General features: G+C 35.3%; 1 pseudogene; it reads left to right on the top strand.

Moving 5' to 3' along the window:
- Positions 1-61,580: 61,580 nt before the first annotated feature.
- On the top strand, positions 61,581-71,292 carry LOC149554255 (G-type lectin S-receptor-like serine/threonine-protein kinase At2g19130 pseudogene; annotated as a pseudogene).
- Positions 71,293-72,089: the final 797 nt, after the last annotated feature.

Here is a 72,089-nt window from a genome sequence, read left to right as displayed (position 1 = left end):
AGAAGATGGTTCACCCATCTCCATATCTCCAACAAAAATTTGTGAGGAGACTATCCCTCAGTCCCCCATTCACCAAAGAATTGAAATGCAACAAATAGGAAAGGAAGATGGGGCATAAGCCCCACACTCATTGAGTGCCATAGTTCTCCCTCCAAAAATGCAGCCTTGGCACTATTTTACTTCAAAAAAATGCCCTCCCATAGGCTCAATGCTGGCCAGGCTAGTCTTACACCAACATCCACCCTCAACAGAAGAGTCCTAGCCCTCGAAGCAGTGCAACCCTCACACAAACACATGGAAACTAGGCAAAGAATGGCTAGGGCACACAAGCCCTAACACAGACCTACAATTCGATCGCCATTCTCCCTCCCGTAGTATTTATCAATTCTTATTTTAATAGTTTTTTATCATATAGTGTGCAAGTTTTTATGATTAAATATTTAAAATAAAAAATGATTAATTTTGTACATTTTGATTGTAGGGAAACTTAATTAATGTTATTTATGACTACTAGGTTTAATCCTATTCATATTGTTTTTATAAATTTATAAATTTCACTTATTTATATTTCTTTTGGTTAAAAAAAAAAATTAATCCTTATTTATATATATTCTATTTAGAAATTATGAGAAATTTCTAATATGATCTTTCCTTATATTTTACCTTTCTAGGTTATTTTTAGTATATTTCCTTTATTCTCCTATTTTTTTCTCTGATCTCTTTTTGTGATTTAATATTTCATTCATTCTTTGTTTGCATTTTTTCACTCTTCTTATATTTTTGTTGTTAATTTATTTTTTTATCTATTTTAAGTTATTCTCTGACAAGTTTTTTTAAACTCAAGATTAATCTTTTAGTATCTTATTCATAGTTTTATTAGGAAGTTTTATTGGGGAGGAATAATTATTTTATTATGTATTTGCATCATTACCAATGCTTTAGGTATGTTGATTCTAGAGGAAATTATCATGTTAAAATGGGAATCGACACTCAAAAATTTAGTACTTTGTGATCCATCTCCTTTCTGCATCCTGCATTCAGTAAAAAATAAAGAATGCAGCCTTTTTTATGACAAATAGATACTGTTGAATACTCTTCTATCATATGCATTACCTTCGCCAAGAATTAGATAGGCTACCATTAGCCAAAGATTCATCTAACCATGAGTAAAGCTATCAATACTTCTTTCAATTTTATTCTAGCTATCCACATCGTATAGCGATTAGTAATCTTTCCTTGGTTATATTTATTGATTAAATGGGATAAACCAAGGTATCCCTTATGTTATTTTTCATCTAGTCGACATGTGAGGACATGTCACTTGCTTGTCCTATTATCCATGTATGAGGACAACTCTTTTTTTATAATTCCTTTTATTAGGAAAATAGTTATTCCTCCTTAAGAGGATTATGATAGTTATGAACACACTTATGAATGTGGCAATCATTCATATGGGAGTTACTAAATAACTCCTCTTCTCATCTCTTTATAAGAGATGCTTTTCTCTCATTCTCTACAACATATAACCACTATGTAGTTCATGTAATAAGCCTTTGGCTCAACTCTCTCTCTCTCTCTCTCTCTCTCTCTCTCTCTCTCTCTCTATTTTAGACATTTTCCTCATTCATATAGTTCACAAGGCATTTTCTTTGCTTTCCCCTTTCAAAATATTTGTATCATCTCTTATGTTGATCTTGGAAAGCTCATGTAAAATATAGTAACTATTTTCATTCCAAACTCTCTTCGATTAATTTATTGTTCTTCATTTTAGTTCATCTGAATTTCATTATTTCTAACATGGTATCAGAGCCTAGTTACTAATCCTTGTTTTGAGTTTTAGTGTTGAATGTTGCCATTCATTGGAGCACAACTTATTTAAATAATTTGTACAAGGTCATTTCTATTAAAAATAATAATTCTTTTTTCTCTTGTTTTGGAAGGCATGCCGGCAAAACAAGTAGCATTTATCAATTCTTATTTTAATATTTTTTTTTATTATATAGCGTGTAATTTTTTATGATTAAATATTTAAAATAAAAAATTATTATTTCCATACCATTTTGATTGTAGGGAACACTTAATTAATTTTATTTATAACTAATATGTTTAATCCTATTCATATTGTTTTTTGCAAATTAAAAAAATTCACTTATTTATATTTCCTTTCAAAATATTTGTCTCATCTCTTATGTTGATCTTGGAAAGGTCATGTAAAGTATAGTAACTATTTTCATTACAAACTCTCTTGGATTAATTTATGGTTCTTCATTTTAGTTCATTTCAATTTCATTATTTCTAACATGGTATTGGAGCCTAGTTACTACCTTATTTTGAGTTTTAGTGTTGAAGGTTGTCATTCATTGGAACACACCTTATTAAAATAATTTCTACCTGGGTATTTCTATTGAAAATATTTATTTTTCTCTTATTTTGTAAGACATGTCACCAAAACAAGTAGCATTTATCAATTCTTATTTTAATAATTTTTTAATTGTATAGTGTGCAATTTTTTGACTAAATATTTAAAATCTACAATTATTATTTCCCTAACATTTTGATTGCAAGAAACACTTAATTAATGTTATTTATGACTAATGTTAGTCAACTTACACTAATAGGTTTAATCCTATTCATATTGTTTTTGCAAATTTCACTCATTTATATTTCTTTTGGTTTTTAAAAATATTTAATCCTTATTTATATATTCTTTTTAGAAATTCTAAGCAATTTCTAATCTGATCTTTCCTTATCTTTTACCTTTCTAGTTTTTTTTAGTATCTTTCATTTATTCTCCTTTTTTTTTCTCTGATATCTTTCTGCTATTTAATATTTTATTCATTCTTTGTTTGCATTTTTTCATTCTTTTTCTTATGTTTTTGCTGTTAATTTATTTGTTGCTCTTCTTTATCTATTGTGTGAGCTATAGTTGCTCCCCTCTTTGCATGATTTTTTCCTTTTAAAAATAAATAAATAAATAAATTTATTTTAAAATCTTTTAGCTTCTACTGCTTGCGTGAGAGCCTCTGTGCATTAATCTTCTTTTTTGCTGCTACTCGCCTCTCTTGCACAAGCATTCAAGTTTCCCTTGTTGGTCACGTGAGTGGTGCTCATGCCTTCTTGCATCTCCTTCCATTTCAGTTGCATCCTTCCTTTCTGAGCCTCCCTTCTCTTTATTTGATGCCCACCATAAGTTGTCTACTCTCCTTGAATGAGCTTTCTACTCTCCTTGTGTAAGCTTTTTTCTCTCCTTGTGTGATCCTTGCGTAAGTTTCAACTTGTGCCCCTTGTGTAAGTCTTGAGTTCTCCCAAGTATTCATGTTATATTTTTTCGTGGCTTCTTCCCTAGCTGCCCCTAGCTTTCTCTTCGCATTGTCCTATCTCCTCATTGGTGGCTATTCCTCTTCCTTGTATGCCTTCTACTCTCTACTACCATACCTCCTCCCTACGATGGTCACTGCCCACTCTCCTGCATGTTTTTCAACCCTCCTTTATTGTTGGTGTCTCTCATCCTCTCCTTTTGTGGGTACCCAACCCTCTTCTTCCTATACACATTTTTTTTTTGTTTTTTTGTTTGCATTGGTTGAGTTGTGCCCTTACTTTCTGCTTGGTTCTTGAGCCTCGTCCATTTCATTTATGTTATATATTATATGTTACATGTTATTCATTATTTTTTATATATAAGTTACAATTATTCATTTAACTTATAAGTTTGGAATTATTTCAAGTTATTTTTGTGTTGTTTACCTTTTTTTTCTAGATTGATTAGGCATTGCTTCTAAGTTTATCTATTTAGTTCTCACGTATGCCATTCAAATTTTTCTAATTAGTCTTTTTACATTTCTATTTTAAGTTTATTGCAAGTTCTTTTCTCTTTTAATAATTTCATAATGTTTCTGCATCATTATTTTTTCTTACATTGCAGGAGAATTATTCCTCTAACATTTTCTTGTAGGGTTTCATTATTATTCACTTGTAACCACATCTATTTTAAGTTATTCTCTAAAAAGTTTTTTTAAACTGGAGATTAATTGTTTAGTATATTATTCATAGTTTTATTAGAGAGTAATAATTATTTCATTATGTATTTGCATCATTATCAATGCTTTAGGTATGTTGATGCTAGAGGAAATTCTCAACTTAAAATGGGAATCAACCCTAAAAAATTTAGTACTTTGTGATCCATCTCATTTTGGCACCTTGCATTCAATAAAAAAAGAAGAAGAAGCCTTTTTTTAATGACAAATATATACTATTGAATACTCTTATGTCATGTGCATTACCTTTACCAAGAATTAGATAGGTTTCCCTTAGCCAAACATTCATCTAACCATGAAAGCTCCCAATGCTTCTTTTAATTTTATTCTAGCCATCCACATCTTATAGTGGTTAGTAATCTTTCCTTGCTTGTATTTATTTATTAAATGGGATAAATCAAGGTATCCCTTATATTAGTTGTTGTCTAGTCCACATGCGAGGACATGTCACTTGCTTGTCCTATTGTCCATGTGTGAGGATAACTCTTTTCTTGTAATTCCTTTTATAAGGAAAATAGTTATTCCTCCTTAAGAGGATTATGGCACTTGTTATGCACACACTTACGAATGTGGCAATCATTCACATGGGAATTACTAAATAACTCCTCTTCTCATCTCTTTATAAGATACGCTTCTCTCTCATTCTCTACAACATATAACCACTATGTATTTCATATGATGAGCCTTTGGCTCCTCTCTCTCTCTCTCTCTCTCTCTCTCTCTCTCTCTCTCTCTCTCTCTCTCTCTCTCTCTCTCTCTCTCTCTCTCTCTCTACTCTTTAGGTACTTATTTCATTCATATAATTCACAAGGGGTTTTGTTTGCGTTCCCCTTTCAAAATCTTTGTCTCCTCTCTTGCGTTGATCTTGGAAAGCTCATGTAAAGTATGGTAACTATTTTCATTACAAACTCTCTTAGATTAGTTTATGGTTCTTCATTTTATTTCATTTCAATTTAATTATTTCTAACATGGTATCATATCCCAGTTACTAATCCTTGTTTTGAGTTTTAGTGTTGAAGGTTGCCATTCATTGGAGCACACCTTATTAAAATAATTTCAACTCGAGTATTTCTATTAATATTAATAATTTTTTTTGTTCTTATTTTGAAAGGCATGTTGCCAAAACAAGTTAAATTTATCAATTCTTATTTTAATATTTTTTAATTTATTATATAGTGTGTAATTTTTTTGATTAAATATTTAAAAGAAAAAATTATTATTTCCCTAACAATTTGATTGCAAGGAACACTTAATTAATTTTATTTATGACTATAATGTTAGTCAACTTACACTACTAGGTTTAATCCTATTCATATTGTTTTTGCAAATTAAAAAATTTCACTCATTTACATTCATTTTGGTTTTAAAAATATTTAATCATTATTTATATATTCTTTTTAGAAATTCTGAGTAATTTCTAATATGATATTTCCTTATCTTTTACCTTTCTAATTTTTTTTAGTATCTTTCCTTTATTCTCCCATTTTCTTCTCTGATCTCTTTCCACTATTTAATCTTTCATTCATTCTTTGTTCGCATTTTTACATTCTTCTTCTTATCTTTTTGTTATTAATTTATTTACTACTCTTCTTTATCCATTGCATGAGCTATAGTTGTTGCTCTCTTTGGATGAGTTTTTTCTTCTCTTTTTAATTTAAAAAAAAAACTCTTTTAGCTTCTATTCCTTATGTGAGAGCCTCTGTGCATTAATCTTCTTTTTTGCTACTGCTCACCTCTCTCACACAAGCATTCAAGTTTCCCTTGCTAGTCATGTGAGTGGTGCCCATGCCTCCTTGTAGCTCCTTCCATTTCAGTTTCATCCTTCCTTACTAAGCCTCCCTTCTCCCTTTTATCTAGCACCCATTGTAAGTTGTCTACTCTCCTTGAATGAGCTTTATGCTCTCCTTGTAGATGCTTTCTGCTCTCCTTGTGTGAGCCTTGTGTAAGCCTTCAACTTTTTCCCCTTGTGTAAGTCTTGAGTTCTCACGTGCCTTCCTTCTATATGTTGTCATGGCTTCCTCCCTCGCCACTCCTAGCTCTCTCGTTGCATTTTCCTATCTCCTAACTTGTGGATGATCCTCTTCCTTATGTGCCTTCTACTCTATGCTATTGTGCCTCCTCCCCTTGATAGTCACTACTCACACTTCTACAAACTTTGTTACCTTCCCTTGTGGTTGCTATCCCTCACCCCTCTCCTTTCGTGGGTGCCCAATGCTCTTTTTCTTGTGCACATTTATTTTTTTCTTTTTCTGTTTGCATTGGTTGAGCTATGCCCTTGCTTGTTACTTGGTGCCTGAGCCTCCTCCATTTTATTTATGTTATATATTATACATTACATGTGATCGATTATAAGTTATCTATAAGTTACAAGTATTCATTTAACTTATACAGTTTATAAGTTTGGAATAATTTCAAGTTATTTATGTGTTGTTTACAAGTTTTTTTTGAATTGATTGGGCATTATTTCTTAGTTTATCTATTTAGTTGTAACTTATGCCATTCATTTTTTAAAAAATCATTCTTTTTACATTTCTATTTTAAGGTGCTTGCAAGTTCTTTTCTCTTTTAATAATTTCATAATGTTTCTACATCATTTTTTTCTTACGTTGTAGGAGAATTATTCCTCTAAAGTTTTCTTGTAGGCCTACATTATTATTCACCTATAACCACATTTATTTTAAGTTATTCTGACAAGTTTTTATTAACTCAAGATTAATCTTTTAGTATCTTATTCATATTTTTATTAGGAAGTCTTATCCGAGAGGAATAATTATTTCATTATTTATTTGCATCATTACCAATGCTTTAGGTATGTTGATTCTAGAGGAAATTCCCATATTTAAATAAGAAACAACACTCAAAATTTTAGAACTTTGTGATTCATCTCCTTTCTGCACCTTGCATTCAATATAAAATATATAAAATAAGTTGTTTTTAATGACAAATAGATACTATTGAAGAATATTCTATCATGTGCGTTACCTTCACCAAGAATTAGATAGGCTTCCCTTAGCCAAAGATTCATCTAATAATGAGTAAAGCTCCCAAAGCTTCTTTCAATTTTATTCTAGCTATTCGCATCTTATAGTGGTTCATCTTTTTGTTTCTTCCTTCCTTATCGATTACACTGTTGGCCACCCAATGCATGTTATTGAATTTCTCTGGCTCACTTGCAACTTTCTATCTTGGTTATATTCTTTAGTAACTGCTACCTTTGATATCATCATTTTAATGTCTCTACAAGTATGTATGAAGACAATAGTCTCTATAAATATAACATTTTTTAAACCAAGCTTTGTCAACTTTCATCATTCCCTAAAATTTAGTTACATATGTCTTTCTGTTAAAGTACTTTATTTGGTTTGGCAAGCCATTCATATGCCATTTGTAATGATAATAATTTTCTTTGACTATGATTTCTTAAATTTTTTTATTATCAAATTTCTATATAATTATTATTCAAACTTATGATATTTTACAGTATTTGTACAAAAGGAACATATAATTTGATAGAAGGATACTCACAAAATTATTATTATTATTTTTTGTTAAGAGTAAATCATAATTCTTTCAAGTATTGTGTGTTATCATTTGAGTATATTTATTCAAGTATATATGGGTGCACACTGTTGGAAATTTGATTGAAAATATCATTATTGAAGAAGGTAAATTGTATGCAAAGAAGGAGATTGTAGATAAAGGATGTTTTCAATCATTGTTTTGTCACTAATGTCAAACCTACTATTTTATGGAATAAAAATTAATTATAAGATCCAAGTACTATCACTTAGTTGATTGATGAAGAGGATTTAATCAACACGATGTAACAAAAGCACCTAAGGAAAGGTTGAGTTAGGGTCTTGTAATGAAGTATAAGGATTAGTTAAGACAATGATGAAATGATGTATTGATAATATACTTGAAGAAATAGAAGTTGGGCACACTTAGAAACTTTAGAAGTATAAGTTGTAACAAGGCTATTTGCAAAGCTTGACTAAGTTTAGTAGTGAGTGTCGAGCAAGCTAGTTCATGCAGAGAAAGCTAGTTCATGTTGAGAAGATTTTTAGTTAGTGCCAAGAAAATGCAAAATCTAGTGTGTGCCAAGTGAAATAGAAGGAGCCAAGCAAGTTTAGGTGCTGAGCAAGTTATAAGTGTCGAGCATCAAAAAAACTTAGTGGATGCTGATTGAATCCACAGTAGGTGCCGAGCATCAATAAAATGTAGTTGGTGCCGAGTAACACAGTAGGTGTTGAGCACCAGAATTTCAATAGTACCAAGTTGTTGCATTATATGAAAAGTCAAAGATTCACTAGATCTGAGTTGATAAGTTTGTCAACTTGAATTTTGTGAACTAGATGAAGGATAAGGATGATGAGTTGGAGGCACAAAATTTTAGGTAAACCATTTTTTGGAAAAATTCAAGAGGCTTCTTCATGATGTATGTGCAGATAAATATATAATTTATTATGACTATGATGATTAGTAAATTTGTATATTCCTTCATAAAATAAATTAAGTACCCATGTTTACCCTCAATGGAATTTTTTGCCTGATATCCATACATTGTTTATTACTCATTGATCTTCCTTGGATCACTACATTTACCTTAATTTTTTTTGGCTTATGAGTTATCTTACACATTTTCCTTCAACTTTATTGTGATCTATTGATTTGCCAATAGTTTCAATTTTGTGCTTTTATAGCATCATTCTATGCCCATGTTGGCACTTTATGGTTTTATACCATTGATTTATATGAAGTTATTTGGAGGTTTTGAGTTGTATAGGGAGCCAATTTTTCAATGTTAACTATGAAGGTCCCCTTAGTTATATATAGCCCATGGAGTATCCCTCCATCCTATATTGTTGTGCACTCACTTTATATGGACTTTCCCTCTATTTGGTTCTACTTGTTCCAGTTTGAAAGGATGATATTTATATTGAGTTTCCCTCCATTTGGTTCTATTCATTCCACTTTGAAAGGATGATATCTATATGGAGTTTCCCTCCATTTGGTTCTATTTGATCCACTTTGAAAGGATGATATTTATGTGGAGTTTCCCTCCATTTGTTTCTATTTATTCTACTTTGAAAGGATGATATTTATATAGAGTTTCCCTCCATTTGGTTCTATATTCTCTACTTTTAAGGTTGATATTTATGGAGTTGCCCTCCATGTTCTATTTTTTTCCTCATGAAGAGGATGTTATTCTTGGAGTTTCCCACCAATTTTAGATGATTTGATCCAATTTGAAGGTAATATGTTGTTAATCCTCATAATCCTTCCCTTTAGTATCCTACAAAAATCATGATGTGATAATACTGATTTGATAAACATGTCTCTCATTTTAATTTAATTCATATACTAATGTGATAATTCTCTACATACTTTATTGCTTAGATCGTGAGTCATGTAGGTTATGGAGGGACGCCCTCATTAACTTGTAGTCAGATGATTCATTAAGTGGACTATCTATATCTATGTGATTGATGCAAGTATCATTAGTTGGCCTTGTCTATGGTCATTTGTGCATTAGTATATACTTTTCATGAGAACATTGATCAATCTTTTTAATCAATTTTTCCTTTTGAAATTTTTTTAGTATTTAATTTATCTTGATATCAGGTTAACTCTATTACTTTGTGGTGACATGTCACATTTTCATCTTTATCCTATTTTTTCTCTATGAGAGTTTTCTTATCCTTCTTCAACATGGATTCTAATTTGAATATCGTATGAGATCCTCCTTATGGATAGTTTTCTTATTTCTTGTGTCCTTTTTTTTTCATGTAATTCATCTAGGCACATACAAGACATTATTATTTAGTGGACATATCCTATGAACCATGATTTGACTTGAAGAAGTAATACATTCAATTGACCTATCAACTTCTCTTGGCTCTACCAAGACCTACTCACACTCATAAGAGACCTCTTCCACAATTGAAGACATTCTCAAAGATCAAGTTGTTGATATATTGACAAAGCCTCTCTTTAGAGAGAAATTAGAATTTCATTGTAAAAATTTGGTTTTAATATCCTTTGATGTAATTTCCCAAAGTAAAGATTAAAGGGTGGATATTAGGATTAGTAATCTTTCCTTAGTTGTATTTATTTATTAAATGGGATAAACCAAGGTATACCTTATGTTATTTATCCTCTAGTCCACATGTGAGGACATGCCACTTGCTTGTCCTATTGTCCATGTGTGAGGATAACTCTTTTTCTGTAATTCCTTTTATAAGGAAAATAGTTATTCCTCCTTAAGAGGATTATGACACTTTTTATGCACACACTTATGAATGTGGCAATCATTCATGTGAGAGTTACTAAATAACTCCTCTTCTCATATCTTTATAAGAGATGCTTCTCTCACATTCTCTACAACATATAACCACTATGTAGTTCATGTAACAAGCCTTTGGCTTCAATTTATCTCACACACATACTCTCTCTCTCTCTCTCTCTCTCTCTCTCTCTCTCTCTCTCTCTCTCTCTCTCTCAATTCTTTAGGAATTTTCCTCATTCATATAATTCACAAAGGGTTTTCTTTGCTTCCCCTTTCAAAATCTCTGTCTCCTCTCTTGTGTTCATCTTGGAAAGCTCATATAAAGTATGGTAAATATTTTCATTACAAAATCTCTTGGATTAATTTATGGTTCTTCATTTTAGTTCATTTCAATTTCATTATTTCTAAAAATTATTAAAAAATTAAGATAAATTTTTAACATTTTAATCAACGCAATTTTTAAGATAGTTTTTTCCCCCTCAACATACACTAACAACCACAACCCCCACTATGACCCCAAAAAGTAGGGACTCCAGCTCACAAAGAGGTCTTATTCTATTTAGTTAAGTTAAGTTTACAATTTTAGATCATGTTAATAGGTAAAAACAAATTAGGAGTTTATGTGGATAGAAAGGAAAGGATCTTAAATGTTGCATTGATTAAGTCATCATCAATTTTTAAGAAAATTAGAATGTGAAATGGAAATAAGATTAAAATATAGGGATTGATAGGATGTTGGAGTTTAAGAGTTGGTAGATTAAGTTGTATGATTAGTTAAAATAAAGAAAATAAGTTATTATCATTATTTATATTTAGAGTTTGTATCATTTAACAAGTTTCAAAATATTCAATATATTTTGAAATGTGATTTTATTTTGTATTTTGGGAATGATACCTAAAGGTTTTTCTTATAGTTTGATCATAAAATTTTACTAAATAGAACATGTCATAAAAATTGAGGCCATGGCTAAGAGACTAATCAACCAAGATAACTTGAATGATATTAATTACCAATCCTTCCAAATAATATTGAAGGGGCCTAAACATTTGGTCTTGAAGAATGAAGTCTAAATAACACTATCATTATAATGAGCTATGTCCCATAGATTATCCTCAATAGAATATTGTATGTGAAAGAAAACTAAGTATTTCTAGTGTTTATTCACTTAAATATCCATCACAATTCATTTAGCTATCCAAAAAATTCCTCGAGCATATAATTTCATAGTACCTATACTCCCTTTTACCATTAGACCCTTAAGAGTCTTATAATAAATTGTGTTAGGTACTTAAATGCATGAATTCCCAAGAATATCTTTTTAACTTGGATACATCCCACCACAAGTAGGAATTTCACTTTTCTTTATAGTGTGAATTCCACATTTCCTCAAATAGTAATGTCAATACCAAATGGAATGATAAGCTCTCGAGTAATATTTGCATGCCTTACCTCTTTCTACTCCTTTAGGATACATGGTAGGTGGAGTTTAGAAAGAATCATTAAAATTATATATCATGTAAAGCTAATGATAGCCTAAGATAGAAAAGGGCTATTTTGAGATATCCACATTATGAGTTTGAGTTTCTTACTAAGTGTTGTGGTTCCACAACGCATGCCCCATTTTGATTAGAAAATGGGGACCCCCTATTTTTTTTTTGGATTTTGGCCAATTCTAAGGCCCTAAGTTTGGATCCCAATGTTAAAGAGTCAAAAAAGTAAAAAGTGAAAAATCAAAAAAGTTATAAAAAGTAAAAAAATAAAAAAAACCCAGAAAATATAAAATCTAAAAAATCTAAAAATTTGAAAAATTGAAAAGGTCAATAATAATAATAAAAAACTTGTGCACCCATGCACCTAACATAGTGTGCAATTGTGCATCATTGAAATAAAGTGCACCACCTTTGGTGCTGCACCAATGTGTAGCTACACAACAGTGCAACATCAAAGGTGGGTGGGGGTTATATAAACCCCACCCCTCTCCTATTCCCTCATTGCACTTTCATTATCTCTTGCACTCCAAAACATCACAACACTTGTGCTCTTGGCTCTTCGCACTTGCTCCTGCATGCTCGACTCTGCACTAACCAAGGTGTCAAAAAACACTATGAGGCTCGGTGCGCATTAGTGCATCTAACTTGGTGCACAAGTGTGCATCACACCTTAAACTCACCCTTAAAAAAATATAAAAAACAAAAGCCAAAAAGAGAGGTGAATGGTGTGCACCCTATCTGGTGCACTCTTGTGCACCCCAACCTTCATAAAACCTGCATGTACAAAAAAGGGGGTGCACGGTGTGCACCCAGCTTGGTGTGCTCCCATGCACCCCACTATAAAGTCCCCAACTCAGATCATGCCAAGGTGCACACCCAGTTTTGGTGCACTCATGCCCCCCCATTAACAAAACCCCTATTGTGAGGTGCACACTTGTACACCTGGACAGGTGTGCTTGTCTACAACTCTAAAACTCAAAATTGTTAAAAATTGCAAAACATAGAAAATGAGGTGCGCACTTGTGCACCTGGTCTAGTGTGTAGGCGTGCACCTTATTTTTTTCACTTTGATAAATAAATAGGAGGGTCATTGGATTTTTTTTGGTTTTCTTGATTTTGTGCTAACCATTCTTGATTTTTTGAACTAATCATGTCTTCATTTTGTCATGCAGATATTATGGCATCCTCATCTAGCGAGAAGATGGCACCCAAGCTTGTGGTTTTCAAGTTCCAAGGGATCTTGTCCAAGTCAAGATTTCAAGATGACTACAGAGAGATAACGACATTGATTTGGGACACATAGACTTGGGAGAATTTTTGAGAATCCGCAACAAGCCTACAGAGAGATTAGCTCTAATATCTACTTTGATTAGATTAGGGTTGGTGAGCACAGCTTCGCACCCAACTTCATTACATTCATTTGAACTCATCATGACATTAGCATAACACTTTGTTCTTGAGGAAATGGTGGTTAAGAATGTAATTGGAGAAGTTGTATTGGACCTGTAAGCTGATAACATTAAAAGGGTCTTTCATCTCCCGAGGGAAGATCAATTCATAAGACTCCTCTAGGGAGGATAATAGGAAAGGTGGACATGACAAAGGGATACATGAAGGAGGATATTGGTTACTCTATTATTCTTCTAAGCAGGGTCATGGGTCTATTGACAGCTAGACAACTCAATGTTTTCATGGTGAACTTTATTGAGACTATTAAGATGGAAAAGATGCCACTTGACTAGGCCACCACATTAAGTGAAAACTTGTGTGAACAATTGGTAGTAGTCAAGGGTAAGAAGAAGTTTTGTATGAATTCCTACATGGTATATCTGCTAGTATCAAGGGTAAAAAATTATCTAAGATTGTACAAGAGGGGCAACATGTAGGATCCCAATGCCTGGCCTTACATTGTCTACCCTTAGTTGGTGAGGAAGAAGCTCTCAAGATAGAGAAAATATTACAAGATCATGAATGATGCATTCATCTTTGCTATCATTTGATTTATTGAGGGAGATTATGCAAAAATATTATCTAATGATGCAATTACATAAAATAAGATCTCTTGGGGCCAACTACATCCAGTTCAAAACATTCAAGTATCTATGGGTAGCTAGTGCCATTGTCAACCCAAAGAAGCTCCGTAGACATCCAAGTGATAGACTAATTTTGTTGGAGATTGCGTGGCAGATTGAATCTATGTATGAAATTGTCAAAAGGAAATGAAGACCATGTTGGACATTGCCCTTAGTCATAGGACCATACCAGGTGAAGAGGAAGCAAGATATTCCATCTTTTGAGTGGGAGTGGGATATTATCCTCTTGAAGAATACAACTCTCCCAAGCCATATTTTGATAACATTAGAAAAGTTGAGAGTCTGGCTAATAGAGAATTCCACCATGAAGAGGCCATTGAGGACCACTGGCTGAATGCAAAAAATGACTATGATGTCTGTATTAGGGACTATAGTAGGATGACTTTGTATTTGGCAGAGAAGGCTCTCAAAATAAGAATTTTAGAGGAAATACTGTAGCAAGATTCTGGGGAGCTACTGGACCCCCTGTTCAACTTAGAAAAAATTAGAGAGAGATCTATAATGAACACTAAGTTTGACAAGGAGGAGCGCGATGATATTAATCATCAAGCAAGGCATGTAATCAAAATGAAAAAGGATTAGATCAAGAAAACCTTTCAACTTGATCAGATACCTAATACCATGATATTTCATGGACAAGCCCACCTAGAGAAAGGTAGAGGAAAGAAAGTTACAATTCCTAACTTTGTGGCCCAATCTTCCATCAGGCCAGAAATAGTATACTAGCTTGACCACCCATTTGGTTACTATCACCCTCCAGAGAGGAAAGGAAAGAGGAAAAGAAAGAGGACCTTTCCTTAAAGGGTTAATTTAGGAGAAGGTGAAGCACAAGCACCTCCTCAGCAGTAGGAAATAGATGTGCAAGGGTCACAAGACACTGGGACTTCTCAAGACCAGCCCAACCCTCAATTGCCTCCATTTATGCCTGGCCAGTCCAAAGAGGAAGAAACTCGACAAGTCTCTATCCCTCCTCCACAAGCAAAGCCAACATCCCCTTCTGTCTCTATGAAATGGAAAAGGATTAAGATCTGTATGAAGAAGAGACAAAGGGTGAATAAAAGAATGGTGCCTTGCCCATTTGCATGCAAAACCATTCCCAAGGGAGATGAGGAGAAGGAAGAGGAAGATGAAGAGGAAGATGTTCCTTTATAGAGAAGAACCCAGCTAGCTAGAGCTATAGAAAAAAAAGGAGAAGAATTTTCACAATAACACCACCATCTTCCCCAGAGGAACCCTTGGAAGTCTCTTCTTCAGAAGATGAGGTACAACAATGGGTGGATGAGCAGAGTGAAGAGGGCAATGATATTTTCAAAATGTCAAATTTTGATTTTATGCCCACGGGGATAGAATTTTTTGGGGATAAGATTAGTGATACCCCTATAGGTGAACCCCAACAAGAAGACTAGATGTAGATGCCGCTAGAGTCATAGGGTCCCAATCTTACTCCCTCATCTCCACCACAAGTCATGGTGTAGATAAAGGATCGATTACTCCTCTGCCCCAAAGTTTAGAAGAAGAATAGGTTTAGAAGGAACCTTCACAAGAGGAGGAACCATAACAAATGGAGATCATTGAAGTGTTGAAGGAGGGACAAAGGGTACATTATTCTCAACCACCTTCCCAAGACATTGAGGTGCAAGCTATAGGGTCTACTAAGATAGAGGCCATAGAAGAAAAGCCCTCACAAAGGGAAAGTACATAGAGGAGGAGTGATAAGGGAAAGGAGGTAGCATAAAATACTCCATCCTTGAGAGGTAGGTCTTTAACTAAGCATATCCCAAGGTGGCTCAGGAAAGAAATATTGAGGAGCACTAAACCTCAATTCTATATTGATAAGAAGATATTTTTGAGTTGGCTGAGATCTTGAACAAACCTTAGTCTCCATTACATGAGGCAAGACCGTTGGCATTTGTCAACAATAACTGGGACTAGGATTTGTTTGCCCACATGGCCATCCTTCCTGCTGATACAGATACAAAAAGCCTTGGTCCTCAAGATTATCAAATCAAAGAGGTCATGCTTGGGAGGCCCACATGAGATACAACTAGATTGATGGTAACCATGGGGATTAAGGAAGTTTTCTATAACATGGAGTAGGAAGAGGTCAAACTCTAAACACTTCAATAGAAAAATGAGATCCTAAGGGGATATTTAGCCAAAGTGGTTGGTCCTCTAGATCTTAAGCACCCTGAGGAGATGTTGAACACTATACTCAAAGAAAGGGAAACTATGCATGTTGACCCATTTTTGAAAGCTTATCAACAATGGTGAGAAAGTTTTGAAGAGAAGGGCATTTTGATCGTTGAGGGAAACCTAAAGTTACTACACACTACATAGGAGAATGTGAATAAAATGGTGGTGATTTTGAAGTAGGACTTCAGCATTATGGATGAAGTAAGGGCCTAGAGCAAGGACTTACAAGTTTTGGAAGCAATAAAGGGGTAGCAGTACATAATTTTGGTAGATGTTTATACAACAGTGGAATTAGATTTGATTGATGATTGGATAGAGAAGATTGCTGATAGTAATAAAGTAATGGAAACATTACACACAAAGATCCATCAACTCAAGGACCAAGCCCTAGAACGAATTTTGAAGCTAGAGAGGCATTACAACAATGCATGCTTAGAGGTTTTTGAAGATGAGGAACATGAGAATTTTTTACTTATAGAGGTAGTAGTGGAGATTTTTAAGAAGATTTTAGAGGAAGCTACTAATGAAAAAGACATCCAGGAGGCCTCTAGAACAAAAGAAGCCTTATTAGAATTAGATACCAAACTTGCGGATTTTGCTGAGACTTGAATTGAGGTAGACAATTATAGACAGAGGGTCAAAGACAAATATGAGGCTTTAGATTTAATGAATGTGGCTAAAATTACTAAGATCATAGAGAAATTCAAGGCCAAACATCCAGACATATCTTTGGGATGAAGGGGAACGAAACCTAGATGCTAGAATTTCAATTTTGACACTGGGTAAAATTTTGAGATTTTGGACCATTTTGAGGTCTGCAAGTGCATAGGTCCACTATTCTAGAGGTGCGCCAATAGTTAACTAACAGTTCTAAAAATAGAGCTTTCCATGCATTGAAAACACATTTTGATGATAGTTTAGCTCCGACAAATGCCCAGTGAAGGATCAACTTCCATTTTTAGCACTTCTAGACACTTCCACTTTGACTCAAAGCTTTCTCATTCTTTCTCCTCTCATAAATTCTTTGTCTTTTAACATGTAAAGGCTGATGCATTCAATTAATGAATAAAAAATGGATGGAGTCCTGCTTAGCGCCAGTTAGATTGTTAGTTTGTATATAATTAGTTTGTTTTATTGATTAAAAACATTTTATTGCATTAAGATATCTCTCACTTTCAACACAAATTGAGGATATGATTTCTTATAAATACTCCATTGTAATATGTAATTGGGGTCACCATTATTTTGCAATAAAATTATGCTTTTGGTATTCGCATTTGGAGAGTAGTAATTCTTGCCTAAATGTCTCATATTTTTGTGAATTTATGTTCATGAAATTGTGATTGAGCCAAAGGTTTTTTTTTTTTTTTTTTCTAGTTGTGCAATTCATTATTTTGGTGTTTTGTTATGATTTTGATGAATTTCGTTGATGTAACTAGCTTGAGAAGAAATCTTGAATTGTGCCTACATAACTTTTCGTCTCACATGAGCGCACTTTTCATGGCCTTGTGATTTGATGATGAGTGAAACATCACATACTCATTAAGTTTCTCACTGATGACTGCATCAGTGGAATCAAGGAAGCCTTGCTCCTTCTTTCATTGGTTATTTGCTGATTTCTTTGAAAGCTTAACTTGTAGATGTGTCATTTTCCATAGCTTATGTCCGTTAGGAATTTCAATTTCATGCTATTTGCTTTAAAAGTTTTTTTATTTTCTTCACTAACCCCCCTATTAGAATAGGAATTCATATTAGTTGCATTGTTAGATTGCATTCATAAAAAACATAAAAAATACAAAAACATAGTTCTTTTTGTGTGTTATTTTGAAGCAATGTGTAGATTCTTCATCTCATTCAAAATCAAAATGAACTAGCAAAGGTCTCCTTGTGAACAATCACATTTATCTTCAACTAAACAGATTCTAGTAAGTCACAAGATCAACCCACACTTGGAGTTGATTCACAAAATTAGCTTTTCAAGAGAGGAGTTCACAAGACTTCTTTCCATTTAGCATCGTGAATAACGACAACTCAACACTAAGAAGAAGATGTCTCAAATATGTTTACTAGTCCAGGAATATTAAATAAGGTATATGAGTGCCTTAATTACAAGGACATAAAATTGGTGGATAAAATTTTAGAGAAGAAATCAAAGAAATGGAAATGATTTATAACTTGGTAAATGTATCTATAAATAACATTTTCATATGAGCACATATTTTGGGGACATATGTTGCTTCATTGTATGATATAAAATCTATAAGTATTCAAGATTTTTTTTCAAATACTACTTATTTAATGAAAACATACATATGCTGAATTTTCACCTACAAAAACATATATGAAAGATGAGTATGCATGTATTACACTAAATTGGACAAGGTCCCTTTTTAATGTCTAGAATAGAATTCACATTCGTACTACAGAGATTAAAATACCAATAATTCTAATCCTCTAATTGATGATCTCAAAATGAGAAGCTTTATATTAAAATATATTTTTGATATGTTTTAATATCTCCCATATTAGATCCAAAATCAATCCTTGAAGTATTTTGGCACATTTTGAGTCTTTTGTAAAGATTAGATTTTAGTTTTGAGTCCCTTATGTACATATATTAAAAGAAATTTTTTATAAGGTCTTTGAATGTATAAAAATCATAATTGAGAGGTAAAGGTTGTATGGATAACAAGAGCTCTTGGTGAGATGGAGTCCCTGCTTTTTAGAATCATAGTGAGCACGTCTAGTTGTTACCATTTGTACAAGGAAGGAAAAGATTTTGTAATGTTTATGTGCAAAACATAATACTTTGTAGTATGCTATGGCTTCAGAAGGTTTACAGTTGAATAGAAACTCATAAGTTTAATTAATTTTATGTAAAAAGCAAGTGTGATATTAACCAGTAATAATAGTGTTAAAGTCATTTATTTGCTCACAATATTTTCTACCCATGAACACAGATTAAGAATTTCCAAATAGATAGATAAATATGAATAATTAAATTAAACTTGTATATATTCAATTAAATCAAGTTTTGGTTTTTTTACAAGATATTAAAAATAAATTTAATTTGACATAAATATTTTACAAAGAGAACTCTAACAATAGGGTAATTAGGAAAAAATCCTAAACCAAACTTGAGGTAGAAAACATTAGAATTACGAAAAATAATAATTATCTTTTTAGTTATCCTAAATGCATGAAACACATTGAAGGAAAAAACCTGGCCAAGAATTAAAGTTTTAGTAGCACAATTTTAAAAAAAAAAAAAACAATTTAGAAAAGTATTGAATCCAAAAGTTATCATCTTCTTGGTATCTTCTCTCATACTTTCTCAAGATTTACAAATTTGTGTAGAAGTGATACATTCATCAAAAAGGAGGAAATAATCAAACTTGTAAATAAAAATTTCTTTAAATGAACAATAAAAAATACTACTATAGGATTCAATAGGAGTTACAATAGAATTGATACTAACCTATTACAAAATGACTTCAATAGTGTAACACCCTGCCAAGGGATCCAAAGAATCCTAAAGTTTCACTAAGTTTGGTAGCATTTTTAAATTTTTTTTTTTTTTTTAAACATGAAAGTTAAGCCATACACATAGTAACGGAAGTAATAACAACATTTAACTGAGAGTATACATAAATATACATAACATGTTACATTCCTTAAGGATCCCTTAACATTGAATCACATTTAAATTAACTATTAATGATTCCTTCTAACAACATATCCTCATGAAATAATAATGATAAATCCAACGTCAATATACTTTGTTTCAAATGTCCCTTTAGTAAATTACATTTCAGGATGCTCAATCATCAACTGTACATGTCATAGGGTATGAAAGACATAAAAGAATATACATTTATGAAAATTAAGTACACCATCCTAATCTAATCCATGATGCAAGTGTAGTAAGTAAATGAAACCACATGTCTTACATGATACATCATCATAGAAGATATAAACATCCATCATAATAGATAACCATAAATCACAAACACAACTAGCTAAGTGCACGGTTCCTCCCAACCGTAAATAGCATCATTAGACCATCATGGGCCCTAGCCATCCCTCCATGCATAACATTCCAAATCATCAAAGAGATCATTGGTATTATCATAGTAGGAATGTCACTCCTAAGACATACTACATCATATGCAGAAAGAAATCTAACAAGCTACAACATGTGCATAAGAAATCTAATCATGCAAAATAAAGCATAAGATAAGTAAAAAACATCATCTATCATATGCTAATCATCAATATAAGGATACATGTCCACCATCATATAAAAGAATTCATCAGCCATAGTGTCTCAGATGGACCTCAAATGGTAAGAGTGAAAAAACACTACCACCCAACCGCATAGAACCTAAATGGTCCACTCCCATCACACTGAGGAGATAATCTCAAGACCTGAATAGGCTATCCATCACATAACACAAATACTCTCTAAGTCTAGGAATCCTAAAGGTTTACTAACTCAAAGGTTCCAATCACAAACCAACATCTAATCCTAGAGGCACACAAAGACATGTAGGAACCTACTATGCAAGCAAGAAAGTGTCATCGCATGGATCATGCTAGAGTTACCTTGGTAGTCTCTCTATAGACCTTGGCCCCCTAGTGATCCCTATGTGGCCACTAGTATCCTCTCATATTGATGAGGCATACTACGGAATGTAAGGTCACAACCAAGCATTCTCTCTACTCCCATCCTAGTTTGTACTAGCACTCGAGGCATGGACGAGAACATACAATTATCTTATTAGATTCATTTAAGTCAGTATTAGGTGTAATGTTTTCACTTATTAAAACAACTTACAATGAGTTACCTTGGTAGCCTCTTAGGGCACCAACACCCATTGTAAGACACTTCCCAACACTATAAGTAGATAACCTACCCTAAGCTAATGGATTCATAAATTACAAAATCACCACAGTCCTATACAAGTGACTGGAAAAATACCAAAAGATAATCCATAATAATAGCATCAAATCTCCATGAGCAATTAAAAAACATCCATAGATAATCATGACCACAACATTTCTCTATTAGCAACTGAAGGCATCAATGATAATCAAAATATCCATTGGTTCTCATCAAGCAACCAAAAGTATATCAAAGTAATACTAATTGAAGACCAAAATGGTCAAGTCGAACATGTCACAACATGACATCATTAAGATCAGATAAATAATTCAATCCCATCAAGGTAACTAGAAAGTAATCCAAATACAATTGATCGATAACTCATAAAAAGGTTACATATATCACAAATTACACAAGAAGACTAGAAACAATATCAATCAGTAAACCACACACACCGCATGCCATCACATAACCATGGTTGGGTTTTAAAAAGATTGAGATCAAAAGACATCATCATAACATCACAATCATAACCCCTGAGCCTTTAGTAGACGTCTTATAACTGGTCAACAATCTAGTCAACCCAAAACCCAAAACAGATAGCATAGAGAAAACACAAAAATGCAAGCACATATTTTGGTTCGTTAAAATCACATGGTTGGATTAAGCATGGAGGTTTCAATTTTCATTTAAGAGTTGAGTATCAAACGAAGGAACATTGTTTGTCTTCCTTATAACTAACCCATGTATTAGTTTAATAAGTTAAAGATTTTCCCATGACTCTTAGAATTTCAATTTTTTAATTGTTCTAATGATATATTGTATATATAAACATTATTTGAAAATGACCCCCATCGTGTTCCAATAGGACACATTGCAAATTTTACCAATTTTCCCTTATTATTTTCTACCCTGCATAATTGAATTGAATTAAATTAAATTTATATTAAAAGACTAAAAGATAATTAATTATTAAAAAAAATAATGATTAAATTTTATTTATAATAATTATTAATAATAAATTATATAATATATAATATTTTAAATTTTAATAATACTTAATAATGTTAATTGTGAAAATTGAAATATTCAAAATCAATTTCATAATATAAATTAACATACTTTTTTTTAACATACCCTCTGATGTAATTAGCGCTGAGCACACATGTGAATGATAGCGCCATGCGACTGTCGTAGCGGCCATGTGACCTCTGTTGTCGTAGGCCTGCTAATGCAGGTACCTGTGCAACAGACGTCTGCCAGTGCAAAGACAATGGGGTACGAGGGGGAAAATGTAACCCGCCCCTCCCTTATTTAATACAATTTAAATTTATATTTTTAATAACGTTTTCTTAAAACATTTTTATCATACGTGATTTGGATTTTATTATAATATTTTTCCACTACGATTTAATGATCAGTGTTTCAATAAATAAATAAATAAATATATATACACACACATATATATGTATATATATGTATATGTATATATGTATATATATGTATATGTATATGTATATGTATGTATATATATATATGTATATGTATGTATATGTATATACATACATATACATACATATACATACATATACATATATACATACATATACATATACATATACATATACATATACATATACATATACATATACATATACATATACATATATATATATATATATATATATATATATATATATATATATATATATATATATATATATATACATAAATATATATACATATACATATACATATACATATACATATGCATACATACATACATACATACATACATAATGTATGTAGATTTGTATATTTTAAAAAGAGAACATATACATAGTTTTTAAACAAAAAGGGCTTTCTAATTCTATAAGTTAAGAATTTCTCTTTAAAATAATTGTTCTCTAAATTTACCGATTAATTCTTTTAAATAGGTTTGTCCATAAGCATCTGAAAACCCCAATCCACTAAATTCTTTAGATCTATGCATGTGAAATTTTCTCATATAGAATTTAACTACCCATGACAAAATGCATGCAACCCAGATATTCAACATATGAAAAATCTTCAGAAAGCATTTAGAAGACACGAAGAAGACAGGAAGTGCAAGAAGTGAAAATGACATATGCAAAAATCATGAGTGTCTACCTAGACACTGATGCTAAATTACTTCTCCTCAGAAATTGCAGAGCAAGCTCCTTCCTTCTCCAACATTCCCGGGTCCTCCAAACACACTCTTCAAGCTACTAGGAGTGCTTGAATATAAAGAACTCTTAGGAAGCACCTAGAATGTCTCTAGAAACAACCAAAAGATGAGATAAGCATTGACAACTAAGCACGAGCTTTTTCCAACCTTCTAGACGAGTCACAAAGTTGTAGATATCATGTGCTTAATTTGTGCGCTAACTCCTGTGTTGTAGACATATGTGCAATCAAGAGGTGTGTTTACTCCTAGGTAGACTTATAACTTTTATTTTAATTCTTTTATCATTTCTATTATTATTATTTATTTATTATTTTATTATTAGTTTTATTATTACTAATTTTAATTTCTTTTATTTAATTCTTTTTCTCAATTAATTCCCATTTAATTAATTAAACCAAAATATCAAAATATCATAACATTATATTAATTTTTCCAAAATAATTAAATTATTAATTAAATATTTTAATTTTAGACTTAATTAATAAAAAATCCACCATAGACCACCAAAATAAAATATGAAAATCCATCAAAGAACAATCCACACAAAATCAGTCTAAAGGGTTAAAATCACGAATTATGTCATCTGACACATTCAAAAGGTAAAATATCTTGAATACTTGTCCTACCTTTCTAGGACAAATGGTTTAAGGGTTTAGGATTTGGACTTGAGAATTTATCTCCCCTCTCTTACCATTGAGATAGTGCGATAAGGTACACTCATCCTGGCAATTCAGGAAAGTCGATACTCGGTACTTGCAACCTACATAAAATCCATGCATGTACATACTATATATATATGCTAAGCTAAACAAGCAATGGCAGGAAGTGGTGCATCGTGTAGATCTCGACTAGCAGTGATTACAACTCCCTTCCTTAACCACATCAAAAATGCCATACATAAAGAGAACAAACACGCACACCATACTCATGCAAGTATGGGGTAAGTATCCATAAGAAAACACATGTGATAATGACCATCTAACTAATCATCATCAATAATTGGAAATAATGTAATAATCATCATGCATACATGAAATGTAGAGTCTAAATAATCTCATCACATATCAGCTGAATCCATAGCACAATATCTGATAGTCTCAAAACAATGCTACTAACCATCAACATATAACTAGTCTAATAGAGTTCGGCCATGATAGCAACAATGTATCTAGAAAAAAAATGTGAACGAGGGCAGGCACTACAAATAGGAATAAAAATGAGCCTATAAGATTTAATATGGGTAAAATAATAAATGATCCTACCCTAGTATAAAATGTGTGAAGAATAGGAATAACAATGAGCCTATAATATTAAATGGGAGTAATGCAAGAATGTGATTCTTGAGGAAACCCTTAAAGTATCAAATTATTTTGCCTCTTGGTCTACTAAGTTGAATTCAAACTTGGAAAATACCTCTTAAAATTACAAAAACTAGGCCCTTGAGCCATCTTCTCCTCACAATGAGGCCCTTGAGCCCTCTTCTCCTCACAATGAGGCCCTTGTGTCCTTTTCCCCTTAAAAAATTCCCCTTAATCAACATTGTGATGAGCTTTTAATGTACTTAATCAACTTCAATGACCTTTCAATCTTGGGTTGTCCATTCAACTTCTAATAGGAACATAGATACAATAAATATTCAACTTCCTTGAAGATGTATAAAGGGTTTCAATTTGAATCTAAGAGGATAATGAGATGGAGATACACATCATTTGCTGAGATTGCCAATTCATATTAGATCTTGTATATGGAGTTCATGGGAATACATCGCATCCACAAGATCGCCCACCTCCTATGGAGTTCATGGGCATACATCTCATTCATGGGATTGCCCAACTTTTATGAACTCAGACATACAACTTTGATGTAGTGCAAGATAGGAGAATCCCCAAAGTAGATGTTGTTCCCCCCCAACAAATAACCACATAGCTAAAGAATAACAATAAAATAGAGATTTAGATCCAAAATAATGCCAATTCTCACAATATAATTATAAGATTTACATGCAACATGCTTGATTGTAAGGCCTTCTAGGTTACGACCAAATACATAAACAAATACAATAATAATTCTATAAGATCGAAAGCCTAGCTAACCCAGATCCACTATTTGGTAGAAAGACCAAGAAGAATTTAAAATTGTACTCACAAGTCACCAAGAAACCTCCTTGTTTCCCAAGTTGTAGCTATTGGCTTTGCTAACAAACTTCACTCCTCTTAGCTACTCTTCCTCTCTATGCTAGATGAATAATGACTCTAGACTCCACAAGACCCTCTACTTATACTACCAAGCCAAAAATTGATCTAGAATAAAAGACATTAAATACACCTTCGAGCCACAAGTTAGCTTGGTAGTAAACATTAAATACATGAAATAAGGAACTTTCCACTAACTTTTAAAATGCCACTTATACACCTCAATAAATGAAATGATAACTACTTTTCTTATTTTTCTTTTTATGCAACCCATGCACCTTAGTAAATGGAAAAACCTTTTTCTCCATTTGTTCCATTTTTATTTATTAATTATTTTTTCTCTAATTTTGGTCACTTTCTCTCTCCTCCATAATTTTAAATTTTTTAAAAATTTATTTATAAATACAAATTATGTCCCATTTAATTTTGTGATGCAAGATGCTCCTGCACCAGACTCCCCAGGTCAAAAAGTATGTCCCATACATTGATGCCAAAATAAATATCTGCACACAACTTCATCTTCACCAAAGCTATCCAATCTATCCCAAACATAAGGATAAATTTGCACATCAGCCATCTCTACTTCATCCATACAAACATTAGAATCATATGAATCTCAACAACCCTCTCAACATGCTCACTCCCAAGAACAAACTGAACACAATACTTCACAACAATCTTTGCAACTGATCATAACCTGCAATAATAAAATCTACAAACATGGAATCCATGTCAACAACATTATGTAACTTCAAAGCCAATTTAGCAACATGTAAGACCAAATCCACAATAAGAGAAACATGATGAATCTTCCACTATCCTCCCTTTCTGGTTAACCAAGTATTATTCATAAGTTTTGTTCCTTGTACTTTTTCCAACACAACTATACAATATCTCCTTAATCTCCTTTGTAATTGAACTAGCTACTTGAATAATCCACTGCGCTTTTTCAATTTCATCTCCATGACCTCCTTCACAATACTTTTTCAAATCTAAAATGTTAAATACTGGTGAATTATTTAGTTCAAAAGAAAACTCCACTTCATTGGCATTTTCAAAATCATGTCTTTTTCACTATCTTGCACGGTCCAAGCTAGTTCACTTTTAGCTTATTAGATGTACCCACTAGAAAACATTCCTTTTTCAAATGAACCAAGAATTCATTTCCAATCTAAAATTTCATATACCTCCTTCACACATCTATCTTAGCCTTGTACTATGTGCTCATCTTTATAATGTTCTTTCGCACCTTCTCATGGATGTTCTTCAAATATTCAACAAAATCTTTTGATTCGAGACTATGTATTTCTCCTTTACCCAACTATCTCAATTCATAAACATTTATGAGACTACTCCCACATACAATCTGGAATTTTTATTTACCAGTACTTCTATTGAAATAATTATTATATAAAAATTCTACCTATGGTAAAATCAAATCCCATCCTTTTGGTTTATCTCCAACCAAACATCTCAACAAGTTTTCCAAACTGTGATTCATAACCTCTTTTTGTCCATTAGTTTGTGGATGATGTGATGAAATAAAGTTCAAATATGTCTTCAATTTGTTCCACAATGTACGTCATAAAAACCCAATAAATTTTGTATCTCGATTTGAAACTATACTCTTTGGCAAACCATATAGTCTCACCACTTCTCTGAAAAACAACCCTTCCACATGAACAATATCACTAGTCTTCTTATAGGGAATGCAATTTTTCATCTTTGAAAACCTATCAACCACCACAAAAATAGAAGCTTGGCCTTGTTGAGTCCTTGACAATCCAAGAATGAAATCCATACTGACATCCTCTCATGGCTTCTCTGGTACAAGTAATGGCTGATACAAACTCATATTCTACTTCACTCCTTTTGCCATCTGACATACACTAAAACTCTGCAAAATTTTTTCTTCACATCTTGTTGCAACTGTGGCCAATAATAATTCTCAAAAACCAAAGCAATAGTTTAATCTCTACCAAAGTATCTAGCCAATCCTCCACTATGCTTCTCCTTGATGAGATTCTCTCTCATTGAACTTCTTGAATGCACAACTAGCTTCCTTTGAACAAAATACCATCTTGGATTATGATATCCAACCACTTCATCTTGTCAAGTGTAATAGATTCTATACAACCCTTCCACACTTCACCAAAATTAGGATCCCTTTGATACAAATTATGAAGTTCGCTGAACCCAACCACCTCAATCTATATTTCTATCAACAAATTTTTTCTTCTACTAAGAGAATTTGCAACTTTGTTAGACTTCTCACTCTCGTGTTTAAAAAAAATGTATAATTTTGCAAAAACTCAACCCACTTCAAATTCCTTTGGTTTAATTTTCTTTAACTATTCAAATATTGCAAAGCTTGTTGATCGGTATAAAAAACAAACTCCTTAGGAAGAAGATAGTGTCTCCACTTATTCAATGCCTAAACTATAGCATAATATTTATGATCATAAACATAATATCTTCCTTTGAAATCATTCAATTTCTCACTAAAGTAAGAAATAGGTCTACCTTCTTGGCTCAAAATAGCTTCTATTGTAGTACCACTAGCATCATAATCTACTTGAAACACCTTATTAAAATATGAAAGTGCTAAAACATGATGCTCTATAACTTTTTGTTTCAACAGATTAAATTTTTTATCTTCTCTACAACCCACTTAAATTATTTCCTACCTCTCTCATTGTTTCAGCCAAGGGTCCACAAATACTACTAAAACCTCTTATGAACTTTCTATAGAAACTAGCCAATCCATGAAAATATTTTACCTCTATAGCACTCTTTGGAGTAGGCCATTCAAGGATATCCTTCACTTTCTTTGGGTCTATTTTCAAACCTTCTAGTGAAACTATAAATCCTAGGTTCACCAACTCCTTCACAAAACTACGCTTCTTCAGGTTTATCATCAAATTTTCCTCCCTCAACTTATCAAACACCTTTTGAATATGCATCAAATGTTCCTTCAACATCTTACTCAAGATCAAAATATCATCTAGGTAAACAATGACAACCTTACCCAGAAACTCCTTCAGTACCTCATTCATGAGCCTCATGAAAGTGTTTGGTGCATTGTTTAGCCCAAAAGTCATGACGTACAATCCTTCCTTTATCTTGAAGGAAATATTCCACTCCTCTGCTCTTATGTGAATCTAATGGTATCCACTCTTCAGATCTATCTTTGTGAAATACACAACTCCACTCAAACAATCCATAGTATCATCCAACCTTGGTAATAGAAATCTGTACTTGATTGTGATCTTGTTGAAAGCCTACAAATCTATGCACATCCTCCGTTCCTCATTCTTCTTTGGTGCTAATATTGCTAGTACAAAATATGGACTCAAACTCTCTCCAATCAACCCCTTTTGCAACTAACTCATGAACTTGTTTATTCAGATCTTCACTTTCTACTAGTGTCATTTGGTGTGCTATCTTGTTTGGAAAACTGGCTCCTGGAATCAAATCCATGTTGTGATTGATCTTCCTTACTGGGGTTAATCCACCAGGTACATTATTTGACACAATATCAAGAAACTCTCCCAACAAGTCTACTACTTCTATAGATACCTCCTCTACTTCTTCTTTACCATCTTTCGAGATTGAAAAAAAAACACATATGCTCATGCTTCATACCTTGGAGAAACTCCTTTTCATCAACAAAACATATTCTTGTAGCATTACATACCTTTTCTTCTTTTTCCTTCAACTCCAACTTATGTTTCACTCCATCCTTTTTTATAGTGTAAGTATTTGCTCACACATCATCTACAACATGCCTTTCAAACTACTACAACCTACCCAACAACATATAACATATTTCCATAGGTATGATATCACAAGGCACCTCACCTTGGTAGATTACAATCTTAAACTTCACTAGGAATTCCTCATTGGCCATGACCTTATGGTCATCTTGCACCCAAAAAATATAGTATGGACATGGGTGTTTCTGCAACAAATTTTCAATCCTTCCACCATCAATGATCACATCATATCACTTATCTTCACATTTGTACCTTTTGCAAAATAAAATTCTCCTTTCATTAGGGTCATTCTCACCAGTCAAAAAGACTCTTTGATTAACGAGGACTTCTCCTCTTTTAGCATCTTTAGAATGAGATGATTTGACATCTTTTCCAACATGCACAACTCTAGCCTAGCCTTTAGTTCTTCAATCTGTCCTTCCTTAGCATTGGGAATGTTCAAATTCTCTATGCCCTTCTTGTCCATAGTGAAAACATTTTCCATGGAAACCTCCTCTTCCAAATCCTTTCCCTCTACCTCTTCCTCTCCGATCTCTATTATTTTGATCCTGGAAAAGATTGGAATTTTTTATGCTCTCATTCTGGCTGCTACTTTTAGCTTCATCCTTGTTCTTCTGATCATCATTTTGGCCTCCATAAGACCATCTACTAGATCTTCCACTGTGACCCCTTCCACTATTCTTGTTATAAAACTTGTTGTTTATCTTTTTCTCAACTATTAGGGTAAACTGGTATGCCTTTTTAATACTGGCCATTCATACTAGACTCAACTCCTCCTAAATGCTTGGCCTCAACCCATTAAGATAATGGGTGACTTTCTCCTTATCAACTTTTGCAAGGCCAATTTTGATAAGAACTCGATAGAGCTCCTCAATATATTCCTAACTATATCTTTCTACTTTCTTCAACCCTTGCATTTTCTTTAGTAGATCAAGCTCATAATCCATAGGGATGAATTATCACTTCAATTTCACTATCATTTGATCCCATCTGGTGATTTTGTCCTTCCCTCTTCTATTTTGCTCTAATTGAATCTCTTGCCATCAGATTTTCACATGTCTATTTAATTTTTTCTTTTCAAATTTGACCCTATCTAGATCCTGAATATCTTCATACTCAAAGTATTCCTCCAATTCATTGATCCAATTGATCAACTTCTCTAGGTTAAGATTTCTCAAAAATGTGGGAACCTCAAACTTAGATTTTTTTCCAATCTTGGAGATGGCCTTGAGAAGTATTTGTTCTTCTTGGTTTAGAACATGAAGAACAAGTTTAAAAAAGATTAATTTGAGGCTAACATTTGATGAAAATTAATAATGTTCGATAAGTTTCAAAGATAAGGACAAACTTTGTTATGAGATCAACGACTGGAGAAATTCAAAGAAGATCTAATGGAGATGATTTATCAATTTTAAATGGATCACAATGTTCAACGAAGAATTCTATTTCTTGAGCATATAGATTCAATGAATTCAAAGTTAATGGAGATCTATGATTGTGATTAAGTGGAAAAATCTAGAAGATTCTAGAATGAGAAAAGTTTTATATTTAAAAGAATGAAAAAGATGTTTCTAATTGTTTTTTATTGTTGATGAAAATGTTGGTTATTGAAGTATAAGAAGAAAAGATAAGTGAAATGAGCATAAGAGTATTGAGGAGATCAAGCAAAGGAAGTGCTAAGTTGAAATGTGAACTATATGAATCAACTAGAAAGAGAGCAAAAGAAAGAGATTCAGCAAAGAAAAGATCTAAACAAGCAAGGTGTAGTACTAAAACCTAACAACTCATTTCACTATTATTTTCTTTTCATAAAAGGGAAGGGCATATTTTGAGTGCTAAAAGATAAAAGATTATCTATTAAAATTTTTCCTAGTCATCTAGTTCGCATAGATTGAACAAAACACAAAGTTCACATGATTCATTTTCATATTTCTCCTTATAGTAGATAGTATTTGTTATCAACATTGGATCACTATAGAATTTTCTATAGATCACTACCTAATATTAATACAATCACCTTTAAGTTAATCAGATGAATTTATGACTGGCCTTGTTAAGGTTTGCCAGGAACTTGCTTTAATTGATTTTCTAAAGATTTTGAATCTAGAGGCTATATAAATTCTCTAGTTTTAAATTGATTTTTACCCTAGGTGTATTTGATTGCAATTTCTTTAAATATGTAACTATAAATTGATCACTTGCATTATTTACAAATAATTTTAAAATTAATTATTAACTAGATCTAGATATCAATAAGATACAAAGAAAATCTTTTTATTGAGGAGAAGAGTTGAGTTATATGTAACCTGATTATTAAAGCTTGAACATTGGTATGCAGATATCTGATCTATCTCCAAGATTGTATTTTGTCTAGAATTATTATTTTTGAAAAGATTCTTCCTGCCTTTTTTTGGTTTTGCTATTGCTGAAGGAAGTGATAAATCCACTACCAACTTGAAGAAGGATCACTTCCCTATTAAAAGATTAACTTGCTACCTAAATCACCATGACTCAATAATTCTAGAAAAATGTTTTGATGTTGATGGAGTTCACCCTAATTTTGATTTAATTTCCATCCTTTATTACTAAGATCCTCTTTTGACTGTAATCATATATGTCTATCCTTTGGAAGCCTTTCATGTAATAACATTAATCCTAATGATTTTTATCCTTCTTTTCTTGTCTGTCTTCCTTCTGTAATGCTCAACACCCAAGAGAATAAATAGTTTATCAATTACCGAGTAAGTGCCTAAATTATTTGTCTTATCCATTGACTCACGTTTGTTTGTATGTTCTATTTTTCCACTAGAAATGTATTTTATGTTTGCTTGAGGATTTTTTTCTTTTTGGTGCTTGAGAAAAATATTTTATTAATCAATTTTTTGATCAATTAGTATATTGATTTAATAGGGATAGAGCATAATGAAGAAACCTGAGAGTCTTGCAAGGGTTTTTCCTCTCTTCGCACTCTTTCCCACACATTGAGAGTTATTTGTAGTCTTAAAATCCAAATCTATCCTTCACATTACAAACCATGTCAATGGAATATAAAATGCAATCTATTGAAGAGTTCAATATTTTTAAGTGGAGTTTAAGTTCGTTTGGAAGGATTAACTACTTAAATCATCTTCAAATTTTTATGAACTATTTGCTACATAAATTAAGACACTCTTTTATACGTTTAATTATGAATATACCGTAACTTCATCCAATAGAAACATGGGTTAATAAACTTGATTCAAAAATTACATAATTGAACCATGATAACTCACAAATATTAAAATGAAATATTTTTCTTAAAAAATATTTAAGCTTTCATATAAATTATCAAAATCATTTTAATTAGATCATCTTAATAAATTTGATGAATTAATTAAGACATACTTTTCTACCTTTAATTATAGATATATCATAAATTTATTTCTTTTTGAAATATTAGTAATATCAAAAAAGAAGTTTAAAATACAAAATTTACACAAAAAATATATTACATTCTTAAGTGAGCTTATGAAACTCATTTACATTTAAATAAATTATAAAATTGTTTAAATGATTATTAGTCAAAGAAATAAATGAAAGTAATAAATTTTTATTTGTATTTTTTCATGGAAGTTCAAACATACAAACTTATGACTTAGAAGTAACAATAAAAGGTCTACCAACAAACCAATCTAGCAGGGGCCATTAGAAATATTTTTCCTATCCAAACCTATACATCGAAATCCCTTTTATAAATAAGCTTATGGTAGGGTGAATCTCTCATTATATATCTACTCTCTCAAAACTAAGAGTGAGTCTTTTTTGTTGATTTATTTTTTGTTATTTTTGTTAATGGAGGGTTTTGTGAGGTAACCCAATAGAGGCACAAAGTTTGTGAGCTACTAACCAGTGAAAGCCACAATAAAAATATTTTAGCAACCCAATACAAATACACTCATACATGATGATGTCAATGCATTACACTCAGCGAGACTTAGTCCCTAATAGGCTCATTGAGAACCATTCACCTTCACCAATAGTTCAAGGACCAACCAACATTTTTTATTTTTGTTAAATATTGATGAGAATTATAGATTCATCATTGAAATTTAGCATCTACATGTTTCAAAAATAAAAAATGAAGATCACATAGTTAATGGCATATGTATTGGTTAAATTATAAATATAATTTAACCCTCTCTTTTGTTTAGATTTTTAAGGTCACGACTTGCATCACTACCTAGTCACAAATAGGGATTTATTACCTTGAATTGCTAAACTCAGTAATCAGTAGTGGGGTTGGGAGGAAGCTTCCATTATGACCTAGTCTCTAACTTTTAATAGCGTACAAAAAAACCTATCAACTATTTCAGACGAGTCCTCTTCTTAGTCCATAACACATTTCATTTTTGACTTAATATCTTATTAAAAGCTCTCAACAATTGCAACTTACACAACCAGATACATTTATGGAGAGAAAAACAATAGCCCAAAGAAAAATGGAGTTGTTCCTGAAAAATCATGTGGCATTAAACTATAAGAAACATTTATTTCTATTGTTTTCTCTTCTTACTCTCCAATGTGGTTACAATTTTGTTGTTGTTGGTACAAACACCCTCTCTGTTAGGTCTTCTCTCAAAGGAATTTAGACCATCATTTCTAACAATGGTACCTTTAAATTGGGATTTTTCAATCCCAATGGAACAAACAACTAGTATGTGGGAATCTAGTATTCTTAGATCCTTGACAACACCATCATTTGGGTGGCTAATAGAGAAAATCCAATTAAAATCCAGCCAGACCTTGTCTCTTTGTCTAAATATAGTTATCTCACTGTATCTAATTTGAAAGGCAATATCATTTGGTGAGTAATGATACTCAAAAAATAGGAGTGTCCATGGCTACCATAGTGAACTTTGGTAATTTTATTCTTTTAGATCCCCAAAACACTTCTAAGACTGTGTGGGAGAGTTTTACACATCCCACAAATCATTTGATGCCTACCTCGAAGTTGTGGAAAGACATGAAGCTATATTCAATTTGGATGCACTAGGAACAAAGTCTATTTGATGGCTTATCATCCTTCTAGGAGGTAAAGTTGCAAGAGTTCCCTCACTAACAATGTTTTTATGTTTCTCTAGAAATGCTTGTACCTCTACTAGTAGTGTCTCTTTGACTGTCTTTTCCTCTCCCTTGGACTTCAATACAACTGCATAGCTTTGGCTCTCTTCGTCCTTGAGATCCTTGATAAATTCTCTTCCACTACATAACAATACACTAGGAACCTTAGACTATGGTTCATCTCCTTCCAAAAGAGATTGAATTTTAAAAGTTCTACCTCCTTTCTTAAATGATATGGAATTGGTCTTTCCATCATACATTGCTTCTCTATCAAATTGCCAAGGTCTACCTAATAGTAGATGACAAGGAACCATGGGTAAGATGTCACACAACAACCTATCCTTTTAACCTACTATGAAGAAATCAACCCAAGTCTGTTCATGCACCAGTATGCTTTGACCCTTGTTGAGCCAAGTAACCTTATAGGTATTCACATGGGGTATCTTGGTTAGTTTAAGCTTGTTGACTACCTCTTTTGATATGATGTTGTCAATAGATCTAGAGTCTACTACTACCTTGCAAACCTTCCCAAGAATCTTGCATCTGATCCTAAATAAAAAAAACTCCTATGCTTAGGTTCATCAATAGCTGGTTTTTTGATCAATACCCTTCTAAATATGAGGTTCTCACCCTTTTTTGACTTTATGTGATCCACTTTAGGTTCCTTACTATTATGGTTTCACAATGCATGCCCCATTTTGCCTAGAAATGGGTATCTGCTACTTTATTTTTTGGCCTTCCTGAACCCTAGTCCAAGGTCTAAGTCTTTTTTAGGGTATTTTCCTAGTATATCTAGTTACATTTGGGTCCTAGTTTGAAAACTAGATCTCAAAAATCAAACTTCTAGGGGAGAAGCCATTTTTTTGCAGAAAAAGAGGCACACTAATGCACCTCCTTAGGTGTGCTAGTGTGCCTAATTACTTACAAAGCATCATCACTTGGTGATGCAAAAAAAATTTAGCTATGCATCACCAAGTGGTGTACTAGGCCCTAAGTCTATATAACTCGAGGACCCCCTCCCTTCTCTCCACTTCATCTTTTTCTTTGTGCTTCAACTGCAACAATGCACCAACCTAGGTGTGCATCCTTGCCTCCTACATTCACAAAAAAAGGCAACATTATAACCTAAACTAAGGTGTGCAACAATGCACCTTATTAGGTGTGCTATTGGGCACCTTATTTCTACTTAAAAAAACTTAAGAAACAAACAAAAAACCTAATCAGGTGCACAACAATGCACCTAATTAGGTGCACTGCTACGAATCCTCACATAAAAAAACTCCACAAAAGTGCCTAAGTCCTAATTGGGTGCACATCAGTGTACCCCACGAGGTGCACTACTATGTACCCCACATTTTGAAATAGTAAAAGGCACACTAGACACACTTGTTAGGTGCACTAGCTACACCCTTTTTTGCAAAAAAGGTGTAATGTCCCCATTTTAGTAGTTGACCAAGTGTGTGTGTGTTAGCCTTTTTCTACATGGTCCTGAGGGCTAACGAAGGGTTTAATGGGATCTTGGAGTGTTTTTGCCTAGTCATTTCTAGTTTGGGCCAAAACAAAGTTGATTTACTCAGTTTCAGGCATACTTACTATTTTTAGTAAGTCGGTAGAACACAGTTCAGGTCAATTTTGGTGATTGGATTCGATACTCCTCAGTGAGAGCTTTCTGATGAGCTATCACTCGCATTATTTGGAGTCCGATTGCTAATACATTTTAATGCCTAAAGTTTTATTAAAGTAACGTCTAATTTAATTGTAAAATATTAAAGTGTTACTTTAGTATATATTTTATGGTGATGTGTACCCAAGGGAGACATAAGGGGTATTTTAATATATGTTTTATATATTACACATCTTTTATCCCACATTGCCCATATGAGTTGAGCGGACCCTTGGAAATAGAATAAAAGGAAGCATTTGTGGCTTCATTAGGCAGGTTGAATATGAGAAGAAATTAGTGTGTGAGTTGCAACTTCGTTCTTGGCATTTGAAGATGTCTATCCTATCTTGTAATATTCTAGACGTCATTCCCTTAGGGTTTTGCCTTTGGAATTCTTTGTTATTGGCTTCATTATTAGGTAGTTTAGTTGCATTTCTGGCTATAGGAAGATTTGGTATTTTGCTCATATCTTCTTCACTACTTGTTCGACGCTTATGCCGCTTGGAGGGAATGGTATTATGAAGGTAGTGGATTGATTGAAGGAAAAAGTGTTGTAGCAGCAAGTTCGTAAGCATGGGTTGGAGTATTATATCAATACTGCTGAAGTAATGAGTGAGTTGATAAATCTGCCATGTATTTGGTTTTATGAATTTTGAAAATAACATTTAATTAGTAGCAGTTCATTTCCACTTTGAATATCATTGTAGTTTCTTTCTTGTTTATGTTGTATGATACCAATTCCATGCACGAAACACAACAAACAATAAACGTTTGATTTTCGGAGTTATAAGGGGTTTAAAACATTAAACGGAGAAATAAGAAATTGAATGCAAACTGTTTGACATAATTCCTTTCAGCAATTTGGTTTAGTTTTTTTGGGACATCTAGGGGTGCCCATTACAATGGTATCAGAGCTATAAGTCCTGCCATCCTATGGAGGTCTTATAGGGAATTTAGAATAGCCAGATAGAGGGAAAAAGTGTTTGATGAAATGTCAAAACACTAAAAAAAAAGAAAGTAAAAACACAGGCTAAGCATTTATGTTCGAGTATGCGACAGGGGTCTTATAATTTCCACGATACCAGAGCAAGACAAAATAGGATTTTAGACTTGCAAAGCAAACAGTCTAGTACGTCCATGCAGGTGGACATTGAATCCAACCATACAGACACAGAGGAGATATTCTTTGATCAGGACAATAATATGGGTGATCGAGATGACAGGAATATAGGATTAGGCGAAGGTGAAAATGCTGGTCTAGATTAGGGGGAGGTACTATTCAGATAGCTACTGGATACATTAGAGTAGGGGCAACATATGCAGCAGGAGCAGAATAGGCGAATGGACATGATGTTGCAGCTCATGGCTAGACAGATGGGTGTCAATATTAATCCAGGTGATGCCAACAACAACAACAATAACAATGAGGGAAACAATAACAACAGGGAAAACAATAACCATGGAGGCCAAGGAAACAACAATGGTCCTGAGAATAACATTAATGGTAATAATGGACATGGCAATAATGGGTAACATTAATCCAGGGGAAGAAAGTGATATCTCTTATTGACACTGGGGCTACGAATAACTTCATAGATGCACAGTTGATAGCCAGGAGAGGGTTACAGACAAAGGAGCATGATGGGTTTAGAGTCATGGTGGCTAACGGTGATAATTTATTATGCACTCAGAAGATATCTAATCTTCGCATTAGGTTTGGAGATGGCTACGAGTTGGAGGATGAGTTCTATGTTGTTGACATGGGAGATTATGATGTCATCCTCGACATGACATGGATGGCTTCACTAGTTGAGTTCACACTCAATCTAGTGAAATTGGAGATGAGATTCTAGCATGAGGGTAGAGCTATGGTACTTAGAGGACTTTCAGATGGAGGTTGCAGAGTAGTGTCCTTGAGGAGAATGCAGAGACTTTTTCGTCATGATGACATAGAGTGGGTGGTAGAGTGCTACATTATGCCAACTTCACCAGAGCCACAAGAAAAGAGTCATCCACCAAATATCCAGAAGATACTTGATAGAAACGCTAAATTATTTAGCGATATTCCTCAAGGGGTTCCTCCTGAAAAAGGGATGGAACATGTTATTGAGCTCAAGGAGGGAGCCAAACCAGTTATGATTACTCCTTATCGTCATCCTAAGAAACACAAGGATGATATAGAGAAGGCGATTAAGGATTTGTTGGAGATGGGGCATATCAGGCCCAGTAAGAGCCCCTTTGCTTTAGTAGCAGTATTGGTAAAGAAGAAGGATGGGACGATGCACATGTTCATCAATTACAGGGCACTAAATCAGAAAATAATTAAAAACAGGTATCCCATTCCTAGGATTGATGAGCTGATTGATGAGTTGCATGGGGCATGCTTCTTCACCAAAATTGATTTGCGATCCGAATACCATCAGATTAGGATGAGAGAAAAGGACATTGAGAAAACAGCCTTCCGATGTCACTATGGCCACTTTGAGTTCATGGTTATGCCATTTGGTCTAACCAATGCAATTGCTACATTTCAAAGTTGTATGAACCAGGTATTCAGGAAGTAGCTGAGGAGATTTGTCTTGATCTTCTTTGATGACATCTTGGTCTTCAATAAGACCTGGGAGGAGCACTTACATCATTTGGAGGAGGTGTTATCTATTCTGGAGAGAGAGCCATTGTATGCCAAGGAATCTAAATGTGAGTTTGGCATGACTGAGCTCCTTTACCTCGGGCATATCATTAGTGCAGATGGCGTTCGGGTTGATCCCAAAAAGATTAGAGCTATTGTAGAGTGGCCTACTCCCACAAACCTTACAAAGCTTAAGGGATTCTTTAGTTTATGTAGTTTTTATAGGAGGTTTGTTAAGGGATTCTCACAGATTGCTACACCCTTGATAGATCTTACCAGGAAAGGAGCCTTCGTGTGGATAGGGGCAGCATAGAGGTGTTTTGAGCATTTCAAGTAGGTAATGTCTTCATGTCGAGTTCTAGCTCTACCAAATTTCATGAAGCCTTTTGAGCTTCATTGTGATGCATCAGGTGATGGGATTGGAGCAATATTGATGCAAGAGAAGCATCCCATTGCATTTGAGAGTAGGAAGCTTCAGGGAGTTGAGAAAAGTTATTCTATCTATGACCGGGAGATGTTGGCCATAATGCATGCATTGGCCAAATTTCAATCATATTTGGTAGGTGGATGTTTTGTGATCAAGACTAATCACAACAGTATTAAATACTTCATGAGCCAGCATGATCTTAATGACCGGCAACAAAAATGGGTGACTAAATTGCAGGCTTATGACTTTGACATAGAGTTTGTCAAAGGTAAGAAAAATGTGGTGGCTGATGCCTTATCTCAGAGACTTCAATTATGTGCTCTGGCAAAGATTTCAGGAGATTGGAGAGATCGGATTATAGTAGAGTATGTTGGAGATGCTTGGGCTTCTGGATTGATTTCAGGTACCATACAAGATGATCGCTATGAGGTGATAGATGGATTGATCAGAGTTTAGGATAGGGTTTATTTGATTTTGTCATCACATTTGAGAGAGGCGATACTGAAGGCATTTCATGATGCACCCACAGTTGGACATCTGGGGGTCTTCAAGACCTACAGGCAGATCCGAGAGTGGTTTTCATGGAAAGGGCTCAAGGATGATGTTCAGAGGTATGCCAAGGAGTGTGTGGTTTGTCAATAGAATAAGGGAGAGCACACATTTCCTGCAGGTTTATTACAGCCCTTGCCCATTCCTGATAGGAAATGGGAAAGTATTTCGATGGACTTCATCACTGGTTTACCATGAGTGCAGGGAAGGGATTGCATCTATGTGGTGGTGGACCGCTTGACAAAGTTTTCTCACTTCTTTGCTATTCTATCCACCTACATAGCAGCACAGGTCACAGATCTTTTCTTTAGAGAGATATTCAGGTTACATGGGCTGCCCAGATTCATTGTCAGTGATTGGGATAGTAAGTTTATGAGTGTTTTTTTGGCAAGAGTTGTTTAGGTTGTGTGGTACAGATCTTACACCTAGTACTAGTTATCATCTGCAAATAGAGATTGTGAATAAATGGGCGGAAGGATATTTGAGGAACTGTGTAACTACACAACAAAAGGCTTGGATCAGATGGTTGCATATGGGAGAGTATTGTTATAACACCACTTATCATATGTCCATCAAGATGACTCCTTTCATGGAACTCTATGATTATGAAGCACCTAGCTTCATGGATTTAGTTTTGGGGGACAGTAGAGTGCCCAAAGCCAAAAACTTATTGCAGGATAGTTAGGACATCCTGAAAGTGCTCAAAGAGAATATACAATAGGTCTAGAATCAATAGAAATTGTATGTTGATCAACACCGAATAGAGCGTAGCTTCGAGGTAGGGGGTATGGTTTACTTGAGGCTACAACCATATAGACAGTCATCGCTCACGAAGAGTGGAGCTGAAAAGTTGAAACCTAGATTTTATGGTCCCTACAGGGTGATTCACAAAGTGGGAAAAGTTGCCTATGAGCTTGAGCTTCCAAAGGGCAATCGAGTGCACAATGTGTTTCATGTGTCTAGGCTTAAGAAAGCCATTGGTCAGAGTGTAGTGCCTTCTGCAAATTTACCCCCTTTGGATGAGGAGGGGAAGCTTGTGTTAGTACTCGAGGCTATTCTGGACACCAAAGAGAGGAAGCTTAGAAACAAGATAGTGAAGGAGTATTTGGTCAGATGGAAAGACCTGCCGGAGGAAGATTCTACATGGGAGAGTGAGCAGGCTATTCAGCAGGCTGGACTGAGATTGCTTGAGGACAAGCAATTTCAAGGGGGGTGGACTATAATGTCCCCATTTTAGCAGTTGACCAAGTGTGTGTGCATTAGCCTTGTTCTACATGGTCCCGAGGGCTAACGAAGGGTTTAATGGGATCCTGCAGTGTTTTGGCCTAGTCATTTCCAGTTTGGGCCAAAATGAAGTTGATTTACTCAGTTTCAGGCATACTTACTATTTTTAGTAAGTCGATAGGACATAGTGTAGGTCAATTTTGGTGATTGGATTTGATACTCCTCGGTGATAGCTTTTCGATGAGCTATCACTTGCATTATTCGGAGTCCGATTGCTAATACATTTTAATGCCTGAAGTTTTATTAAAGTAACGTCTAATTTAATTGTAAAATATTAAAGTGTTACTTTAATATTTATTTTATGGTGATGTGTACCCAAGGGAGACATAAGGGGTATTTTAATATATGTTTTATATATTACACATCTTTTATCCCACATTGCCCATATGAGTTGAGTGAACCCTTGGAAATAGAATAAAAGGAAGCATTTGTGGCTTCATTAGGTAGGTTGAATATGAGAAGAAATTGGTGTGTGATTTGCAGCTCCGTTCTTGGCATTTGAGGACATCTATCCTCTCTTGTAACATTATAGACATCATTCCCTTGGGGTTTGGTCTTTGTAATTCTTTGTTATTGGCTTCATTATCAGGTAGTTTAGTTGCATTTTCGGCTACAGGCAGATTTGGTATTTTGCTCATATCTTCTTCACTACTTGTCCGACGCTTATGCCGCTTGGAGGGAATGGTATTATGAAGGTAGTGGACTAATTTAAGGACAAAGTATTGTAGCAGCAAGTTCGTAAGCATGGGCTGGAGTATTATGTCAATACTGCTGAAGTAATTTGTGAGTTGACAAATCTGCCATGTATTTGGTTTTATGAATTCTAAAAATAACATTTAATTAGCAGCAGTTCATTTCCACTTTGCATATCATTGTAGTTTCTTTCTTGTTTATGTTGTATGATACCAATTCCATGCACGAAACACAAAAAACAATAAATGTTTGATTTCTGGAGTTATAAGGGGTTTAAAACATTAAACGGAGAAATAAGAAGTTGAATGCAAACTATTTGACATAATTCCTTTTAGCAATTTGGTTTAGTTTTTTTGGGACATCTAGGGGTGCCCATTACAAAAGGGTTTAAAATTAGTTTTTTTTTTTTTCAAGCAGTCAAGTTTCTAGGTTTTGTCTGGGTTAGTTATAGGGTTTGACTTTATGATTTTTGTTTGATTTTGAACTACTGGGCATTCTTTTTGTGTAGCTTTAGTGGATTCTTCATCATTCTCCCTTGCTATGAAGATGGTTCTAATGCTGGTAGTATTCAAGTTTTAGGGTGTTCTAACAAGTCATGATTTTAGGACAACTATTCAAAAATCAAGGATATTGAAATTGGTCACACAAATTTGGGTGCATTGCTAACATTATGCAATAAACCCATAGAAAGATCACCAATGATATCTGCTCTGATTTTCTCTAGACTAGTTAGTACAACATCACATCCATTCTGAGTGCAGTCCTCAGAATTGATCATGACACTAGAAGAGAAATATGTTCCTGAAGAAAGGGTTGTGAAAAGCATAACTAGAGAGATCATCTTGGATCTCCAACCTAACAATATAGAGAAGGTGTTTCATCTACCAAGGGTAGATCAATTTATTAGATTAACTTATCACCAAGTTGAGAGATGGTACAAGGAACATATTGATGAAGCTTCTGAAATCATACAATTGTCATACCTCATTGAGAAGACTCCTCTAGGGAAAAAAGAAGGAAAAGTGGATATGATATGAGCGTATATGAAGGAAGACATTGGATATTCTATCATACTATTGAGTAGAGTCATGGGTTTTCCAGCATCTGGACATTTAAACATTGGATGGTCTATTTCATTAAGACTATTAAGATGACAAAGATGCCAATTGATTGGGCTTCCATTCTTAGCGAGAACTTGAGTGAGCAACTGGTGGCGGTGAATAATAACAATTTTTTTTACATGATATCATACTTGGTGTACTTGTTAGCTAAAAGGACAATGAATTATCCAAGGATCTATAAGAAGGGTAACATGTAGGATGTAAATGCATGGCCTTACATTGTATAGCCTATGCTGGTAAAAAAGAAGGTTTCAGAGAAAGGCAAGAAATATAGGATTGTAAATGATGCTTTCATATTTGTAATAATCTAGTTCATAGAGGGGAATTATGCAAAGAGGATGTCAGAAGAGGCAACTACTAAGATATTAGAGGTTGGAGCCTACTACATCCAATTCTGAACATTTACATATTTGAGAGTAGCAGGTACAACTCTCAACCATAAGAAGCTCCCTAGGTATCCTAGTGATAGACTTATTCTCCTAGAGATCACTTGACAACTCTTGTCAACATATGAAAGAGTTAGAAAGTAGCACAAAATATGTTGGATATAGCCTTTTACTATAGGACCTTTCAATGTGGATCAGAGACAAGACATTCCATCTTTTGAGTGTGAATGAGATCAATTTACTTTAGAAGAATATAATTCCCCTTGGCCTTATTTTGATAACATCAGGAGAGTGCAATACTTAGTGAGTAAAACATTTTAGCATGAAGATTCCATTCAAGATCACTAGATGAATGCAACAGATGACTATGCTGCCCACATAAGGGATTATTGTAGGAGAACTCTATATCTAGCAAAAAGTGCTTTGAAGGTGAAGATTCTATTGAAGATTGTGCAACAAGATACGAAGGATTTTCTGAATCCATTGTTTAATAGGGACACGATTGGTGATAGACCTATTATGAATGCCGAGATTGACACAGACAAGAATTCAAACATTAATCATAGGATGAGGCACACCATCAAATTGACAAATGATTGGATCAAGAGACTTTTCAAAATTGATCCAATTGCTCAAATAGTGGTCTTTCATACTCAAGCCCACCCAACTAAAGGTCGAGGAGCTAAGGTCATAGTGCCTACATTTATAGCCTAGTCAACAGTGAGACACGAGACAATACAAGAACTTGATAGGCCAGTTGGGTATTACCAGGCTCAAAAGGGTAAAGGAAAGAGGAAGAGAACCTCTCCTCAATGAGCTAATCAAGAAGAAGAAGAAACTCAGGCACCTATATAGTAGGGAGAAAAATGTACAAGAGATGAGGAATGTGGAAGCCGCACAAGCTCAAGATGATCCTCAAGTGTGGTTAGTTGAACAAGGCCAAGAAGAAGTTGAGATTGAAATAGAAGAAGTTCCTTTAGAAGAAGTACAAGCCTCCCCATCCACACCTAAGAAAAGAAGAAAGATCAAGACTTTGGTAAAGAGGAGATAGAAGGTCACTAGGAAAGTGATTCCTTTCCCATCAGTCCTTGAGCCTATTTTGGAAGAAGTAGAGGAAGATGATGAGGAGGATGAAGAAGATAATTTTCCTTTGAACTTGAGGACTCATCTTGCAAGTTCAATAGAGAAGGAACAAAGAAGAAGCTCTACAATTACAATGCCATCCATTCCCAAGTAGGCTATTCAATCTAAAAGTTTCGAGGATGAAATGCAACAATGGATAGATGAGAAGGATGTTGAGGGGACTGATGTTTTTTAAGATGTCAAATTTTGATTTCATGCTAGTTGGTATTGAATTTGTAGGAGACACAATCATAGATACTCCAACCAACCAACCTCAATAAGAGGATTGGAGTTAGTTGCCACCTGATCCACAAGGGCTCAAAATAGCCTCATCATCCCTAGTGAAAGTAATATTTTGTGTGGATAAGGGATCAACTACTCCTCTTCTTCCAAATAATGAAGAAGAATAAATACAAGTAGGAAAAGAGGAAGATCCAGAACAAGTATCCACCAATGAAGTGTTAGAAGAAGGACAAATAGGTGAACAACCTCAACAAACTTCCCAAGACACCAAGATAAAGACTATGGACTCTATGTACATAGAGATTCCTGGTGTAGATCTCTTATAGAAGGGGAAGTGTAGATCTCTTATAGAAGGGGAAGACTCTAGAAAGGAGTGATAAGGGAAAGGGGATAGCAGAGCAGACTCCTTCATCCTCAAAAGGAAAATCTCCATTAGAGAATATCCAAAGATGGCTGAGAAAAGAAGTGATAAGAAATAAGAGGCAACAATTCACCATAGAAGAGGAGGATAGAATGGAATTAATTGAAGTTCCCTAAGTCACCACCAAAGAATGCATGGGCATTAGCCTTCATCATGAATGATAAGAACTAGGACTTATTTTCTCATGTGGCTATCCCTCCTCTATATACACATGTTGAAGAATTGACTCCAAGAGATTATAAGGTCAGAGAGATTCTGCTTGGAAAGCCCACATTGGATATTGCAAAGTTAATGCTAACAAAAGGAATGAAAGAAGTGTTTAAACACTTAGAAAAAGATGAGGCAGAATTGGTAACACTTCAGAGATAGGATATCTATGCGAATTTGTTGGTCCCTTGAATCCCATGAACCTTGAGGAAACCTTGAACACAACAATCGAGAGAAGAGGTAGGGGTACAAGACAATTGGATCCATTTGTGAAAGCTTGTCAGCAATGGCGAGCAAGTTTTGAGGAAAAGGGTGTATAGATTATACAAGGAAATTTGAAGCTACTATACCTTATACATGATAATGAGGATAGGCTAGTGGCAATTTTGAATCAATATTTTGGTTTGATGGATGAAGTACATACCTGGGGCAAGGATTTGCAGGCATTATAGGCAATTAAAGGCCAAAGGTATCAGATGTTGATGGAAGTATATATAGCTAAGGAATTAGATTTAATTGATGATTGGATAGAGAAAATTATAGATGGAAATAAACTAATGGAAACATTACATGTAGAGATTTACAAGCTCCAAGACCAAGCCCAAGAGCAAATTTTGGAAGCTGAGAAACATTACAATGATGCGTGTGTAGAGATTTTTGAGGATGATAGAAGAAAAGAATTAATAAAGGTAGAGGTAGTAGTAGAAAAATTTTGGGAGACTTTTGAGGAAGCTACTAATGATGATGATATCAGGCAAGCATTCAGGATGGAGGAAGCTTTGTTAGAGTTGGATGTAAAACTCACAGATTTTGCAAAGACTCACATTGATGTGGGAAACTATAGGTATAAAGTGAAAGACAAATATGAAGCCTTAGATTTTCTAGATGTGGCTCAAGTCACTAAGATTATTGAGAAATTCAAGGGCAAATACCTAGACATAGCTTTGGTATAAAGAGGAACAAAACTCAGAAGCTAGAATTTCAATTTTGACACTTAGTGAAATTTTGCATTTTTTGGAACTTGCTACTAAGGTGTGCTACTGCATAAGTGCGCATGTGTGCTAGGTGCACTTTTCACTGATTTCTAGAAGTTTTTAATAATTTAGAGGTGCACTAACAATTAACAACTAGTTCTAAATTTAGAGCTTTCCATGCATCGAAAATGCATTTTGACGACAGTTTAGCTCCTACAGACACCTAGTGAACATGGAGCTTCTATTTTTGGCACTACCTGACACTCCTACAATATTTAAAGGCTTTCTTCTTCTTATTTTCTCATATTTTCTTTGTTTTAAGACATGTACAGGCTCATGCATCCATTTAATGGTATAAAAATGGATGGAGTTCTACTTAGCACCAGTTAGATAGTTAGTTTGTACATAAATAGATTTTTTTTATTAGTTTAGAAGCATATGATTGCATAGAGATATCTCTCACTCTCAACACAAATTGAGGAGAATATTTCTCATAAATTTAGGAATGTAACATGTATTATGGGCTATTGTTATTTTTCAATAATATATGGTTTTGGTGCTCACATTAGGAGTGTAGTGATTCTTTCCTAAGTGTGTTATATTTTGTGGATGTAGATTCATGAAATGTAATTGAGCCAAAAGTTTTATTGCATTATTTATAATTGTGCGATCTTTTAGTTTTGGTGTTTTCTATGCTTTTACAAATTTTGCCGATGTACTTGTTAACTTCATAATGTTTTTGACACTTGAGTGCCAATACACTTAACTACTTTCTATATTGAAGCCGAGTACACCATGTATGCTGAGCCACAACAAATGCCGAGTAAAGAAAGACTTCAGGTGCTGAGTGATCTTTATGTGCTGAGTAGTTTTTCAATGCCGAGTGAAGATTAGGTGCCGAGTGAAGAACAGATGCTGAGTGACTTTAAGTATCGAGCATAATAAAGGGCCGAGTGATATTCAAGTGCCAAGTCATAGATGATGCCGAGTATTATAGAAATGAAACAAGTGCCGAGTAAGCCAGTTTTGTTTAGATGCCGAGTTATCTAGGAAACAGCATGTGCCGAGCATCAGCAATGATTCAGGAGTCGAGTAACTTGGAATATCAGCGTAAGAGTTTGTAATTGCATAAACTATGATGCACATTAGTTTTTGTAGCCAACATAAGGTAAATCACGAAGGATTAAATGATATGATCAAATCTTTTATCTTTCCTATGCAATCTACATGCATCCAATAAGAAAAATGATGAAGGCATGCAACTAATGGAAGAAGTGCACAACAATAAGGGGAAAATAAAGATTGAATATGGATCGTAGATCCATACCTAACCCTAAATTCTCAAATGTCTTTATAAGGAAGATGAAATTTTATTGTAAAACATACAAGTGGATATACAAGGATGTATGAGGAAATCTACTTTCAGAACAAGGGTTATCAGATCACAAAGGATCAAGATCAGAGAAAGCAAAACAAGTACCTGCATTCATCAATCAAGGATTGTAATCTATCAGGTTCATTGTACCTAATACTTTCTAGCAATTGTATTAGAATGAAAATCCTATGGTGATAGGTTGGCTTAACAACTATTTCATAGATCCTTTAAATAGGTGATTAAATCCTTTAACAGGGTGACACTTCATGTAAAGTGTTTGCAAATCCTCTAACCAGGTCACTATTAATAAAGTGTAAAGCCTTTAATAGGGCAGGACTTTAACAGGGAAGACCATCAGAAGTGGTTGAACAATATTGCTGCAGTAATTTTTGTGGGTATCATCCCCACCCCAGTTTTACCTTCTTATTCCTGGAGGGTTTCTGGATTACCAAATTCCAGTGTTATGTGTTGTTGATGCATGCCTTAATTTCATGTTTACCTGATGTATTTACATGCATGCAATTTACTTTCGGTTAAAAGTTTTATTGGTTAAAGTGTGATACTTCTAATTCACCCCCCCTCTCATAAGTATTATTCCTATTTGAATATTCCAACAATTAGTATTAGAGCGTGCAAGTTCTCACAAGGAAAAGTTTGACAGCTTGGAGAAAAAGATCTAAAGATGGAATTTTTCAAACTTGGAAAGATCATTGAAAACAAGGTGATTGATGTGCATCTCGCTCTACAAAAAGTAGAGGAAGCAAGAGTGGAATTAAGAAAATCCTTAAAGAGAAGAAATGAGATAGCCATAGCTGAAAATGATATATACTACAAAGAGGTTGATACCAAACAAGCGTTTGCCAATGGAGACACTAAAGAATTTGATGCAGCAATAGCAGAACTGATGGAAAAAAACAAAGTTCAAGTAGAGGAGATAAGATCTCTTAAGATGGAACATGAATTACAGGCCATAATATTATGTGAAATCACTGAACAAAAGAAAATAGCAGTTAAGGATAAAGTCATGATGGAAAATGAAAAAAGAAATCTTGCAAATAGACTTGAAGAAAAATGTACTGAATTGACAAGGATCTCAAACATTTAGATGGATACACTTGCCCAAATGATGAACCTTCATCATGAACTCAATGTAAAAGATATTGAGATCTCTACTTTGAAGATGCAGAATGAACAAATGCAGAATGAATTGAACAGAGAAAAAGAGGTAGTAGAGAATCTCAAAAAGTCAAGTGAAGCCATCAAGTATTTTGAACAATTGATGAAAATCCTAAGATCCACTCATGATACATCAGGACTTGGATAGAACAACACTGAAGTTGGAGAATCATCAAAGAGTGTTGAACAAAGAAGTGACAAAGGTAAGAATTCAAAACTCACTTGTCATTACTATAATAAGAAGGGGCATACTGCTAATGTTTACAGGAGTAGAAGATTCATTCAATCAAACGCACCCAAGAGTAAGAGTTTCTATCACAAGTGCAACATGCAAGGACATATGACACAAGATTGCAAATCTAATGTCTCAAGGACTTAGAGATTTGATGGACATTGCTACAATTGCAAAAATTATAGACATAGAGCATTTGAATGCAGATCAAAGCCTATATAGACATCAAATCAACCAGCAAAATCAAAAGGGAATGAAAGTCATTATCATTGGGATTACAACACTAGGCATAGATGTCACTATTGTCAAGAATATGGACATATACCCCAGAACTACATAAGAACACATTTCAAAGGGAACTACAAGAGATGGTTGAACCAAACCACATGTTTCAGTTGTCTGAAAATTGGTCATACCAGCAAAAACTGTCCTACAAGGTCAAAGGCCCCCAAGACTAAAGAAAATAAGGGCAAAGAAAAGATTGATGTCAAAAATATAAGAGGGTAAATGAATAAAACTTGGAAAAAGAAAGATAAGTGCAACACATCAGGTGGAGGGATCACTTCACCCAATGGGTCAAGTGATCACACTTCATCAAATTAAGCATGAGAAGTATACGGGACTGATATACAAAGCTATATCACACATCAGTCCCAAGACAAAGAAGCTATGCAAAGTATAAATCTATATAAAACAAGATGTCAAGACAAAATCTGAATGATATTGCCAAGCTATCTTTGATACCGAGTAAAACTCCAACACATGCTGAGCTCTTAACAACGACCTAGCTAATAACTGATGCCGAGTTGGTCAACTCCAATGGAAGCTGAGTAAAATGGAGATGTAGTGCAAGCCGAGTTAGGTTAAAATTTATCAAAAATTGAGTTGGCATTTGAGCATTTAATGCAATGAAAATATGGTATATTATCACGATTTCAATCAGTTTTCCTCATTGCGATCAAAGAGAAAATAAGAGGAAAAACAGCAGAGCGACTTCATAGCAAGAATCTAGCACTTCAAGTAGATTGCAACCTCACTCAACCCGTTTTCATCTATCTTGAGGTATTTTCATTTGTGTCGAGCTACGCAATTTTATATTTCGTAAAATGAAAAACCCTAGTTTGCATAAATGGCATCAAGTTCCAAGAAAACCAAGGATAAAGAGTCATTTGAAGTTCAGTTAATGTCAAATGAGGTCAAGCAACCCAACTTTTGTCCCATACCTGAAGTTGCATACAAAAATAATCCAACCGGAGCTCTCTCTCAAATACGCCCAAAAATTGTAATGGTTCAAGACGTGAGGAAATGCTACAATTGTAAGATAGGTGGCCTGGGAGATATGGAAATAAGGCAAGCCTATGAGAAATTGTGCATAGATGGAGTCTTGAAAGATGAATTCAAAATTGTAGAAAGAAAGGGTTTGACCCAAGTTTTGATCTTTCCCACCGTATTCAAGACATAATGGGTTAGACATGTGCTGAGTAGAATTCATGGTGGTCATCTGTGGTTAGAAGATATTCCCATCAAACTAACTAAAGAAATGATACATAGAATAACAGGGTACCCAACCCTAGATCGGTTCAAAACCTTGAGAAGTGAATCGAAGGAGGTTATTGAAAAGAACACTGGTTCCCAGTGGAACAAAAGAGGAATGAAAATTCACACCATACAGGATCCTCTTGTTGAATTTGCTATTAGAGTCATTGCCCATAAGTTCTACCAATCTAGTAGACTCAATAGTGTACCATGTATTGCAGTAGATGTAGGCTACAAATTGGTGAAAAAGGATCATACTTATGATCTTGCAGAACTACAACTACAACAGATTAATGAAAAGCTAGCTGCCATAAGAAGGACAAAGGGCACTCAATGCAAATTTGGAGCAATTCTAGTTTGTGTATTCTTTTATGTTCAGAATGAGTTTCCCTCTTTTGGAAAAGTGACATGGAGAAATGATAGAACAATCATTGTCCAAATCAATGAATATATAGAACAAATGGGAGAAAATTTTGATACCCTGATGACAAGCTATTTCGAAGACTTCAAGAAATCTATGAAACAAAGGGTGAGAATACCAGTTTCTTTGGTAGAAGAACATGTTAATGATATATGTTTCTTGGTTGATATTGACTTCACATACATCCAAGTAGCAATTCCAAGAGTGAGATGGCTAAGGCCATTTGGATATGAAATTAATGTTGATGAGGCATCTGCAACAATAACTGCATTATTGGTAGAAGAAACAGATAAAAGTGCTCCACATTTTGGCACTTATGATGTAGTAAGGTCTAAAATAAACATGGAATTAAAGACTGCTTCCACATTAAAGAAGAAAGACAACTTGTTAAAGAAGATTAAGAAGAAATTTGGTGAAGAAATTGAGGCTGAAGTAGAAGAACAAGAAGATGACAATGATGATGAAGATGAGCAAGAACAAGGCCCAATGGAATTAACTAAAGGCGTAGGTGAAGACAAGGAAGAAGGTGTAGAAGATAAAGAAGCCAAGGAAGCACTAATTGAAGCTAAGTCAAAGAAAAGAAAGGCAACAGAACAACCTCCAGCTCAACAGAAACCAAAGAAATTTTCCATGCCATCACCTCAAAAGCCTACAACATGAGCTGCAAGAAGGGCCTCCACTCAAAAGGCTAAAGAGGAAGTTACAAAGAAGAAACAAATCAAGGAAACACAGGAAGAGCAAAGGAAAAGAAGAAGATATGTGGCTCAACCTGATACTGATGGAGAAGATCAATTTGAAAAGGTAAGCCATTCTTCAGTTGATATTTTATGTAAAAAGATTGGAAATGGTGATTTAAGCAACTTAAATAAATTTGATTTTAATAAGTTTACCAAAGAAGAACATAATAGGATAGAAGAAACAGTTTATGGAATGATGGCATAGTTCAACTACACTCCACTTGAGCTAGATGGACAATTGCCAAAAGAACTATCTAAAATTGTAAAAGACAGATGGCATTTTTGTTTGAAAATGGAGAAGGAGATGAGGGCATCAACCCTAGCAAGCGTATTGCCGGATTTGACTAGGGAACAAGTAAAGAATGCAGTCAAAAGGCATAATAATAGGTTTACACCTAAATACAAGGCATTCTTCATACTCTAAAATAGGATGGAAGAAATTGTTCAAAGAACAATGAAATGATGGAAAAACTTGTACAAGAAGATTGAAGATTTTCTTGAAGAAGAATACAAGGAAGAAGCTACTACTCCACCAGAAGAGAGGAGAAAAAGGAGAGAAGAGAAGATAGTAGTAGAGAAGGGAGAAGAATAAAAGAAGGTAGAAGAAGAAAATAAGGTAGAAGAAGAGAAGAAGGAAGAAGGAAAGAAAGATGGAGAGGAGGAAGAGACACAAAAACAAGATATAACGACAACAGCTGAGCAAGAGCAGTAACGAGATCAGAGTGTGCAAGACACACAAATGCCACCCTCTAGACCTCCTCATGTATCCATCACACCTACAGAGACTGTAACTATTATTGATGTTCCTGACACTTTTGGTCAGAATATCAATCCATTAACTATAGAAGATCTCAAAAGAATCCTTGACCAATCTACACAACAAGCAATATTATGTGCAGATCCAGTATTGGTTAGTATGGATGAATTGCAAAAACTGGTAGAAAGCATAGTTAGAGATAAGGTGAATCCACAAGAACCACCTTCCATCATCTCTATAGCTACTAGTGGTCAACTTCAGATGCCAACAGTTATTTCAACAGGCATAGTTGATACTATAATACAGAAGTCAAGTGCAACTGTAGAAAAATAAGAAGAAAAAATAGAACAAGTAGGACAAAGTATTACATCTGATCCTATAGCACAAACACAAGGTGCACTTCCTAAGATTACCACAATTGATCAAGATAGAAGACACCAGGAGGAGGAAACAGTGGAAACCCCTAAAGAGCAGGAGGCAATACAAACATTAATAAATTTGCCTACCTCAGGAACTCCTTCACACCAACCATTGCAAATATTTGTACCAACATCTAGTACTACAAAGGTTTCAAGGGTACTTCACTATGGAGACCCTGAATTAGATGAGGAGATAGTCATACCAAGTTATGACTCAAAAACTATAACCATTGATCAAATAAATGAGGTGCAGGAAGCACTGAATAGGAGAAAGAGACAAGAGATACTCAGGAAGGAGTATAAACAAAAGCAAACACTACATGAGATTAAGGACATCTTTATGGATGCCTTCAATTTGCAATCACCAGATGAGTCAAAGGATATCACGGAGCAATTGATAGATATTATTGACCAAGTGACAAATGAAGACCAAGAGACAAATGCAAAACTTATGGAATGGTCTGAAAGAAAATTCTAGGGAAAAGTAAATGAGAAAATATCAAGTCAAATTACCCTTTCCCAGGTTGAATTGGAAAAGCTAATTGACAAAGTGAAAAAGGTATTTGAGAATATATTCTCATTGTACAAAAAGTTGTGTGACTTTTCATACTTCACACAGGAGACAAGCCAAAAGATAATGAGCTTGGAAAGAAATTTAAATATTTCTAGCATGCAGCTACCTAAAGATCCAGCTCAAAGTGAGAAGCATTTTACCCAGACACTTCACACTCAAAAGGGTGTTAACAACTGAAGAAGCCAATATCAAGGCAAAATTAATACAGCTCCAGTCCTCCATTACCCTACATTTAGAAATACTCCATAAAGAGCAAGTCTATGTTGAAATTGTTCTCAAGAAAGACCCTAATCTTTCTACATTAGATGGACTTATTCATCTTGCTGCAGAGACTGCCATCCAGCATAAGTCACTAGAAATTGCCTTAAACAATTGGGATGTAGCTCTCAGGATGATTATGGAGGTAAACAACACATTTTTGGCTAAATATGGTCTTAACACTTAAACATTCTTTGAGATAAGTGTCAAAAAAGGGGGAGAAGAAAAGAGACATAATAGGGGGAGATACATATATTATGAGATGAATTAATGGGGGAGAAAAGATAAAAGGAGGAGCATATACAGATAATGGCACATAATGGCACAATCAACTCAGGGGAAGTTACAAATTTTTTTTGAGGTATATATTGTAAGTTACAAATTTTGATCAAGTTTTCTTTAAACTCTATACACACCAAACAAATTAGTAAATGTACTCATAAGTTCAGTTAAGTGTTTTTGTCACTCATGTCAAAGGGGGAGATTGTTAACTTCATAATGGTTTTTGACACTTGAGTGCCAATACACTTAACTACTTTCTATATTGAAGCTGAGTACACCATGTATGCCGAGCCACAACAAACACCAAATCAGGAAAGACTTCAGGTGCTGAGTGATCTTCATGTGCTGAGTAGTTTTCCGATGTCGAGTGAAGATTAGGTGCTGAGTGAAGAACAGATGCCAAGTGACTTTAAGTACTGAGCAGAATAAAGGGCCGAGTGATATTCAAGTGCCGAGTCATAGATGATGCCAAGTATTACAGAAATGAAACAAGTGCCGAGTAAGCTAGTTTTGCTTAGATGTCGAGTTATCCAGGAAACAACATGTGCCGAGTGTCAGCAATGCTTCAGGAGCCAAGTAACTCAGAATATCAACATAAGAGTTTGTAATTGCACAAACTATGATGCAAATAGTTTTTGTAAATGACATAAGGTAAATCACGAAGGATTAAATGATATGATCAAATCTTTTATCTTTCCTATGCAATCTACATGTAGCCAATAAGAAAAATGATGAAGGCATGCAACCAATGGAAGAAGTGCAAAATAATAAGCAGAAAATAGAGATTGAATATGGATCACAGATCCATACCTAAACCTAAATCCTCAAATGTCTTTATAAGGAAGAAAAATTTTTATTGTAAAACATATGAGTGGATATACAAGGGTGTATGAGGAAATCTACTTTCAGAACAAGGGTTATCAGATCACAAAGGATCAAGATTAGAGAAAGTAGAACAAGTACTTGCATTCATCAATCAAGGATTGTAATCTATTAGGTTCATTGTGCCTAATACTTTCTAGCAATTGTATTAGAATGAAAATCCTATGGTGATAGGTTGGCTTAACAACTATTTCGTAGATCCTTTAAATAGGTGATTAAATCCTTTAACAGGGTGACACTTCATGTAAAGTGTTTGCAAATCTTCTAACTAGGTCACTATTAATATAGTGTAAAGCCTTTAATAGGGCAAACCATCAGAAGTGGTTGAACAATATTGCTGCAGTAATTTTTGTGGGTATCATCCCCACCCCAGTTTTATCTTCTTATTCATGGAGGGTTTCTGGGTTACCAAATTCTAGTGTTATGTGTTGTTGATGCATGTCTTAATTTCATGTTTACCTGATGTATTTACATTCATGCAATTTACTTTCAATTAAAAGTTTTATTGGTTAAAGTGTGATACTTCTGATTCACCCCCCCCCCCCCCCCCCCCCTCATAAGTATTATTCCTATTTGAATATTCCAACAGTACTTAGTTTGAGAAGAGATCATCATAATGTTCCTGTGTAGCTTTTTATCTCACATGAGCACACTTTATGTGGCCTTTTGATCTGATGAAAAGTGAAACATCTTACGGTTACTAAATTCCCATTGATGATTGCATTAGTGGAATTAAGGAAGTGCTGCTCCTATTTTCATTGGTTACCTATCGATCTTTTCAAAGGTTTAACTCATAGACATGTTGTTTCTGTCCTTTATGTCCATTAGGATTTACTTTTCATGTTATTTTCTTAAACTTCTTGTTACCTTATCTTCATTATTTGCTTTTACAAAACACTTGGTTAATTTAAGAATTCATATAATTGCATTATTAGATTGCATTCATTAAAAAACAAAAAAACAAAAAATAAATATTTCTTTTTGCGTGTTTTATTCTTTTTGAGATAGCGAATAGATTCTATATCTTATCCAAAGTTTTTGAATTGGCAAAGGCCTCCTCGTGAACATTTACATTTATCTTCAATTGAATGGATTATAGTAGGCTACAAGATCACTCAGAACCTTGGAGTTGATCCTTAGATTAGCTTTTCAAGAGAGGAGTTCAAAAGGATTCCTTCTGTTAAGCATCGTGTAAAATGATATCTCAACAGTTACCACTAGAGCTATCCTCTTGAGCATATGCTACTCTTTTATCATGGTTAGAAGAAGAAGGATTATCAGGGACCTATATGTTGGATGACCTAGTTAACCATAATTATAACACTTCATGCTAGAAAAGTAAGAGTTACTTCTACATGATCCTCTACCTTTGTTAGAACCTCCTTGGTTACCCCTTTCTCTACTATAACCTCATCTAAGAGCGCTTTCAATGGTTTTCTTAGTGATTTTAGTCTCACCTAGGTTCCTCTGCTCATTATCTCTTCCTTGATGACCTCCTCTTTGTCCCCTCTGATTTCTTCCCATTCCTCTATCTTTGAAGTTGGAGTCTCCCTTCTTCCTATTCTTTTCTTCCACCTTTAGGGCTAGTTGATGGTACCTCTGAACAGTAGTAGGTTTCCACAAACTTAACTCCTCTTGGATATTACACTTTAAACCACCCAAGTACCATACAACTTTTATTGGCTCCTCTTCTTATTTCTTGGACCTAAGACATAACCTTTGAAACTCCTCTATATAGTAAGCCACATCCATGTCTTTTTGTTTCAATCCTTGTCTCATTTTGTGAAGTTGAATCTCATAGTCCTCTATTAGGAAATTCTCCCTTAGTTTGGTTACCATTGTATTCCAATTGGCCATGGGCTTCTTACCCATACTAATCCTCTCATCTTGGACATATTTTTACCATGCTAATGTTGAACCTCTAAGTCTAGACTTTGCCACTTTGACCTTTTGTGCCTCTATCACTCCTTCACATTCAAAATGATTCTTCATTCCATCTATCCAATCCATCACTGCATCAATGTCCAATTTCCCACTAAATAGTGGCACACCTTCCAAGGCCTTCCCTCTTAGGGATTTTATGGATTTCAAGAAAGGTTCTTCATTCAAGACAGGGTCTAGCTTAGGGACAACATCTTGCTCTGCTACCTCTTTACCCTTGTCATTGCTTTCTTCTTCCTTTTTCTTGGCTGCATGAGCAACTACATCCAAATTTAAATTCAACTCTTCTAAGGCCTCTTCAAGGAGTATATTATTCTCCTTTTTCTCATCAACCTCTTTGGATATCTCTAAATTTGTCACCATGCTTGACTCACCCACTGACTCTCCAGTAACTGCAGACATACACTAGATTCCCAAGTCTTTAACTAACTCTGATACCACTATGATGTAACAACTAGTCTTTCTCCTTCCCTAGTTCCTTCTAGGGTCTCCTTAGGTCTTTCTCTTGACCTAATAGTGTTTCTAGCTACCCTACTCTCCTTAGGATCCTAACTATTAGGTCCTAGGCCATTCAACTAGTGAACACTAATTACTTAGAAGAACAACTCTTTTACAACTTCCTAGGTTTATTTTAGCCATTTTTGCTTCCTTCACAACAACTCTAAAATCTACTAAATCTCCCAAATTTCTTACCAAAAGTAAATTTAGACCTCTAGGAAGACATTAGAACCCTTTCCAAGTCTTACAACTAAATTCTATATTGAAACCCTAATCGAGTTCCAAGAACCATGCAACATTGCTTGCAAATACAACTACAAGCAATTAGCCCTCCATTTGATGAAAACCCCAAATATCTTGCAAAAACCCTTAATAGGGGGGTGAACTAATCTTTGATCTAGACACCTTTTTTGGATTGCTAACAAATTTTGGTCATCTTGGGTTCCCAACCAATTTGTACAGTACGACCTACAATTAAGCCTGAAAATTAGGGTTTACAAAGCATTTGAAGCTTGTATGATAAAAAGGAAGTTTTACCCATTGTGGAACCTTCACCCTTGCATTCCATTGTATTTGGGGCTACACCACACATTCTACTATCCCACTCCAAGATCTGATTGAAGCAACCCAAGCATTCAATCCCTCCTAACACCTCTACAATTTATTGTAATCCCTAGCCATGCAACTGTGGCTCGCCTAGGGCATCACCTTAAAAAATCCATCCTTGCTTTTCAGGGGCCCTCATTGACTGTACAATATGTACATGGAGTCATTTTACTAATCCTAAAAGCCCATTTAGATCCTACGGTGGGAAGAGGCTCTATGACTCCATCTTGGCCAACTGCCTCGTTTAGGACAACAAATTGGCAAAAACCAAAATAATTTAACTAACTACCTATCAAACTGTAAAATTGAAATATAAAAATGAATATAAGATAGAAAGGAATTAAACTAGAATTTCTCATGTTTATCACACTTCTTTCAATCTAATAAAACTCACAAAACTTGAAAAACACAAAACTGTCACTGTATTACTATTGTACAATTTGTATACACACAATCCAAACTTCCTCCAACACCTTGAATAGGTTGAGAATGGACTTGTATAATTATCCCATGGTCAATCCTAACTGTTTTAGATAGTTATCAAGTCCCATCTATGAAGTTTCTCATTAGCAACAAAAAATTGTTAATGTTGTTAATGACAACATTGACGACTTTTGAGCAATTTTTGTATCTTTTAGAGTTTGGCCCTCAAACTTGTTCCTAAGGCTACCAAACTTCACCAAAAGCCCCAAAAGGAATTAAAATATGTTAAAAGGACCTAAAAACACTTCTTTGGCCATTCTACCCTCCAAATCACAAAAATGCCTTATTTGACCTAATCATGCAACTAGGAGCAACTAAGGCAACTAGGAGCAACTAAGGCCTAATAAGGCTTCCTACACTTAAAAAACCTCAAGTTAGGACTAGAATAGTACCCTTATTATCCTAGTGGTGTGGCTAGCACCACTACAAGATAAATCAAACATAGAAGCCCTATGTCTTCATGAACCCACCTAAGTGCCCCTACACCAATGAGGATTTCCTCGTCAATTGGTAATGGATTAGGGGCAACTACCTTGTTGGATTATTGGGGCTTCCTTCGTAGTTGGTTTAATTATGAGATCATATTTGAATTTGGAAAAAGGAGATCTTAGAAATGGGTCTCTTAGAGAAATGATAGGATTAGAATCTATAAAATGTATGGATCAAGTTGGTCTTAATCTTCCTTTAGAGGGGGGTTTTGACCTATGTGAGTTCTTAGGATAAGGGTGAGAAGGAATTCAAGTTTTAGGGGGAGTAAATGCAACTTCTTGTCATCTAGATCATTTAGATTTTACAATAATCCAACTTTCATCATCAAATTCATTCTTTGTTGGTGCAGAAAGATTCTAAGGAACTCAATTTCTCATAAAAGGGGAGGGCATATTTTGTGTACCAAACAATAAAACATTATTTGTTGAATTTTGTCCTAGCTATCTGGTTTACATAGATTAAAAAAAACATAGAGTTCACATGATTCATTTTCGTATTTCTCCTTATACTAGATAGTATTTATTATCCATATTGGATCGCTATAGAATTTGTTATAGAAGATCACTACCTAATATTAATACAATCACCTTTGATTTAATTGGATGAATTTATTATTGACCTTGTTAGTGTATGCTAAGAACTTTCCTTAATTGACATTCTAAAGATTTTTAATCTAGAGGCTATAGAAATTTGCTAATTTTAAATTGATTTTTACCCTAGGTGTATTTGATCATCAATTTCGTTAATCTATAACTATAAATCAACCACTTGTATTATTTACAAAGAATATTTAAATTAATTATTAACTAAATCTAGAAAAAAAAAGGATAAAAAGAAAATCTTTGTATTGAGGAGAAGAGTTGAGTTATATATAACCCAACTACTAAAGCTTGAGAGTTGGCATGTAGATACCTGATCTACTCCAAGATTTTATTTTATCCAGAATTATTATTTTTGAAAAGATTTTTCCTACCTTATTTTAGTCTTGCTACTACTGCAAGAAGTGATGAAATCTACTACTAACCTAAAGAAGGGATGCTTCCTTTTTCAAAAATTAAGTCATTGCCTAAGTCATTGCTAGTCGATAAATCTAGAAAAAATGTTTTGATATTGATGGAATTTAGCTTGAGTCTAATTTAATTTGCCTCCTTTATTACTAAGATTGTCTTTGACTATAATCATATATGTCTATCTATTGGAAGCCTTTCCTATAATAACAATGAATCTTGATGATTTTTATCCTTCTTTCCTTGTCTATCTTCCTTAATGCTTGACACTCAAGAGAATAAATGGTTAATCAATTTTCGAGTAAGCACCTAAATTGTTTGTCTTATCTATTGATTCACATTTTCCTGTATGTTTTATTTGTCCATTGGAAATGTATCTTCTATTCACTTGAGGAGTTAGTTCTTTTTGATGCCTGAGAAGAATATTTTATTAATCACTTGTTCGATCAATTAGGATATCCACTTAATAAGAAAAGACCCTAACAGATAAACCAAAGGATCCCACAAGGGTATTTTCCTTGCTACATACTCTTTCCCACTTATTTGTAAGTCATTTTCAGTCTTGAAATCCAAATATGCCTTTCACATCATCAAACCATGACAATGGAAAAGAAAATGCAATCTATCAAAGAGTTCAATCTTTTTAAGCAGAGCTTAAATTCATTCAAAAGTATTAGCTACTTCTTAAATCATCTTCAAATTTTCATGAACTCTTTTCTACATAAAAATAAGACACAATTTTATATCTTTAATTATAAATATACCATAAGTTAATTTGATAGAAACATGGGTCAATAAACTTGACTCAAAAATTACAGAATTGAACCATGATAACTAAAAAATATTAAATAAAATATTTTTATTAAAAAATATTTAAAATTTCACATAAAACATCAAAATCATTTTGCTTAGATCATCTTAATATTTTTGATGAATTAATTAAGACATGTTTTTCTCCTTTAATTATAAATATATCATAAATTTATAATTTTCTTTTGAAATATTAGTAATATAAAAAAATAAGTTTAAAATATAAATTTTACACTAAAATATATAGTACATTCTGAAGTGATATTATGAAATTCACTTACATTTAAGTAAATTATAAAATTGTCTACAAAATTATTAGTCAAAAAAAAATGAAAGTAAATTTTTTTTTTCTTTCTGGTGGAAGTTCAAGCTTACAAATTTTTGACTTCGAAATAATAATAAGAAATCTGTCAACAAACCAATCTAACAAAGGCCATTAAAAGTATCTTTCCTATCCAAACCTATACAATGAAATCCCCTTTAGAGATAAACTTAAGGTAGGACAAATCTCTCACTAAATATCTACAATCTCAAAACTAGGGCGAGTCATTTTTTTTGAATTTTTTCCGTATTGATTTGCAGAGGTACAAACTTGAAGTCTACGAACTACGAATGAGTAACCCCACCATAAAGATACAAGTATACTCATATCTAGTGGGCTCATTTAGAACCATTCAACTTCACCAATAGACCTAGAACCAATTGACATAATTTCTTTTTGTTAAATATTATAGATTCAAATGTAACATCCATCATTTTTTAAACACACAAAATGAATTCCACAAATTAAGCTTCGAGTCATGGAGCGTGCATTAAGATGACATAATGGCATATGTATTGTTTAAGTTATAATTATAACTTAATCCCCTTTTTTGTTTTACATTTTGAAGGTCACGACTCGCATCACTGCCTAGTCATAAACATGGACTTATGAGCTTGAACTGGTAAGCTCAGCAATCAGCAGCGGGGTCGGGGGAAGCTTCCATTATCATCTAGTCTTTTAAGTTTCAACAGCAGACGACAAAATCTATCGACTGATTCAAACGGGTCCTCTTCTCCAGTCAATAAATAATATGTTTCGTCGTCCCCTTAATATTTATTAAAAACTCTCAACAATCGCAGCTTGCGGTACCAGATACATTTCTGGAGAGAAAGATAATAGCCGTTTCTGAAAAATGGAGCCGTTCCTGAAAAATCATGTGGCATTCAACTGTAAGAAACGTTTCTTTCTGGCGCTTGCTCTGCTTATTCTCCAGCGCGGTTGCAATTTGTTTGTTGCTGGTGCAGACACCCTCTCTGTCGGCTCTTCTCTCAGAGGAAACCAGACCATCATTTCTAACAATGGTACCTTTGAATTGGGATTTTTCAATCCGAATGGAACAAACAACTGGTATGTTGGACTCTGTAATGTCCCCATTTTAGCAGTTGACCAAGTGTGTGCACGTTAGCCTTGTTCTACATGGTCCCGAGGGCTAACGAAGGGTTTAATGGGATCTTGGAGTGTTTTGGCCTAGTCATTTCCAGTTTGGGCCAAAACGAAGTTGATTTACTCAGTTTCAGGCATACTTACTATTTTTAGTAAGTCAGCAGGACACAGTGCAGGTCAATTTTGGTGATTGGATTCGATACTCCTCGGTGAGAGCTTTCCGATGAGCTATCACTCGAATTATTCGGAGTCCGATTGCTAATACATTTTAATGCCTGAAGTTTTATTAAAGTAACGTCTAATTTAATTGTAAAATATTAAAGTGTTACTTTAATATTTATTTTATGGTGATGTGTACCCAAGGGAGACATAAGAGGTATTTTAATATATGTTTTATATTACACATCTTTTATCCCACATTGCCCATATGAGTTGAGGGGACCCGTGGGAATAGAATAAAAGGAAGCATTTGCGGCTTCATTAGACAGGTTGAATATGAGAAGAAATTGGTGTGTGAGTTGCAGCTTTGTTCTTGGCATTTGAGGACGTCTATCCTCTCTTGTAACATTCTAAACGTCATTCCCTTGGGGTTTGGCCTTTGAAATTCTTTCTTATTGGCTTTAGTATCAGGCAGTTTAGTTGCATTTCCGGCTACAGGCAGATTTGATATTTTGCTCATATCTTCTTCACTACTTGTCCGACGCTTATGCCGCTTGGAGGGAATGGTATTATGAAGGTAGTGGACTGATTGGAGGACAAAGTATTGTAGCAGCAAGTTCGTAAGCATGGGCTAGAGTATTATGACAATATTGCTGAAGTAATTAGTGAGTTGATAAATCTGCCATGTATTTGGTTTTATGAATTCTGAAAATAGCATTTTATTAGTAGCAGTTCATTTCCACTTTGCATATTGTTGTAGTTTCTCTCTTGTTTATGTTGTATGATACCAATTCCATGCACGAAACACAACAAACAAATAAACATTTGATTTCCAGAGTTATAAGGGGTTTTAAGAGGTTGCATGCAAACTGTTTGACAAAATTCATTTCAGCAAATTGGTTTAGTTTTATGGGACATCCAGGGGTGTCCATTACAGTGGTATCAGAGCTATAAGTCCTGCCATCCTGTGGAGGTCTTATAGGGAATTTGGAACAGCCGGATAGAGGGAAAAAGTAAGTAAAAAAAACACAGGCTAAGCATTTATGTTTGAGCATGCGACAGGGGTCTTATAATTTCCGCGATACCAGAGCAAGACAAAATAGGATTTCAGACTTGCAAAGCAAACAGTCTAGTACATCCGTGCAGGGGGACATTGAATTCAACCATACAGACACAGAGGAGATATTCTATGATCAGGACAATAATATGGGTGATCGAGATGACAGGAATACAGGATTAGGCGGAGGCAGAAATGCTGGTCCAGATCAAGGGGAGGTACTGTTCCGACAGTTACTGGATACATTAGAGCAGGGGCAGCGTATGCAGCAGGAGCAGAATAGGCGAATGGACATGATGTTGCAGCTCATGGCTAGACAGATGGGTGTCAATATTAATCCAGGTGATGCCAACAATAGAAACAATAACAACGAGGGAAACAATAACAACGGGGGAAACAATAACCATGAAGGCCAAGGCAACAACAATGGTCCTGAGAATAACATTAATGGTAATAATGGACACGGCAACAATGGGAATGAGGCTGATAACTTTAGACACGTTGCACGCCCAGCACGGACTGTGAGCTCGAGACCTCTTCTACCCACTTTTCCACCCAGAGATCCGGTTCATCCAGTAAACGAACCGCAGATTACCGAGTTACAGGATCAGTTCAGGAGGGACTGGGAGGCTAGTGGACCAGAGTTTCAGGCGGATATTTCTCTTAGAGATTATATGGACTTGAGGATGAGACACATGCCTAAAGCAGGAGGGAGGAATCAAAACTTTGAGCTGAGGAAGAAAGTTGGAAAACTTTCTTTACCTTATTATGATGCTTCAGGGAAGATGACTGCACGAGCTTGGGTGCAGAAGGTAGATACATACTTGCAGCTTAATCCTATGCCTGAGGAGGAGGCTATCAAGTATGCGGCTATGCACTTGGATGGTGTTGCACATGAATGGTGGCATCATGGCATGGTGACTTTGGGGCATAATCAGATTACATCCTATGAGGAATTCACCGAAACATTGATTGGGAGATTTGACACTAAGGATCCCGAGTTACATTTCAAAGAGCTAGCACAGTTAAAACAGTCAGGTTCTGTGGATGCTTACATTGCCGAGTTTCAGCGCTTGTCTGTACTTGTTACTGATATCTCTCCTAGGAGATTGGTGGTGTTATTTTGTGATGGTCTTGCTGATCCATTACGAGGTTGGGTGAAGGGACATGATCCACTCACGTTAGCTGAAGCAACTAAAAAGGCACGAGATTTAGCCCCTTCGGTATACAAAGGAAAAAACCATTCAACAGATTCTTCCTACCGCAAGGACAAAGACAAAAAATCATTTCAGAAAGAGTATAGCAAACCCAAAGAAGGATCAAAAGGACTAGACAATGAAACCTTGAATGAACTTCGAAAGAAGAAGCTGTGCTTCCATTGTAGAGAGCCTTGAGACTTATCTCATAAATGTTCTCTCAAGGCTAAGGCAAATCAAATGGAGTATTTTTCAGCAGAAGAGTCAGAGTCAGAAGGGGAGGATCAGCACTCCAATTCAGATGAGGGTAACACTATAGAGGAGAGCAACATTCCTAAGGATGATAGATCGTTGGCACGCTTGACAGGGGCCCAAAAGGCAATCACATTTAAGGTCAGGGGTACTATCCAGGGGCAGAAAGTGATATCTCTTATTGACACTGGGGCTACACATAACTTCATAGATGCACAGTTGGTAGCCAAGAGAGGGTTACAGACAGAGGAGCATGATGGGTTTAGAGTCATGGTGGCTAACGGTGATAAGTTATTATGCACTCGGAAGATATCTAATCTTCGCATCAGGTTTGGAGATGGCTACGAGTTGGAAGATGAGTTCTATGTTGTGGACATGGGAGATTATGATGTCATCCTCGGCATGACATGGATGGCTTCACTAGTTGAGTTCACACTCAATCTAGCGAAATTGGAGATGAGATTCCAGCATGAGGGGAGAACTGTGGTACTTAGAGGGCTTTCAGATGGAGGTTGCAGAATAGTGTCCTTGAGGAGAATGCAGAGACTTTTTCGTCATGATGACATAGAGTGGGCGGCAGAGTGCCACATTATGCCAACTTCACCAGAGCCACAAGAAAAGAGTCATCCACTAGATGTCCAGAAGATACTTGATAGACACGCTAAAGTATTTAGCGATATTCCTCATGGGGTTCCTCCTGACAGAGGGATGGAACATGTTATTGAGCTCGAGGAGGGAGCCAAACCAGTTATGACTACTCCCTATCGTCATCCTAAGAAACACAAGGATGAGATAGAGAAGGCGATTAAGGATTTGTTGGAGATGGGGCATATCAGGCCCAGTAAGAGCCCTTTTGCTTCAGCAGTAGTATTGGTAAAGAAGGATGGGACAATGCGCATGTGCATCGATTACAGGGCACTGAATAAGAAAACAATTAAAAACAGGTATCCCATTCCTAGGATTGATGAGTTGATTGATGAGTTGCATGGGGCATGCTTCTTCACCAAAATTGATTTGCGATCCGGATACCATCAGATCAGGATGAGAGCAAAGGACATTGAGAAAACAGCTTTCCGATGTCACTATGGCCACTTTGAGTTCATGGTTATGCCATTTGGTCTAACCAATGCACCTGCTACATTTCAAAGTTGTATGAACTAGGTATTCAGGAAGCAGCTGAGGAGATTTGTCTTGATCTTCTTTGATGACATCTTGGTCTTCAGTAAGACCTGGGAGGAGCACTTACATCATCTGGAGGAGGTGTTATCTATTCTGGAGAGAGAGTCATTATATGCCAAGGAATTTAAATGTGAGTTTGGCATGACTGAGCTCCTTTACCTGGGGCATATCATTAGTGCAGATGGCGTTCGGGTTGATCCCGAAAAGATTAGAGCTATTGTAGAGTGGCCTACTCCCACAAACCTTACACAGCTTAAGGGATTCTTTGGTTTATGTGGTTTTTATAGAAGGTTTGTTAAGGGATTCTCACAGATTGCTACACCCTTGACAGATCTTACCAGGAAAGGAGCCTTCGTGTGGACAGGGGCAGCACAGAGGTGTTTTGAGCATTTCAAGCAGGTAATGTCTTCATGTCCAGTTCTAGCTCTACCAGATTTCACCAAGCCTTTTGAGCTTCATTGTGATGCATCAGGTGATGGGATTGGAGCAGTATTGATGCAGGAGAAGCATCCCATTGCATTCGAGAGTAGGAAGCTCCGAGGAGTTGAGAAAAGTTATTCTGTCTATGACCGGGAGATGTTGGCCATAATGCATGCATTGGCCAAATTTCGATCATATTTGGTAGGTGGATGTTTTGTGATCAAGACTGATCACAACAGTATTAAATACTTCATGAGCCAGCGTGATCTTAATGACCGGCAACAAAAATGGGTGACTAAATTGCAGGCTTATGACTTTGACATAGAGTTTGTCAAAGGTAAGAAAAATGTGGTGGCTGATGCCTTATCTCGGAGACCTCACTTATGTGCTCTGGCAGAGATTTCAGGAGATTGGAGAGATCGGATTATAGCAGAGTATGTCGGAGATGCTTGGGCTTCTGGATTGATTTCAGGTACCATACAGGATGATCGCTATGAGGTGATAGATGGATTGATCAGAGTTCAGGACAGGGTTTATTTGATTCCGTCATCACATTTGAGAGAGGCGATATTGAAGGCATTTCATGATGCACCCACAGCAGGACATCCGGGGGTCTTCAAGACCTACAGGCAGATCCGAGAGCGGTTTTCATGGAAAGGGCTCAAGGATGATGTTCAGAGGTATGTCAGGGAGTGTATGGTTTGTCAACAAAATAAGGGAGAACACACATTTCCTGCAGGTTTATTACAGCCTTTGCCCATTCCTGATAGGAAATGGGAAAGTATTTCGATGGACTTCATCACTGGTTTACCACGAGTGCAGGGAAGGGATTGCATCTATGTGGTGGTGGACCGCTTGACGAAGTTTGCTCACTTCTTTGCTATTCCGTCCACTTACACAGCAGCACAGGTGGCAGATCTTTTCTTTAAAGAGATATTCAGGTTACATGGGCTGCCCAAATTCATTGTTAGCGACCGGGATAGTAAGTTTATGAGTGTTTTTTGGCAAGAGTTGTTTAGGTTGTGTGGTACAGATCTTACACCTAGCACTAGTTATCATCCGCAAACAGATGGGCAAACAGAGATTGTGAATAAATGGGCGGAAGGATATTTGAGGAACTATGTAACTACACAACAAAAGGCTTGGATCAGATGGTTGCATATGGGAGAGTATTGTTATAACACCACTTATCATATGTCCATCAAGATGACTCCTTTCATGGCACTCTATGGTTATGAAGCACCTAGCTTCATGGATTTAGTTTTGGGGGACAGTAGAGTGCCCAAAGCCAAAAACTTATTGCAGGATAGTCAGGACATCCTGAAAGTGCTCAAAGAGAATATACAACAGGCCCAGCATCAACAGAAATTGTATGCTGATCAGCACCGAATAGAGCGTAGCTTCGAGGTAGGGGATATGGTTTACTTGAGGCTACAACCATATAGACAGTCATCGCTCAAGAAGAGCGGAGCTGAAAAGTTGAAACCTAGATTTTATGGTCCCTACAGGGTGATTCGCAAAGTGGGCAAAGTCGCCTATGAGCTTGAGCTTCCATAGGGCAATCGAGCGCACAATGTGTTTCATGTGTCTAGGCTTAAGAAAGCCATTGGTCAGAGTGTAGTGCCTTCTGCAGATTTACCCCCTTTGGATGAGGAGGGGAAGCTTGTGTTAGTACCTGAGGCTATTGTGGATACCAGAGAGAGGAAGCTTAGAAACAGGATAGTGAAGGAGTATTTGGTCAAATGGAAAGACCTGCCGGAGGAAGATTCTACATGGGAGAGTGAGCAGGTTATTCAGCAGGCTGGACTGAGATTGCTTGAGGACAAGCAATTTCAAGGGGGGCGGACTGTAATGTCCCCATTTTAGCAGTTGACCAAGTGTGTGCACGTTAGCCTTGTTCTACATGGTCCCGAGGGCTAACAAAGGGTTTAATGGGATCTTGGAGTGTTTTGGCCTAGTCAGTTCCAGTTTGGGCCAAAACGAAGTTGATTTACTCAGTTTCAGGCATACTTACTATTTTTAGTAAGTCGGCAGGACACAGTGCAGGTCAATTTTGGTGATTGGATTCGATACTCCTCGGTGAGAGCTTTCCGATGAGCTATCACTCGAATTATTCAGAGTCCGATTGCTAATACATTTTAATGCCTGAAGTTTTATTAAAGTAACGTCTAATTTAATTGTAAAATATTAAAGTGTTACTTTAATATTTATTTTATGGTGATGTGTACCCAAGGGAGACATAAGGGGTATTTTAATATATGTTTTATATTACACATCTTTTATCCCACATTGCCCATATGAGTTGAGGGGACCCGTGGGAATAGAATAAAAGGAAGCATTTGCGGCTTCATTAGACAGGTTGAATATGAGAAGAAATTGGTGTGTGAGTTGCAGCTTTGTTTTTGACATTTGAGGACGTCTATCCTCTCTTGTAACATTCTAGACGTCATTCCCTTGGGGTTTGGCCTTTGGAATTCTTTCTTATTGGCTTTAGTATCAGGCAGTTTAGTTGCATTTCCGGCTACAGGCAGATTTGATATTTTGCTCATATCTTCTTCACTACTTGTCCGACGCTTATGCCGCTTGGAGGGAATGGTATTATGAAGGTAGTGGACTGATTGGAGGACAAAGTATTGTAGCAGCAAGTTCGTAAGCATGGGCTGGAGTATTATGACAATATTGCTGAAGTAATTAGTGAGTTGATAAATCTGCCATGTATTTGGTTTTATGAATTCTGAAAATAGCATTTTATTAGCAGCAGTTCATTTCCACTTTGCATATTGTTGTAGTTTCTCTCTTGTTTATGTTGTATGATACCAATTCCATGCACGAAACACAACAAACAAATAAACATTTGATTTCCAGAGTTATAAGGGGTTTTAAGAGGTTGCATGCAAACTGTTTGACAAAATTCATTTCAGCAAATTGGTTTAGTTTTATGGGACATCCAGGGGTGTCCATTACAGAATCTGGTATGCTCAGATCCCTGACAACACCATCATTTGGGTGGCTAACAGAGAAACTCCAATTAAAAACCAGCCAGGCCTTCTCTCTCTGTCTAAATCTGGTTATCTCACTATATCTGATCTGAAAGGCAATATCATTTGGTCGAGTAATGATACTCAGAAAACAGGGGCGTCCATGGCTACCATACTGGACTCTGGTAATTTTGTTCTTTTAGATCCCCAAAACACTTCTGAGACTGTGTGGGAGAGTTTTGTACATCCCACAGATCATTTCATGCCTACCTCGAAGCTGTGGAAAGGCATGAAGCTATACTCTTGGAAGAGCTCGTTGGATCCAGCGCCTGGCCCTTTCTTTCTCCAGATGAATCCATCCCCAGGAAAGACGGACTTTGTTCTGCAGTATGAAACTGGAGTTTCATATTACACCTCGGGAGAGTGGACTGGTAGATATTTTTCCACCATGCCAGGGGCAATATCTGATACTTCATTTCAGCAGACATTCGTGGAGATTTCTCCGACAAATATGTACTATGCATATGATCTTACACCCAAAGTTCGGTCGACGACTATGGCGAAGGAGTTTATTTGCTGGAACGGCCAGCTGTCGTTCTCCGTCTCGGTTAATAACAATGCCTGGAGCCTGGTTTATAATTCACCCACTTCAAATTGTGACGTGTATGGTTTGTGCGGGGCTTATGGGGTCTGCTTCAACCAAGCCAACATTCAGTTATGCAGCTGTGTTGAAGGTTTCGAGCCCAGAAATGCTACAATCTGGACTTCTCAGGAATGGTGGTCAAGCGGTTGTGTCCGGCGTAGTCCATTAAACTGCTCCATAGATGGTTTTCTTCAACTCACTAATATTTCCTTTTCAGAGGACGGAGCGGGGTTTCAAAATGCACAAGAGTCGTTGAGTCTACAAGGATGCAAAACTGCTTGTCTGAACAATTGTTCCTGCACGGCCTTTGCTTTCACTGATTCAAATTCTGCTGTTTGTAAGCTGTGGTTTGGCGATTTATTAGGCATGCAGACGAAGGCCACTTCATCTGACGCCCAATCTTCATTCCTTCGATTGGCTGCTTCTGATGTGCCACAGTTGTCATCTGACGGAGGTAGCAGCAGGAGTAGCAGAAGCAGAGCAATTGCTCTGTCTGTTTCAATTCCTTCGGGGCTTGTTCTTTTGGGTGCTCTGTTGATTGTTGCATGGTTTATTCAGCGCAGGCGTCGAAGGCTGCTTGAGAAAGGCAACTACAACGGCGCAACAACATCGCTGAGAGTCTACACCTACAGAGAGATGAAAATTGCGACCAACAAGTTCGCCAATAAATTGGGAAAGGGGGCATTTGGATCCGTCTACAAAGGAACTCTACCAGACAAAACTCTTGTTGCGGTGAAGAAATTAGAGGGATCGGGACAAGCAGAGAAGCAATTCCGCGCTGAAATAAGCACGATTGGGAACACACATCATGTGAATTTGGTGAGACTCGTGGGATTCTGTGCAGAGGGGTCTCAAAGAATGCTTGTTTACGAGTACATGCAGAATGGGTCTCTGAATTCTTTCTTGTCTCGCAAGGCCAAAGAAGCGGGCAGAGTGTTGGATTGGAACACCAGATTTGGGATCGCTTTGGGTACTGCAAGGGGGTTACTCTATCTCCACGAAGAATGCAGAGATCGCATCATCCATTGTGATATTAAGCCTGAAAATATTCTTCTTGATGCAGCTTTTTCCCCAAAAGTTGCAGATTTTGGACTGGCAAAGCTTGTTGGCAGAGACTTCAGTAGAGTTTTGACTACAACGAGAGGGACGAGAGGGTATTTGGCTCCTGAGTGGCTTTCAGGATTGCCGATAACAGTGAAGGCGGATGTTTACAGTTTCGGCATGACACTGCTGGAAATAATCTCAGGGAGAAGGAATCTTGACTTGAGTGTGGAGGGATCTCAGTGCTATTTTCCGACATGGGCGGCAGGGGAGATTGAGAAGGGAAACATAATGGGTATTGTGGATGAAACGATTGCTGACAAGGCAGATGTTGAAGAAGTGAGAAGAGCAGGTGTGGTGAGCATACTTTGCATTCAAAATGATGAGAATGAGAGACCGAGTATGGCCCAAGTTGTGAGGATATTAGAAGGCAAAGCAGAGGGTATGCTGCTTAGCAATCATCTCTCAAGCGACTAAAATTCGAAACTGAATGTAGTTAATGTTTATAACCGAGGCTGCAACATAATGGTCTCTTGTTAAAAGAGTGTAATCTTCTGAAACTGATGCACCTCTTGCATTTTGTCCATGCTTGCAGATGTTTTCTGTAAAGTCTCTTTATCTTACGCCTATCTGTGAGATGATTTAATGGATGAGTAAATACTTTGTGAACTGTTTCTGTCTGAGCTGCTCAGTACAGATTCAAGTATGTAGAAATGTTATTTAGTTTGGGACATGTAATAATATCAGATTTCTACAATTTATATCAATGAATTCTTTTTTCAGTATGATTGTGTAACAGTTTTCAACTATCAATGTTTTGGATCATACTATATGATTCATTCTTAGAACTTTGGCCCTCTTGTATCCTAATGATAGATCATGTAGCGCGACCCAAAAAATTATTACACAATCATATCGAAAAGAAAGAATTCATGAATATATATTTCAAAGACATAAAGATTCTGCAATTTATAAGAATTATGTGTAAGAACTTCTTATGTTTGATATCATCCTAATGATGGATCACGGATCTGTGGATACAAAAAGTTATAAGACACAATCAATTCGCCATCCTTGATGATGGAGCACGGAATATGATTCTATACACAATCAAACCCAGAAGTTCTTACAGATGAAGAATATATATATACTATTCTATCAAATTATATATGTTAGATAAGTCTCATTCATATATCTATATAGATTGGATTTTGGTTTTTTTTTTTACTTGTTACAAATGTGTTAGATCGTTCCATTTGTTTATATATTTGTTG

Source organism: Cupressus sempervirens, chromosome 6, assembly GCF_028749045.1.
Source record: "Cupressus sempervirens isolate cs-2001-9-10 chromosome 6, ASM2874904v1, whole genome shotgun sequence".
NCBI classification, from domain to species: domain Eukaryota; kingdom Viridiplantae; phylum Streptophyta; class Pinopsida; order Cupressales; family Cupressaceae; genus Cupressus; species Cupressus sempervirens.
This window is presented reverse-complemented; position numbering and strand designations above follow the sequence as displayed.